Here is a 72,089-nt window from a genome sequence, read left to right as displayed (position 1 = left end):
TACAAATTAATGTTAGAAAATGGCTATTATACATGGTAAGATTTCTATCATATCAGTCTTTAACCCTAGAACTACTAAGGGTACCAACCCCCCTAATATTTTTCATCCATCATAAAAAAAAAAGCGAGTGTTTACGCCCAAATGACGCAAGCTAATCGTATATCCACCCTTTGCGCTCATATTAGTGATAACATTTTTACCCCAGCACCTTGCCGAGGGTAGGACTGGTCATCAAAATGTATCTTGTATAAGATAAATGTCAACATCATAGATAAATCCATTGGCATCCAATATTTCGAATAAATAATTATTTCGAAAAATCTGTGACAAATTTATTTCGGAAAATCTGCAAAGCCTTTCAATCCTACATACACCACGCTGATGCGCACACCGTTACTGCGCAGGTTACCGTATGCAGTATTCATAGTCGCTAAAGATTGTACTCATCGATGTGACGTGCTGTTTGTAGGGTTAACTCGCAAAGGCTTTTTAGCTTATTAGAAATCATCCGGGATTTATCCGCTTTCCTCGTGGTTATCTGAAAAAAGGCGGGCAGATGACTCGTGATAAAAGACCTCGTTTAGTCAGAGCCCCAAGCCTACAAAAAATGAGTTGGGTTACCTTGAAAGAACTTTTTTTTAAACCAATGTATATTGATAGTCTGGAACCTCAGGATTATGAATTCAGAGGTCGTATTTTTCTCCAGGATTGCAAAAAGATAGATATTGCGCAATAATGATGACGTCATCAAATTTTGGTGAAAAAAGTGCAAAATTTATAAAAAAAAATATTCTTGCCTGTATGGATATATTAAATAATCCTCCTTATATTTCTGTTAAGGTAGAAGCTGTATTATATTTAGATATTGTGTTATGAAGCTTTTAATTTTATTTTTCACATTGACGTGCGTACTAAATATAATTTTTTGATTGCGATTTTCTCAATATGCCGTTTTTCACTTTTTCGTGGCTATAAATATTGGCTATTTTCTCTGATAAACATATATTTTAACCAATTTTAAATCTTTCAAACTATTTTCATTATACACTAGGATGTTAATAAAAAAAAAAAATATGTTTGATTCCAAAATATATATTTGTATAACGTCTATCGGACAAAATATGATGACGTCATCAAATTTTGGATAAAAAAATACAAAATTTACAACAAAAAAATCTTGCCTGTATGGATACATTAAATACCCCTTCTTCCATTTCTTTTAAGTTAGAAGCAGTATTATATTCAGATATTGTGTTAGGGAACTTTTAATTTTATTTTTCAAATTGACGTGTGTACTAAATATAATTTTTGATTGCGATTTTCTCAATAAACCGTTTTTTCACTTTTACATGGCTATAGATATTGGCTATTTTCTCTGATAAACATAATTTTGTATATATTAACCTTTAAATATTTACAAATATATATTTAGACTATTTTCATATGCATTTGGATGCTCTTAGTAAAAAAATGTTTGATTCCAAAATACAAATTTGTATAACATCTATCGGACAAAATATGATGACGCCATCAAATCTGACTCCACATGTAAAAAATATCGAAATAGTTTTTATTGCTTTATATGATGACAATCATCGTTACCTTTAATTTCAACACGTGTAAAAACCGCACACTCAATTTCTTTACAGTTTATGAACGATCGAAACTATTGGTATGCATTGCTGTCTGTATGAAAATTCATGCATTATGACTTTTGAGCTTCACAAGACTTGTCTACTTTTTGTTTGTTTATACATTTGAAACTTTCATGTATAATTTGAGGTACTGTATATATCATAAATAGGTTTAATTTCATACGTGATAAGAAAGACTCTGTTGGACTTAACTTCTGTAACTCAGATTTCTCAACTGCAGTTTCTGTTGCAGTTGTTTCACCACTTATTCTGTCTGTAGTTTCATATCTGACACTACTCATCATCCTTATCCTGCAGAATGCAATCAGCTGCAATACGTACTCATTTATCAGGACTACCTGACTGTACATGCATACATTTTACACCGTTCTTTGCACATTTACAATTTCTCATGTATTTAGACACCCGCATGGCTTATGTTTTATTGCGATTTGGGGTTTTGGGTTTTTCAGCATTATGATTGGGACAGGTTTGCCATTGGCAATCTTCCGTCCATACAGCGTTGGATCTGGATAATCTGTTTCAGAGAGATGACCTTGCTTAATGATGATTTGGTTGGCGCTACGACGTAAGATGTGTTGGGCAATGCATCTTCTGTAGGGGGCAAGGGGGAAAATGTCTCAAGTCCACTTTTTTCTTTTGCAAACAGAGGGGCTCGCAAATCATCCAAACTACAAGAAACGCCATATCGCCCATAGAGCGCGAAGAAGAATTGCTGCCCTTATCACTTTTTCTTCCAGCTCTAGGCCTATATCACCATCTTCACCATAGTTACCTTATGCTGTGAAGGCATTGCATCTATCACTATCTAGAAGTGTCGCTAGAGCCATCCTTTTATGATAAGGATAGCTGACTGTGTCAAACCGCTGAGTATGTATATGGAAAGAATCACTGCTGTTAATTCCAGTTCAGCAATGCTCAATGTTTCCACAGTGGTATGCAATGTTTAGCTTTTGAAGCCATGATTCCTTCAGTCCAGGAATGAGTACAGCGTAATACATTCCCATGATGATTAAATCTGTGTCAGTTGTATTATTACAACTTTCTTGTGGTGATGTACATTTGCTGAATATGGGCAAACATCCTGGTATCTGCTTCTTCATGGAGACCACATGACAGCAGGAATGATCGCAACACCCGCCGCTGTAAGTTCTAATGTACAGCCAGGGTCACGTAAGCAATCTCCAAATATGAGATGCATACCTTGTGGTAGATTGGCATGTGAACGTTCCCTTGCCTTTGCAAGATAGTGAAGAAGGTTGGATTTATTCTTTGGATTCATCATGAATAAACACTAGTCGGGAATAAGCAGGATATCCTGTGGTCATACTCCTTTGAAGTGTTCCCCTTTGTTCGCTGTTTTCCGTTTCCCCCCATTCAATGATACCAGATCTCCAACATCATACCTATCCCCGACAAAGTATGACATCACAACCTGCAGGTCTTAGACTCAGCAATTTCTTCAGATAATAAGCTTGCAAATCAAAGAAAGTTTCGCTTCTGAATTGCTGAAACCATTTGATAAAGGCCATCGCTGCAACTATCACGCTACAACTACCATCAGTACTCATGCTTGCAGGTGACACATGAGCTGGCCAATCATCGCCTAGGGATGTATTCATGTCATTTATGAAGTCTGCATTTCCATTTCCCATGACAAATCCTTGCTCAAATGCAGCCATTCGGCTGAAAAGGAGAACCTGGATAGCTTGTCTATTCATGCTGGAATACTGACTTCTTGTCTTTCTTGTCCAATCCATCAACAAACTACAAATTTCTACAACTGGTGCTAAAAAGTACCATTGTACTGCTAAAACATTCTTGGCTTGTTTAGCAGCAGTTTTCTTTCTCTCTTTTTTAGCTTAGCCTCAGATTAATGCAGTGACTTTAACAATGTCGGCTGTCATACTAGAAGTCTCCAGTGCCTTCTTAAGTGCAGTAATATCAATAAGGTCTAGGGATGTTGTCTTGTGTCTAGTAGATATGTTAAGCATATCTTGACCAGTGTAAACCAATGGGTTTACCATCTTGGTTATTATGGCATTTGGGATTTCAACTGTTGCATTGATATGCTTATATATATATAGTCACCTGTGGAGTATCTTCGTGGTGTTAGTTGTTTACCTTGTCCAAGTGTACCATCTCTCTCCAGCTTGCTGCTGGCTTATGCCATGGAATAAGTGAGTCCTTGCATTACAAGTGTATGTCTGTTCTAATGCCATGTCACTCCACATCCCATTGAAATTTTTATTGGTGAATTACTGTGAATTTGCCACGTTTGAAGGCAGTATCAAGCTGGAGTATATATTCTGGAGCTATAACTGACAGCGACTCCATGGCTTCTAAATAGTGTGGAAGGCATGCCACATATTTGTAATGTCATACACCTGTCCTGCAGGTATGGAAGCATATTCCTAGCTTTTTGTACAGCATGACCGCTCAGCATACAGTACCGGTTGAGGATCCCTACCATATCTATGTACATCAGCCAATTATGACACATAGGCGATGTGCACTGGGTTTTCTGGAATTCTTCCTTTAAAGCAGTTACAGCCTTCAGTGATTCATCTACCTGCATGAATACCTCACTGGCCTTGTGTGTGTCATCAGCTTTCAATGCTGCCATAAGTTCTTGTATACGGAGGGACCTTCCAGGCACTCAGCATCCTTTCCTTCACCCTGAAGACAGTACTCAAATGATTCCAGGCACTCAGCATCCTTTCCTTCACCCTGAAGACAGTACTCAAATGATTCCAGGCACTCAGCATCCTTTCCTTCACCCTGAAGACAGTACTCAAATGATTCCAGGCACTCAACATCCTTTCCTTCACCCTGAAGACAGTACTCAAATGATTCCAGGCACTCAGCATCCTTTCCTTCACCCTGAAGACAGTACTCAAATGATTCCAGGCACTCAGCATCCTTTCCTTCACCCTGAAGACAGTACTCAAATGATTCCAGGCACTCAGCATCCTTTCCTTCACCCTGAAGACAGTACTCAAATGATTCCAGGCACTCAGCATCCTTTCCTCACCCTGAAGACAGTACTCATATGATTCCCAGTATCTGCCATTAAAGAGTGTGCTCGCAGCATTAGGCAGTATCCTTTCCCTGCAACTTTTTTATTTGCTGTTTTCGATTCTACCAATATGTCTTCAATCCCTGTTGACTTCATTAGGTGACCAATAGCTCCCATGAAATTTTATGCATATGGAAACCTCCCACACGAAGAATCAGTTTCTTGTACTTCTCCAGCTTCTTCTGCAGCACAATGGCTATGTCGTAGATTGATCACAAATTACTGTGGTGAATTCCTGACCTAATTTGGCAGCTATGTTGAAACAGTAGTCTATTGAACTTTGAACAACGTCAGGGATTGATGGTGACCGTGATAGATGTATGACCTAGGGCAGACGAAATCAACGTTGATCTCATCATTTACAATGAGAGAAGTCGGACACATCCGGGTCTAATGCCGAAGTAAGTCACGATGACTCGTTTGGTTTTTGGAATTATTGTCTTCTTGTAAGATAGTAAGATAACCCTTCTAAGGAGAAGAGATGTTTCCCTGGCTTTTACAAGAGGTACGCTACTCGTTGGTTTCAACGTTTACTCTGCGGCCTCTTTGTACTGGTATTATTTTGTGCGTTGTTGCGTTCAATGTAGTTCCATCATTTGCGTGGAAATCTAAATTTTCTATGGCAAAGTGTGTAAAGCAACCAGATTTACCATTTAAAGACACCACCGGAAAGTTCCATAATAATTGAGGCCTATTGACATGCAAGATGGTGCAATTCTATCCTTATTTGAATTGATTTATCAAAACGAACATTTTGACACCTCTTTTGGCAAAATCGGAGCACGTTGATGTTTTTGACCCCCATGAAGCCAAAAACGTGACCTTTGACCTTTTCGGTTATAACTCAAGAACGATATGTCCGATATAGGTCAAACTATACAGTTTCTAAATCCTTGTGACTCAATGTATGGTTTGTAACACAATTAGAGCAAGTTTGAAATTTGACCCTGTGTAAAGTTCGATGACCTTGTCCCGCCAAAAGCTACTCCGGTTCAATTGCTATCAGGCATTTTTGTATAACCCATGATATCAACTACCTATGGTAAAAGTGCAACTTTGCCCCCCCCCCAGTGGTACCGTCCAACCCCCGAGCTCACACACTATTTGGATGGGAGCAGAGATATGGGTATTTGTGATAACACGGGGGATTCATTAATGTAATATGCAAAATATCACCAAGCTCAATCGTGTTGAACATTGAGCTGTTAAACTTCATAATGCAAGAAAAATGCGTTTGAAGTTTCATTTTTATACAGACAGCAATGCATGTATATATTATGTTTTGCTCAGAAATCGGAAATCAAGGCCGGGTGAGGTTCCTATTTGAGTTTAAATTACATATATTGATGTCAGCTATCGTTTTCAGTAACAAAAATGATTTTGATATTTTTTCACATGCGGAGTCAAACTTGATGACGTCATCATATTTTGTCCGATAGACGTTATACAAATATATATTTTGGAATCAACCATATTTTTTCTTACTAAGAACATTCAAGTGTATATGAAAAAACTTTAAAAGATTTAAAATTGGTTAAAATATATGTTTATCAGAGAAAATAGCCAATATTTATAGCCACAAAAAAGTGAAAAAACGGCATATTGAGAAAATCACAATTAAAAATTATATTTAGTACACACGTTAATGTGAAAAATGAAATTAAAAGCTTCCTAACACAATATCTAAATATAATAAAGCTTCTAACTTAACAGAAATGGAAGAAGAAGTATTTAATGTATCCATACAGGCAAGAATTTTTTTTCATAAATTTTGCATTTTTTTCACAAAAATTTGATGACGTCATCATTATTGCGCAATATCTATTTTTTTGCAATCCTGGAGAAAAATACGACCTCTGAATTCATAATCCTGAGGTTCCAGACTATCAATATACATTGGTTGTAAAAAAAGTTCTTTCAAGGTAACCTAACTCCAGTTTTAGAGCCCTTTTTTAAGGTTGGGGCTCTGACTAGTTACAGTCGGTCCCGATCAGGGTGGTAAGTCCGATTGTTGGCTACCCTTGCCTGTCTTGTAAAAATGCCCCTACAAGCTATCTACGGCGACCCACTTCACTTCACTGTGCCTGGACGAAGTTTCGTCAGCGTTATCTTCCAGATTTCAACTGTTAATGCCCAGATAATGCTTGACATAAAAATGGTATATAGAAATCAATTACTGCAGAATGTATATCAAAAATTATTCAATTTAACACACGGGACTATTTTATGAAAATTGCTATCAATCGCTATCATGTTGCTGTTTTCTTCTTCATCGTAGATACTATCCAATTCATGGCTGATGTACTTTGTTCCATCTAAGAAAAAAAAATCCAAATTAGTCAATGAAAGAAGATTACAATAGGTACTAGGAGAAGATAAATTGCATAAAAATTTCATAAAAAGATTATGTTGAGGTCATATAATGTTCTTCTTTCTTTCAGATTTGGACTGTTTGAATACGTCAAAATTACAAGAATTAAAAGTATTAAAGAGTACTAGTATAATTGAGTAACATAACGACTAATATGATAATTCTACTGTTCGAGTTCGGTGGTGCTATTGTGATTTTAGAATATTTTTTCATTCTATACCCAGCAAACACAAAACGTTTTCGACATCATTCGCAAAAGGTTATAAAAGGTTGTCAGAAAACGTTTAAATGTCGGGTTATATAAAGGGTATATTAAGAGTATAAAACATTTTCTTTACCTTAAAAAACATTTTTTGATAATCTACTGCTCAGCAAACAAAAATGTTTTACAGAAAACGTTTAAATGTCGGGTTATATAAAGGGAATAAAAACGTTTTAATAACATTCCAAAAACATTCTTGAAAACTTGATACAAAACATTCTAAATAGAATGTTATTTTGGGGTTGAAAAAATATTTTGCGAAAAATGTTTGCCCAAAATATTTGCAATAACGTTTTAAAAACGTTTTCATGACCTTTATGTAACCCGACATTTAAATGTTATTAAAAGGTTTTGAAAAGAACATTTTAAGAACATTTCTGTGTTTGCTGGGTTCAAATATTTTAACATAATGTTATTTAAGTATTGACAAAATATTTGGCAAAAATGTTTGCAAAAATAGTTTAAAATAACATTTTTGAAAACATTAAAAATATTGTTGTAGTGCGTTTTCATACAAAACGTTTTAAAACGTTATCATGACCTTTATATAACCCGACATTTTAATGTTATTAAAACGTTTTTACCTAAACCAAAAGCCAAAATATAACGTATTTAAAACGTTTTTAAAACGTTTTTGTGTTTGCTGGGTAGGCACACGTCATATTTTGTGTTCAGGCTCAAATTGATTCTAGCGCAAATTTGGTATATTTTTTTTATTGTTCCACTCACTTGATCTTCCAGCTTTTTCAGACGCAATGACATGCTGTTTTGCTGTTTATTTAGTTCTTGGAATGACTGCAGAATCAATTCAGATCTGAAAACGGAAAAGTCATTTTTTATTATTAATTTTATGAAACCTGGGTGAATCATTCAATGTCAGACTCTGTTTTTCCATTATGCACAGGTAGGGTGTACATCAAGCCAGGCATTACCCTGATCGGAACTGGCTACAAGGTCTTTGTCATCTCCTCCACAATTCAAATGAATGTAGTAATGGAGAGAGCGGATAATACAATTTGGATATTTGCCCCCATCGAGAATTGAACGGGAAACTCTTAACTACGGAATAAATCGCACATTTTTGGAGACTATGTGTTAAGATCCATGTTGTTGCATGAGAGGTACTTCTTTTTTACGAAAAGGTCGCGAAGAGTTTTGTTCACGTCTTCGCGTCAACCTAACTAATCGACAGGATTTACAAGGCACCTAATTGCCAAGGAGAAAGGAAAGAAGGGAAAGAGAGAAAGACTGCATTTGAGTAAAAATGAGACTTGAGCGGGCATCTTTTGAGAAAGCATATGTACTACCCGGATGTACTATTGACATTTCTTGTTGAACAAGACAAGGAGCAATGATGGAAAAAGTCCTGTCTCCAGCCCGCTGATGTGCATGGGATAGGGATGACAATTTTTACAGAACTTTTGCAATTTTTTGAGCGGTAAAGTGGAAACCGTAAGAAGTTTTGTCAATTTAAACGATAAATTGTGTAAAATAAAAAAAATTGTTACACATGACACATCGGTTAAGTTAAACAAATGTGTGATGTGTAAAAAAATACCACATCAATGTGTAAGCCTAGAAAAGTTTACCAATGTGCGGTGTAAAAACATCATCCCGATGCATGCATGATGGAGGACACTCGCAATAATATGATCAGTTCCGAAACTTTTTGCAAGCAAGTGGCTTATGCCACTTGTTGGAAACATTTAAAGGTAAGAAAAGAAACAAGCCTGTGCATTGTTTTGTGCCATTTGTTGTTGTATTTCAGAGCAAAGTTTAAACATATAGCCCGGGACCCATGAATATAGCCATAGCGTTAACATGGTTAAGCTTAACCAAATTTCATATCATTATGATCATGTGACGGATGTGAGGGTCGGAGCCGTCACATTCATTGGAGTGAAAACATGCATATCGTATAGAGTCGAACCCTAAATATCGAACTGGGGGTAGGGGACGATCCAAGGTGCGTTCACGCCCCATTTAACCGCAACTCTCGCAATGTGCGTCGAAATGTTATTGTTTCACCCTGTATCACTGAATTGTGTTCAGGTTGATGTTCTGCATTTCAGCATGACACACATTTTACACACAATGCCATGTGTAAAGTGAATTACACAACTTAGTGGTAAAATACGTCCAATGCCATGATTGTGTAAAATATTTGACCCCATTTCTGTGTCAAAATTTTACACAATTCTTGAGTAAAATGGTTACCACTCTTGAAATTTGTAAAGTTTACCCAAAAATGCGGTTCACAGGGAACAACCAAATTTATTTTGTAAAACCTTACTCAACTAATTGTGTAAAACCTTACATAGCTAATTGTGTGAACTTTTACAACTAATTGTGTAAAACTGTACTCAATAATGGGGTAAAGTTTTACCTTTTAAAATTGTGTAAAGTTTACCCACAAAATGTTGTTGTTCCCTGAGAACCGTGCTGATTTGTATTTTTTTTACCATTATTGCGTAAAAAAAATTAAGAGTGTACCAGCAAGAAAGTAGCGGACGGAATAAGAGGATTATTGAACACAGAGAAGGGGGGAAAGTTAACCGGGACATGTGGGAGGAGAGATAACGCGATTTACTGAACACATATCGAGGGTTGAGAACCAGAAAGCATTAACTCACTGTTTGGCCATTTTGGGATTTAAAAAAAAATCACCAACACCTACAGATTCTTAAAACCATAAAGCTTTTAACCCAACCAAACTTCATATTGCAGATATAGCACAATTCTACTTAGCCACATCTCAACAGAGCAAAATTGCAGGCCAGAAAGCCCCAACTCTGAGTTTTAACCTAAAAGGCCGAAACTCAATTTGGTTCAAACATTGAGATGAGGCTTTTTGGCCCGCATAATTATTTATATTACCATTCTACTCCAACGAGATGACAAAGTTTAACCTTCATGCCACTTGAGGTTAACAATTATACTGAAGTACTGGACACTTGACAAGTTGTCAATGATCCATCTTAAGGTACTGAAGTATATTGAAGTATACATAACTATACAGTAACTGAATGGTCATTGGCTTGTCTGATGATTATATAAAATAGATTATAATAACACACTCCGTACACCATTGGCAACTTAGAAAGTTAGAAGCCTTAACTCAGAGATTATAGATTTCAGTTAGCGCCAGAAAGACGTAACTCAGTACTTAAAGGAATACTAAAGAATATCTTAAATGCCACTATTCTTGAGTGAAGGCTTTCTGGCTCTCAACCCTCTGTATTCTTACCTGTCATGAGATATCTGTGAATTGCTGGTATCCTCGTTCAGATCAGGATCGTCTACTTGCTGTTTTAATTTTAACTTTGAGATAATCTTGTAAGCTTGCACGGACTCCCAGTGGACCAACTGCATCACGTCTCTTGGTTCCAGGTGTTTTGCTGAAAGTGTTAGTGTGATGAAATTGGGGTATTATTAGTAAAGACTAACTCGTATTTCTCTTTGCAATTTTGATTAAAATATTCGTTCAAAAATGTTGAACACAAAAACAATTCCGTGATCACACACTTCATTGATTCAACCAAATATCATCCTTGGTTGACTTTGAAGTTGAAACACTACTGCTGGATGGTGCCACGTGTTCTCACGTTGGATTCGCTGTCGTAAGACCGTTACTAGGTCAACTGGCTCACACTTTCTTTATTTATTACGAACCACTGATCTCTGGTATTTTATCGGGTTTTTTTTTTCGATTGTCACTTTTTTTCGAATACGTTGCTGTAGGTTTTGTTACATTTGCAGACGAAGTTAGTCCAAAATATTTTTACAGTGTTCTTAACCTCGTGTCTAGAAAGCTTTAGCTACGCCATTGATTCTAATTCATATCAGCCTTCAATTGTTTCAATGAAATGTTTATTTAAAGACAACGTTATATCAATCATAATACCCATCTCTTACACAAATTACTTACTGAGTGTTTTCTTATGCCAGTTATAGCAGCATCCACATTTATGTACAAGAAAGCGAATAGAGAAGACGATGTGTGAGAGAATGACTAATGGTGGTACTAGGGGTGGGCGGTTGTAGTATTCTTTGGCCAAGGCGTATTGCTGATATTTCCAGTACATGTCAGTACGTTCTTGTACGGCAGACAGTGTGAAGCTAAGAAGGAATAAACCGCAGATTATAAAGGATATAGGAATTAATTATATGCTTACCCTATTTGAATTCACGGGACGATTACCGAATAGGGTGCAACTCTACTAGTCTTATTAGACTGCCCTACACCAACCATAAACCCTAACCCTAAACTCCGTAAACGAGGAGGAAATACATACACCCCACTATGGAAAACTTAAACTTACTCTTCCACACAGGGAGTGTGAATTCAAATGGGGTTACCCTAATGAGCGACTCCATTTGAAATTCACACTTCCTGTGCGGAAAATTAAGGTCATGTCTTCTACAGGGGGTCTAGTTTGGATTTTGACTGGTAAAATTAAACTCCATTAAACTCCAGGTTAAACTCTAAGTCAAACAAGGAAGTGCAGGATGAGCACCATATTCTGCAGCATTATATCATAATTATGGTCGCATATTAACGAATACTAGATAACTACAAACCGTCACATGTATAACTCGTTGATTCGTTGAGCAAGAGGAGTGATAATGTTAAAAATGATGTCACCCCCATTATTCTTTATGATACAAATAGTTTCGTCCTTTGTGAGATAATGTTATGATTCAAAAAATGAGATCAGTTTTACCTGAACATTGCAATCAGCAGATTAAGAAGAAGCACATTGCTGAATATCATGTAAATAGCTAATAGAAACACTCCAATACCGGAATATTCCGGGCAGATAGGTAGTGCCTCATTAATCAGTGTCTGATTGGTTGTACACGTCCCATCACCTGGTGTTCCTAAAATGAGAAAAATAAAAGAAGGAGGTGTTAAAATGTTTGCAATTCCCGAAATCCTTCGCAAGTAAAATTGAAACTACGTCATAATGTGTGCATTTATGCATGTTCAAAGCCTGTATACTTGACCTGTCTCGCAACGTTTGCGGGTACAACTATGGGCATGTTACCTTAACGTTATTCCCGATTCCAGAAATATACGGCACTCAACATAATTATCCTGTTTTGCCAAGTGGAACAGAAACAAATGTTGACAGTTGGTAGCTGGTGTCATGCTGGAGGTATTTTAACACTAGAGACATTTTCCGTGAAAATATGGGATGGTTAAAAATCTGGATAACTGTTTTTTCACGGATTTTTCAACTGAACACAGATTTTTGTCTTAATAGTATGGTTAAATGAGTTATTACAGCCTAAAACATTAGTAAAATAGGACTGATTCACAATAGCGTCTAAAATTGGGCAATGGCGAGCGTGAACGGCGTAGTATCGGGTTCATTTGCAGAGGATTTTGATAGCCTAACGAAATGGTTAATTACGATTTTGGTAGTGGTTAATGCAGGAAGCTGAATCTTTGTCAGCAATCAAGATACCATGATAGGAATTACTTTATGCCGTGTGGAGGTAACTGGATAGCTGACCAAGATTATGATCGCTGCGTTGTTAATAGTATCTGAAGACAACTTATCGATACAACGAATATCGGGGAATTCTTAATTATCACTTATAATTTATAATTACAACATGTACATTACCTCTGATTTCGTCCAAAAAGAGCTCTCCATATATTTGAAAATATGGTCGGTAGAGAACGCCATAAATCAATCCTTGTATATCAGTGATTGTTGGATACAGTATGGCTTGCAGTGTGATACCATAAGCAATGAGGAATACGAATAAAATACACACGAAAAATGATACATCCAAGAACTGAAAGCAAAAATCACAATGCAAGTTATTTTTGCTTCTCGAATTGATACCAATACCGTAAACGTTCGCCTAATGGCGCTATGGCAAATCCCACCAGCAAATAAGGGCACGTACCCCTAATTCTTGTTGGGATTTTTTTCCTTAAATGACAGTTGTTAAAATAAATAAATAGTAATTTTAAGACACTGCTCCCTGAATTCCCTCTGAAAAGGTGTTATACACATATTTTATGGCAAATGATTAAATACTGGTATTTCTGATATTTAACAGTCCTCGAAGTAAAATTTATAAATGTAATGATATGCATCTGGGCTGGGATGAAAAGCCGACGATCAATAGAAAATTTTGACCTTTCGTAATGAAGATATTAGAGAATAAAGATGTATAAAAAAATAGGTCTTTGAGGGAAAATGTATATCTTTATTGTGAAAAAAGGTCAAACTTTTAAGTATATCAGTAACTCTATAAAGTTTACTTCGAAAAATTTCTCATAAAATTTGTATTATATCGCGAATTTGAAAAAAAACACCCAAAATTATATGTTTTATTATTTATCTTCGATATGTCTGATGTACTCTCAGCTCACACAGAAATTCTGTGCAAACGTTGATATCCAAGTCCTTAAGATAAACAATTGAAAACAATTTTTTCGTCAATATCGACCCTGTGAAAGTCAAAACTTGATATTTGATTCTTCTTACTGTATAAAAGATCAAATTCAACCTACCATCTTTCCGATCATAATCAGTTTTGGTCCCAGATGTTGGTAAATCGTGAACGAATTGAGTAGCCGCATATAAAATATAAAAAGATCAAATGCGAGTACTACTCTGGCTGCGTTGAGTAAGCCTGCATTAAATCTCATCGCTGTTCCAATACCAAAGAGCAGCAGAGTAGCGAAATCCAGCTGGTTCCAATAGTCGCTGAACCATTCCTTGAACCTAAGGCGCCATTTCTGAGCATCGCCGTGAGCAATCTGGAAATATGATTCGCGATAAAACTGTAAATTGTTAATGTGTAATTCAGTCGCAGAAGAGTTATTTGTTTTAACCAAGAAATGGGTCTCTGGTTTTAACCAAAAAGACGTAATTGCACTAACTTCCTGGGTTTTTGGTCGGTTTTTTGGACTGAAGTATTAGCTTTTGGTGAAATATTTCAAAGACAAAAAAACAAACAAACAAAACAAAAAAACAACAACAAAAACAACAAAAACAACCAGGAAATCCTATTGGAAAAAAATAAAGAAGAACCGCGTAAAATTGACTAAAATGCTACAATACAGGTACATAAAAAATAATAGTTGCAAATCTTGTGGAACAACCCATCATCTAATGAGGAAGTGTATATTTTAAATTGTCGCTGCAAAACTCTCAAACTAACCGCCAAACGGCTTCATGTGATTAGGTAGGTTTTGTGGCCTAGATACAAATTTGTGATATTTTGATATCATGGGTTTGATACTATTAAGTTACAAATATGGTTTCCCATCATTTCCAGTGATAAATCTGAAGATTCTATGATTTGTTTGATCCAGTTTTAGGTAATTATTGACTGAAAGTCAGTAATTTTTGAGGTTGTAGACGTCAGTGTGGCATCTGGAAATGTTTGTATTTTTTGGTATAAAATGGTTATCAATATCATACACATCAGACGTTTTATAGCGAAAATCCATCGGGGAGTTTCAACCCCCATCGTTAAACTAATAATACTTCAGTTAAACAGTACAATTCATTCTAATGCTTAATTTATAAAGAACGTGGTAATAAATATGTAAATGACAAACATGAAGGCATGGCAAAATAAATACAAAATAATCCAAACCTGGCATTTAGTATTAAAAATAACAATGTAACTAAATGTGCTGACCTGTCTAAATTCTTCGGCAAGAAACGTAGCAACCCATACCATTAGTAAATACTCATACCATGGTGGCTCGGTTGATTTGAAGTTATTTGACAACATGATGTAGGAAAAGAGGCCCAGAAACAAAAGATGGGAGACCTTGTTCAAATAAAATAAAAATACATATTTTAGTTAATAACACAATAATCATTGATAGTTAAAGGGATTGTCATTGATCAGTTACCTTCGACTATATTTATGAATACGTATAATTTATAAATACGCATTTGACCCATGGGCATATCCTTTAGATAAATATCATCAAATTTAAGTATTTATTGAATTGCCAAATTATTACACTTGGGGGATTACGAATTTGTAATATGATATCAAAAACAACATTTTGAAAGTATTTGCCGACGGAAAAAATATTTATCGACGGAAACGTTTACAATATCACAAAGTTAAACAAAATAGAAAATTTTGCTGCACAGCCTGGTATTGTTTACCACCTTTGCATTCAAATGTACAGGAAGACCACCCCCTGTGTCGAAGGCCACTTCCAGACTTCTACAAGCTGTTATGGCAGCGCAGAGGTGATCACGTGCGTATTTATAAATACGTACTTATAAATATAAACGAAGCATACTGTTGATTTGCCAAACCAAAACACCCTAAAATTACTCAAAACTCAAAGTGTCGAATTTTTGGAACGAGTATGTGTGCTACTGAAGCGGCAAACGTGACAGCAATCTATAAAGACGAAATTAGGCATCAAAATGAAGAGAATAAAAATACGTTCATACATGATATATTACATATTTTGCAATTCCCATGCGCTGTTATGCTCGTAACAAAAATGTAACACCTTGAGTTTTGATTAATTTTAGGGTGTTCCTGTTCGGCAAATCAATGAAAATCCCCTTTTTGGAAATCGCAACCTCTCTAGTGATGCCGGGTTGTGGCGCACCACAATGAGGATATATATATTGCGACGACAACGACGACGACGACGACTACGATGATGATGATAAACAAAAAATGCAGATGATGAGGGTGATAATGACTTACTACGTTGTGTCTGAAGATAATCATTGGTGAGTTATAGAAGTACATCATCATCTGCCACAGTGCCAACTCATTGCGCCTGGATTCACCTGTGTCAGACTGAAGCGGTATTCTGAAGAGAAAACAAATCAAATGACCAAAAGAACGACATTGAGTTTGTATTAGTTTGCTTCAATTAAACGCCTGTGAACATCAGCACATCTATGGATTCTGGTTTTTGACTATACTACAGGATGACAAAACAAGGTTGTCATCGTTATGACAAAACAATTGACCAAAAAGCCTTCATATAAAAGAACGACATTGAGCTGGTATTAATTTTGACAAACACACTTCACTGGAACTCTTGTGAACACCAGCACATCTATATTTATTGGGATGCTGGATACACAACAATAGTATGGTAAGATAAGGTTGTCATATTTATACATACATTTTACGCATAACTGCACATCCAACACAAAACATTCAGCTATCCACTTCACTACTATTCTGCAGGGCATACCTTATATCAGAGCCATAATACACCCCCCCCCCACCCGCACACGCAAACGATTGTATCAGCATTGTTAGGTAATCTATACAAGATTGTCACTTACGTAGATGTAGTTCGTGTTCGTCTGACGTCCCAATTATCATCTTGTGTTCCCTTTGCTTGCATTTCCATATGATCTTCTATATAGCCCGCATTGCTGTGCCGCTGTAAGTAGAATTAGAGCAATTCTTTGATCAGATGAAATGCTGCTGCAAGCTGTCAAGTGCTGATATAATGCGACACCCACATTATTACACAACCCCACCCATACACCCACAAACTGTTATGCGCTGATATCCAAATGCGAGTTTTCCTTAGTCTCCCAGCAAAGTCATCCTGATCATATCCATGACCCTCCTCCTTCTCCATCACTTTATTAGTATTATATCATCATCATCATCATCATCATCATCATCATCATCATCATCATCATCATCATCATCATCATCATCATCATCATCCATTAGGTTCCCTACCTTTGCTGAGGATATAGCATGTTGATGTGGCTGTATAATGCTACCTTTGTCTGGACGGAACGACACTAGCATTGGTATCAGGGGAGGAATTAATGTGCAAATCCACAATACCTGCAATAAAAAAAAACACGGATATAGACATATCGGTTTGGTAAAAATGATAAAGGAAATCAGAATCCTATCATTGTAACAGAGCTAATACAACTTATTATTATTCGCATCTTAACGAACAGAACTAATGATGGACCTTTAGATATTTTGAGTTTGTGAACTGAATGATTTGTGAACACACACAACATTGCCCTGTGTCAATATTATGATTAAATGACGTGTGTTTCTTATTCGTATCGGTGTGTAATGTAATCATCAGACCTAAAGTAGACGATGAAATATAAAATTAAGGACACTAAAGAAATCATGACTTATTTTTACTTATAAAACTTATAAAATATGAATGCCTTTAGTAATTGTTAAGGTTTCTTAATATGAATTTATTATATCAAGATTTGTCATACACAATCCACCTGTTGATGTAACAAATACCATCAAAGTTGGGAATATGACTTTTGTACCACCAAAATTCAAAAGTTCATTCTTTGTGTGTAGAATCGAATTTGGGTAAATAACTGTGTACTGATAGTTGAGAATAATTGAGACCCTACGTGCTTACTACAAGCTATACAGTTACTAATAATCAAGCCGGCATTATTTGTCTTCGAATTAAAAACGCAGTAAAATATCGGATATGGGCAGTCTATTCACAAGGGGCAGTCTTCAATGAACGGCTCTTTTCAGAGACACCAAATAACGTTAACATGAGCAGATTGGCGAGGTTTGCTGGTTAACTATTCACAGGGAACGGCTCTCTTTTCAGAGCCATCAGTAGACAAGGGGCGGCTTACATGTCTCATACTTAGGTACTTTGTCCTAAAGAACTACTCCTGACGAAATCTTGGCAATGGTAGTTCTAAACTTGTCCGACACGTCGAACCCGCTAAAAATTTACTAAAATAGCAGATACAGTATTTTTACTTTATAGGGCGGATTTACCAGAGATGAGTTGCCTTCACTCGATAGCTCTCCATACCATATTTCCTTGACTAAATCTTGCACCCCAGCATGGTTTAAGAAATGCAGATTTCGACCAGCTAAGCTTATACAGTTTACATGGCCCCAGTGAGGCAAATCTCTGAGTAGCAATATAGATGACCATTGTTCATCGTCCTTGTTACATTCGTTCAGAACGGCTATGGCAAGTTTGCTGTACTTTCTGGACAAACATAAAGAATATTAAAAATAAATAAACTCATGTATGCGTTCACTTTAAGGCGTAGTTTTTCAATTTCTTTATTATATTTTAATTTATGTAATATTTTATATTATATGAAAGAATAGCCTCTTGATATTTTTAGACCTATTGACATGTCTAGCCAAGTAAATCCTTCCACTTTAGGTCAATTTTCAGGTTGCAAAAAAATTTAAAATAAGAAGGCATTAGCGCATCTCTAATGTAATATTTTGGCTTCCTTTCGTAAAGACACTAGAAATAAACACGGAGTTAATTTGGTTAAATACTTGCAAAATAAGTAAAAATATTCTTACTTGGAAAGTCCTTTTAGTTGCATCTTTAACTCAGCGTCCCGCACACTCAGTCTGACCGCCATATTCTTATATATTTTGCTAGCAGTCAAGGCGGCCGCCATTGTTTCTTTTCCTTCCTCCCACAAGAAATGTGCCATTTCTTCAAAGGTGTTCAACACCGCATACAGAAATAGTTCTCTAACGGGATTTTTGAACCGAGGACTTTTGACTGTGAAATGGATTATTGTAAAGAAATTAATGATTAGCCATTTTTAGTTCAATATGTTTGGTGTTTCTTTCTTTTCTTTTTTGTTTTTTTTTTTTTGTGCAAGGTTCCCAAATGAAAATTAATACGCTTTTCACAAACACAATGCATATACCTATCCAATGTCACTGTACACATTACTTACTTTGAGACGAGGCAGGAGTTTCATGTGCAGGATCCTTAGTGTTTCGCCTCTCCTTCTGCTGACACGATGCATATACACACATTGCAAGTGTGCTTACGTTTGGGACATCCAAGTAGTTTATTGTACAAGATATTTAGTGTTTCGCCTCATTTTCTGATATGTATTTAGCCAGTCTGACTCTTAATCATTACTCCAGTTACTTTGAGGTGTGTGTAGTGATGGAGTTTCTTGTACAAGATCAAAACTGTTTAGCCTCTCCGTCTTAATGTCGTGTATCTACCTTTTGTACGACACCCTACACATTACTTACTTCGAGAGGTGTCTGATGTTTCTTGTACAATAACTTAAGTGTTTGCATATTTACAAGGGGTAGCGACTTGTATACTGTCATTAAAGTAAGCTTTCTAAAAACGTCATAAAATGAAAGGAATTATTAGTATTATTTGATTGAATTAAAATATACGTAAAACATGAAGCGCCCTCAGTTTTAACACAAATATACAGTTTATAGAATAACAATTACCATAATGTAGTCATTTATATAAAACACATTACTGTGAAAGCTGATGGTATTGTCCTATACTATAGAATTACAAATTATATGATGTTTTATTAGAAAAAGTAGATAAATAATCACATCAAACAACCGTACACTGTCAGTTAAATATACTAACTTTCAGACATATCTGGTATTTCTTGTGACATATCTTTAGTGTTTCGTCTTTCCTTATGATGGCCTTCTAAGTCTTGATACGGTGCCTTATATCTGTCCATTGTGAGACCCTGGATCACTCTGCCAACATCTGCCAAGGAAAACCACCGGGGCTTGCCCTTAAAAAGTAAATACGATATTTATACTTATATTTATAAATAGGCTTCCGTTTACTATTGCATTTAATAATGCTATGTATAGATCTTTACTTTTCATTTAAATTTTCTCTACAAATATTTCGAATATTTCAATTGTTACGCCTATGTATGTATATACCTGGTCTCTCCGTCTTTAAAAAACAAAACAAAAAACAAAACAACAACAACAACAAAACAAAACAAAAATAAAACAACAACAAAAACAACAACATAGAAACACACCACATATTGACTTCAAAAAATCTTATTAAATATTTCAAATACAGTATTAGGTTACGCTTGAAATCTACATACCTTTGGTTTCGGGCTTACTTTGGCCAACAGAGAGTACAAAACTGTTCCACGTTTTACCTGCATAACGAGATGATAACATGCATGTGTAACGCATTTATGAGATTAGACAGCAGTAGGTGAATAAACGCGAACGCGGTATGTAAACACGCGATGTCAAGTAACGCCACTGTATTAATATTTAGGTTTGATGTTAGAGTATGTGAAGTAGAAGACTGGATAATGGAATACTTGTATTTTAAGGTGGATATTAAAACGAGGACTTTACTAGGAATCCAGTTAGCTCAAACGGCGCACAAGGTGCTAGACAATAGGTGCGTGAGTATTTGACGGTATGAGTTGGAGCCCCGCAGGGTCATTATTTTGTTCTCGTGGAAAAATTAAGTAATCTTGAAATTTCCCTGCACAAGGAACTTACTGCTACTATCCTATTCTACCCATATTTGGGAGCGGATTAGGGTCTTCGTCTGTGTAGAGCCTGAATTATAATGAAAGGCAGAGATAAAAAGACTATTTCACGTCTGATGTCAGGGCAAAGGCGTGCCGTGATTATTGCCGACCTGTGCAGTACGGCATTTTTTTGTCTAGTTGGCAGAATTTTAGACGCAAACTAGTCTTTTAATCTCTGTCTTTCATTATATGCTAAATAGGTTATAAGGTGTGTCTTGGGCAACAGTGGTCAGGGCAACAGTGGTCAGCAAATTCCTCTTAAGTGTTCAATAAATCATTACGGGTTTGTTTACTTACTACATTTGAGCAGATTTTAAGATAATATAGACTTTCTTACAATGCTTAATATAATACCATCCGTTTTGAGGCAGTTGCAGTTTACCTGATTATAGAGATATGTCAACTCTGCGTGGGTGAGGTAAGCTTTTAAATTCACGCCACTTTCCAGGTAAAGTTTGATAAAGTCTACCCGATTGTGAACCAAGGCGTCACGGAGAAGGTCGTGGACTTCGTCTTCTTTCATCTAGCAAAATCAATGTATAATATAAAATCGATATTTCATATTTCACCTAAAATTATTATTCTACATTAAGGGTGGTCTTAACCCTGGAATTATGGAAACTTTCAGGCTTCATAACTACTAAATTATTAGTCTAAAGAATATAAAAGTATACATTTTTAGACTGGAAATGACTTGCTGAATTCATCTGTGAGGTCCAATTTTGGCCAAAATGCTCATTTTTGGAGAAAATTCCCCAAAACGGGTTTTTTGGCCCAAATTTTTTCGTGCAACGTAACAAAAAAATTGTTTGGCCAAAAATAATTTTTTATTAATTTTTTAAAACTAGATAAAAATATCTAGGGACCGTTTTTTTATTTTTTTGAATTTTGACCAACTTTGAGAAATTTGCACCAAAAATGGTCAAAACATTTTCAAAAAAATCATAAAAAAGCCTGATTTTCGCCCAAATTTCAAATATTTTTGGGGAAGTTGGTCAAAATTCAAAAAAATGAAAAAACGGTCCCTAGATATTTTTATCTAGTTTTTAAAAATTAATAAAAAAAAATGTTGGCCAACCTATTTTTTTGTTACGTTGCACGAAAAAATTTGCGCCAAAAAACCTGTTTTTTTTGGATTTTCTCAAAAAATGAGCATTTTGGCCCAAATTGGACCTCACAGATGAATTCATCAAGTCATTTCCATTCTAAAATGTATACTTTTATATTCTTTAGACTAATAATTTAGCAGTTATGAGGCCCGAAAGTTTTCATAATTCCAGGGTTCAGACCAACCTTAATTTGATTTTTAAGGGAGTTGAGGGGTGTTGAGAGGTTGCCATGCGCAAAACGCGGTTGTCGTATCCAGCTCATTCGCAATTGAGTCAAAAGTAGACTCGATCTTCAGAAACCGCGTTCTGCGCATCTCATATTGGGCCATGATAAACACCAAACACTCCACATCTTTACTAACCCTTATAAGCGCACGTGCTTACCTCATCAAAATCCTTTGAACTTGCGTCCAACAAATCCGTTCTTGCTACATCTATTCTGTTCCATGCTTGCGCCAGTCGGAGAAAGTCCTGCTGCTTGCGATGATTACCTAACAAAAATGAATTATTTTATGTCTTATTTCATGAAATCAAGTTTAATGACAATAAACATCAAAGATATTATTTAAAATCAGTGAAACGCGTATTTATACAAATTTAAGATTTAAATTTGTATAAATACGCGAAGTCGAGAATCTAGATGTTACAAATGATCTTGGAATGACATTTTATTCAGGTTAATACACATCTTTTTATAATCGAAAGAGCAATTACAAAAAATTATAATTTTTGACTTGAAAAGCGCTGAATTTAGTTTAATTATTTCAGATATTGATTAATAGATAGACAAACATTAGGCTACATGTTAAAAACTAGACTTTGACACAAATTTTGTGAAATCTCATAATTCCCCTACCTCTCATTAATGCATTGAGCACAGCCACATCCATAGGGATACCTGAGGTCTCTTCGTATACATTAAGAAGATGTGGTGCTTTCAGACAATCCTCGACCTGCTGCAACATGACCTGACTATCTTCTGTGACCTTCACGCAAATCTTACGTAGCATCTGAGCCACTTTAGCTTTCAGCGTAGCATCCATTATTCTGCAAGTGGTAAGGAATCATGCAATGGCTGTTTATTACTACCGGTAAGTTGTTAAGTCTTGTGGCCCCATATAGGCAAATTGTCCTACAAGAAGCCCGAAATATCTGCTAGAAGCCGAACAAAAGCACATGTTAATGATGGGTGACCCACACATTATGACGCTTTCAGTAAAGTTATAGCATGTTGAATAAAAAGGTCACACAATCGAGCAAGCATACACGCTAACAAACGCACTATAAGATCAAATAATGGTATATTGAAGAGAATGTCACAGATAGGACCAAGCTATATAATAGGTGGGTAACCCGATTGACAGCCTCATCCCCCACTTAACCCTGTCAAAATGCAGATTTTTGTATTATCAGGTAAAAGCTGATATTTTTTCTCATGAACATATCGGAATTAGGTGTTCCAAAGCGGTATATTTCCAAAGAAATCATCAACAAACTGTCAAATCAGTCTTAACTGTGGTATACCACGTATCTGTAGATGTTCCTGTTGTATGTGTCATACTGGACGATTGGTCCTTATTTCAATATGCTAATGAGAAAAATAGGATCTTTTATTTGGTATCAATAACACTGATCTTTTCACACACAATATATCAAAAGATTTTCACGTTTCTCGCATACAGACGAATAGTATACAACTACAAACTGTCCGCGTTTGCACTTCATTGTATTATATCATGTATATGGAATGCAGAGGGCGATTTTGTACAATGCAAAACTTGTTTGCTTTAGTCGCTACCCACGCTGTACCTATATTTTATACGGGCAACGTCGTCAGTATTTACGACGAGTATAACGATCATCTTCACCTGTGTTCGCCATTGTCCTTCGATTGTTTGATAGCCAAACTTAACACATCAGCAATCCGTCCAGAATCAGCTACGACAACTATCGGTGTTCCGTGAGTAATAGCAGCATGGGCTTTGCGTAAGGTGCTTGGACCGCCCTCCAGTATGACACACACAACAGGAACATCTATGAAATTGGAAAACAAATTGTAGAACAAATCTGCTGATTTTTCAAAGGTGCTTTAAACATCAGTGATGAGCAAACATGCTTTCCTCCTTAAATTAGTCTTTAAGCGATGAAATCAAAACTGGGATCAAAACTCGAACGGCAGTCGACCACCGGTTTCTCTTGTTCTGATCAAAGGAACGTGGTTCAACCGGCGGTCCAGTTTTGCTTTCATCCCTACCAGCTCCGTTCATGATTACTGTAAAGGCGTTTATCATTATTCAAAAGATTTGTCGAGTTTACTTCATTTAATTTTACGAGCTCAGTGATTAACAGCACGCAATTACATACAATTTGTATCATGTACTATCATTCAGGGAATCAGGTCTGTACGCTAAACACTATCCTAAGCAGCCTTCTTCGAAAGCAGCAAGAATAAGTAATGCAAGTTCTAGTAAAGCGAGGCAATTAAGCGGTGCATTCTATTACGTATTATCATTCAGAGAAGTAATTCTGTACGCTACACACTATCCTAATCAGCCTTTTTTGAAAGCAGCAATGATTAGCAATGCAAGTTCTAGTAAAGCGAGGCAATTAAATAAGCGGTGCATTAATTTTGATTTCAACGAGAAGCTGCCCGATGTTTTCAGCTAGAGATCAAAATAAGAAGAGCGAGCGCTTTTGTGCTTGAGATAAGTTGACTGGAGCCATTATCATTCTCTGACTATAAACACAACTGGTAATTATTCTTAACATCTTCTAAGTGAACCAGGAATAGTGCTATATTCCGAAAAATCAGGGTTGGGTACATTTTACGTTTTGACTAAGAATGCAATCTCCTTCACCATAATACATACGTGTAGTAGATGATTCAGTTCCAACTTTGACATGGGTGGAAATCATTTCTTCTAGTTTCACCCGTAAACTAAGTCCGGCTCCAAACTTTCCCTTCGTTCCGTCATCGACTAATATGAAGTGAGTGTGGTTTGGATCTAGAAAAACGCCATTTTTGTCGTTGTGTTTTCTTGTGCTAAGGTGAGCTGGGTACTTGCCCTGATGGTTACAATATACATGTATATTTATGTTAATGATCTAATTTACATAATTTACAAGATCTGTCAAATTTGACAAGACTAAATTCGCTATATGCATTACTCTTTCCTCTTAAAAAGAGATATGAAATATCGATATAATGTCTTAAGGACATAGCATCATCAACAAATGTAAAATTTGTGGTTAGGTCTATAGGAAGTCAATCAGGTCTTATATACAGAGTAAGTTTAATATTGGATATTACACCGATTACAATATGAAAAATATTGCGGTTCTAAAATAGTCATTTAGTTTAGATTGCTCCAGCCTACTAACACAACTAAGGAATGTGTGTCTCTCAAAAGAGTCTATCAAGTATACTGCTCATTGACGCATGATTGATGGCTCTGACAAGTGTTGTTTAAAATAGGTTGTCACTGGCTTACCACCTTTCTTACACATAACATTGATTTTTAGCTGATTTGCACTCACCCTGTCATCTATCAGTTGCCGTTGTTGCTTCAGAGTGCCCCATGTGATAATCCCAATGGCAACAACATCTTCGTATCGCCTAACCATCTGGTAGTCCCTGACGGCTTCACCAACGTACTTCATCACACCACTGTGTGTGCCTGCACTGATAATCCAAGCACCTGAAATGTATTTCAACAAGTTTTCAAAGGCCATCGGCCATTGGCCTCCCTTCGAAAATTGTCTTAAACTGTGTCGAAATTGTCAAATTGTTAATAATTAAAAATATTTATTAGGAGGTAAGAACATCTATATAAAGCATGCTTAGCCAATATAGTTGCAAGGACAAAAGTTTCAGAACAAGAGCCTCTGAGATAAATAGCAAATAATTTCAATCATAAGTTGTTTTCAATGAGATAAGTTTAACCCTCCAAATAAACAAGCAACCAAAACAAACAAAAAACAAATACCCAACAATAACAGCGTAACATCTGGCTAAAAAGTACAAATGATGACTATATTACGACTACGTTGACTTCTCATAAATATTTTTTGGTATATCCCGAAAGCCCTTGTAAAGCAAACCAAAACATGCGGACATTATCACGGACATTATGAACGCATCGATAATGACATTTATTTGCAAAGGGTTTGGAGAATCAACAAAATGGTTTATAGGTTTGATCAGCTCGTAATCGGCGGGAATTGTTAGGCCATTACCACTACGCCGAAAAGTAGACCCATGTTGAAAGTGATAATAGTTGACCTTTTTGGTCTATTGTGTGCAATAAAGAAAGTAGATAAAATATATTTATATTAATCCGCAATGTAATAAGGCCCGCCGATTACACGCTGATCAAACTATATAATATTAACCTTACCAGTGCTGACTGCTGCATCCAGAATACCTCTACAAAATACTTCCTTGAGGCGGCCACTTAGTTTGAAGTTCTTGTTCCCACCCATCACAGATAAAAGTAACTTTGGTGCACCAAGCTTCCATTCCGTAGAAAGCAGGGTGAGAAGAAGTTTGGGATCTGTTTTGTAGTCACATCTGATGAACTGTAATGATAAGCATGATATTTTTTCTATTGCTTAAAATAATTGCTTAATTGTTTTGGTTACTCATAATGTGATGCGATCAAGCAAAATAGGCGGAACTCGGAAATATTGATTTTGAGATAAAGCCAAACAAAGGAAATATTTTCTTATCTTTCCTATTGTTTTGAAAACTCTTTGATTGTTCATATCTTTGGAACTGGTTGTTCAATTTCAGTGGGGTTTTCTGCAAAATCCAGATTTATACATGTTTTTTACTATCCTATAAGAAACTGATATTTTAATATTTCCGAATTCCGACTGATTTTGCTTGATCGCATCGCATATACATGGATATACTACAATATTTGTATTTTTCTATCGTTCATTATCCTCCACGCGGGTGTCGACTGCAGACGACAAGTTAAAAAAAAAAAAAAAACCAAATTTCAGGGTTGTAATTTTTCATCACCATATTTGGAATCAGCATGAAAAATACATTGAAATGAGTACAAACAAGCCTAGTATTGGATCAGTGGTTCTTTAGATAGCGCTTGATATTTTGAGAAAATATCTCAAAACTTGGACTTTTTATGTTGAAGCCTATGTCTAGCACGCAGAGCATTACACAACTTCATGTTAGAATGTTGTGTAGAATGTTTTTAACCATGTGTTTGAACGTTATAAAAACGCTTTGTTTTTGCTGGGCAGACACGGGGTAGACGTATCGTGACACTAGGTCATCTCATATGGCGCATATTATTTGCCGTTGTTGGGCAGGAAACCCCTAACACTAGGATCCACAATATGCTCATCTATCAGGCGAACAATTCTTAAACCCTAATACATTTGTACATTCATTGAATGACCTTTGAAGATATATGGGTATAAAAACTCATACTCTTCAACTTGAGGTCAAATTTTGCACTATGATTGTTTAATTGAAGTTATTGGACTATGCCATTGGGATGAGGATCTTGTGGTCCATGGTGTAAGCAAATAACAAGTGATCAATAAAGTCGTTTTCCTATCTATCATAATATTGATATAAGGCGTTGTTTGTTTAGTGCAATTGGAGTTGACCTGGAATGATACTCATTATAGATAATATAAATTGGTATCATGAATAACATAACTAAGACAATAATATTTTAAGTGAAAATCATGATCATGTGTGATCTAGTGTTGTCAATAAAAGTAGGAAAAGTCGTCGTACATGTGACATTAATGCCAAATGATCATATTAAACCTAATAGCATTCCCTTTTAATAAATTGTTTCTTTTTATTAGTATAATACGATGATGCCAGAAAAAATAACATGTAAATAAATATTTTTAAAAAACCCAACAGAAACAAATATTTAAATATTTTAAATGAATAAATAAATAAATGAATAAATACATCAATAAATAAATAAATGAATAAATAAATATAAATAAATAAATAAATAAATAAATAAATAAATAAATAAATAATTAATTAATTAATTAATTAATTAATTAATTAATTAATTAATTAATTAATTAATTAATTAATTAAATAATTAATTAATTAATAAATAAATTAATAAATAAATAAATTAATTAATTAATTAATTAATTAATTAATTAATTAATTTAAAAAAATAAATAAATAAATGAAACTCAAAGTTGATTAAATTGTAGTCTAATGGGGTAAAGGTTGAATATTGAGTTCCATGTTGTTGCTCTGTTCCCATTTTTACTCAACATTGGGTCATTTTTACTATTTTTATATTTAGAGTGTAATTATTTTGTTTCACCAACGTAATAATAGTCTTATACCGGGAATCATATTTTGAGCCAGATTTCAAAATAGTAGAATATTGATTGTATTTTACAAACGATTCCAAATGACTATATTACGACAAACACATTATAGGTAGATGGTACATACAACCAACCTTTCGTGGTTTCTGCGCAAAACCAGAGCCAGGACCAACAAATTCAATCTCTCCAAAAGCATTTGTTGCAAGCCGCCTCGTGTCCTTGTGTATTGTCCATGTCTCTTCTGTATCTCCATCTTCATCGGTATGCCTTAGCTGCGCATGCCTTGATTTGATCTCACCACACTCACAGGTTTGAAATCTGTAGGCATTAAAATAAAAGAGTTGTTATATAATTCATTGCTAACTTACTTATTTGGGACAGGCAATATCGGCATTAACCCTTGTCTACCGAAGGGGTGGTTGTTACAACCCCTGAATTGACCGCCAAACGACTACAGCAACTTGTAGTGCCATCCGTTGCAATTTTTCTAACAAGAAAACAAATTGACCTATAGGGAATAGGAGAGGACGATGCAACCCTAGCATATATTTTGTTTCTTCTTATTGTTTTTCTTATGAAATGTATTTCAATCTTGGTATTTATATGAATAGTGATTTCTGTACAAATTAAGAACATTTGATAACAATATCGTTAGCCGAATATCGATTTTGGCTTATATTTGGTGTTCATATGTGTCAAGGGCACGTTCACATAAAGAAGTTATATATATAATACTGACATAATATGGAGGCTGTTGGTACTTTTTGGTATCTATTATAGATTCATGGTTAAGTTGCTGATATCAAAAACAACGCTATAGAACGGTTCAAAAACCTTGGCCCCCTTCGTTACAAAAATCCATTCAAATCTTTTTAACCTGCTTTCTTTATAAGGCACATACCATTCCTCTTGTGTGTCGGCTTTATTTATCTGATCTGAGTGTAAATCTCCGACCCTAATGCATTAGTGAAATCTCATCTGTCATATCTATAAGCCCACGTTTCAAGAATGTGATGTTCAAGAAAGTGATTTTCCAACTTATATTGTGTTCTTTAAAGGCTCGGTCACCCACCTTTGCACCGTATTTTTGTGGGACCTGAGAGCACATCAGACACACCCAATTGCATTCTGAATACGTGGAATGTTCTTCTGATATCAAATAATTTTGATTTTTTGAAATATTTGGTGTGTTCAATGTGCTCTCAGGATCCACAAAAAATACTGTGCAAAGGTGGTGCCCGAGCCTTTAAATAACACAATATAACTTTACTAACTCTAAAACTAAATCCTAGTGATTATGTCATTAGCATCATTTAATGTTGTGATATATATTATGTTTTTATTCTAGAGAACGCTTACTCATGGTCTTCTGCATTTGGAACAAATCTAATACATTCTCTTCTTTTGATGTTATTTTGGATCCATGACGTACTCTAATAGACAAAAGAAAAGACATGAATAATTTGTCACGGAATGTGGCACGGGGTGATACTCTACATGTATTTGTTTCTATCCGTCTGTGCCATATAAATGCAATATATTATTCATACAATAGATGATTATTCAAGCCACAGCGTCCCAGAATGTTGTGGTGCCTTTGGCAACCATAAACACACCCTTTTAGCAACCAAGGGTCAATTTAATTACAGATTAATAAATGCGTATCACTTGTTGGGAATGAAATTATACAAAATAATGCACAAGTACTGAGATGTTGGTGCGTCTAATGCACGAGCCCCGCATTTCTCGACAAAAAATCAAGAACAATTAACGCTTTTTTAGCACTGCGCGTAGTACGCGGAGTGCGTGAGCGTGCACTATCACACAGTCATTGCGTAGTTCGCATTTTGCTAACGTTTGCTCTGATTGGTTCTCACTTTCTAAGGGTGTATGAACCAACAGTTCATACATACTCACCATGCTCACGATATAACGACGTTTCTGATTGGATTTGGGCACTTTTTTGCTGGTCATAAATTCCGTTTATGACCAGTACGCAGGGCATAAACAAGCTGCGTCACGCAGCGTTGGAACCCAATTAACACGATCCACGATTTGCTAGTGTTGCGTACACGCGAATGTCACCGCGCCCGTCTCACGCGGAGCGCAAAAGATGACGCGTATCACGCGTTGACTCCCGGCCGTTGACCTCATGAGCCGAGCTGCTTCCTGCAAGTAGGCCTACTCATTTTCTTCCAATTTATGAAGGAAAACGGTATGGAAATGTTATTTAAACCTGTAAACCCTTATTATTTTCATCTGTATTGAATTGCTAGGAATGTTGGGTATGTATGAACGGGGTTCTTTCATAGGATTTCGGGCATGATCGCTGTTTATGCCCTCGGCTCACGCCTCGGGCATAAACAGCGATCATACACTCAATCCTATGAATGAACCCCTAATTGTGACACGTCCTTTATCCTATTGTAAGTCAAATTCCATCGTAACTACATCGATTATAAATCCTACGTAAGAGTTGCGAGGATTTCTACAGCAATAATGTGTTCAATTTCTCGTTCATGTTTCAATGAGAGAGTATGTAAACAATGACCACTCTCATTAATTCTTGATTGATTATCACATGTTTTGACCTCCTCCAAATTCACGCGTACGACACGAAAAGAATAATATAATGAGAGCCAAAAAATGTCTGTCCATGGATACTGAATACAAGGCAATAAGATTTGACTGCAAGTCTCAAATCTGGGGTTACTTTGATTTTTAAATATCGCAGTGTACATTTAAAAATTTGGATAATATCTCAGCTAAAAGTATTCTAATAGGCTCAATATTGGATAAGAGTAATGTCCTACCAACGACCAAAGGGCTCTGACTGGCAAAAAAATGGACAATAAAATTATTTTTACTTTTGGAGTTCTGACCCCCAAAGTTGGTCCTGGATGGACGAAGTTGCATTTTGAGGGCCCTATATCTTTTAAAGTAAAGGATTTACAAGTTTTCTGATGCCAGATTTGAATTCTACACAAATAAGTACCCCAGGATACATACTTTTCAAAGTTGTAAAGGGTTCCCTTTATACATTTATGGACCTCCAAACGTTGTCTTTCGCGTTGCGACACATTTTTTACACTGACCCCCCTAAATTTTAAATTGATGCCACGGGAAAACGAAATGGAGTATGAAGCTCAAATTTTCGTGATTTTACTTTCTCATCAATATCTACCACCACACAGAAAAAGAAAAAAATTGAAGAGGTGCTGCGGTGCACATCCCTGGAGTTGACATGGAATGGGTCCAATATGTTTTACACATTTGGCACACGACAACCCATATTGTAATAATGGTCATTCATTAAGGTCGTTGTTACTTTGGAGTTGTTTGATGTGTTTACTTCAATTACAAAAGTAGAATAACAGGCACAGAAACAATACCAAACTTATTATCATAACAATAACAATAATAACGGCTACAACAACAATGACTACAATTGATTTGCTACATTGATAAACTTGACGACACTCACATTAATTCTTGATTCCAGTTTTTGTTTGTACTAACTTACCCTTCTATGTTCCAAAGCTGCAAGATCGAAATATTGTGATTTTCTCTCAGGGTACAAATACGTAAAGTGTAAACTTTGGTGTTTTCTGGGTAGCGAACCTGTCCCATCCATGTTGAACTCCAATATGATCACAATCGTGAGACATGGTAAATACTTAATGAATTAATTGTGACATATATTTATACGGCCTAAAGGATAGTTTTTAATGTTCCCAGAATGCATTTCAAAATGTACCTTGGACCATTTTACGATGCCTCGAGATGGATAACTTTTTTATCTATTTGTTTCAAAATGGAACAGCATAAGGTGTTAATTTTAATATAGAAATTCAGAAAGCAATGATATACACAAGAACGTGCGAACAATTTAAATAAAGGTTATACCTTTTTCTGGCCTCAATAAAAACGGACCTTATAATTGAGATGAAAGGAATTTCAACTTCTATCGCATTTAAACGGCGAAAAGGTTTGTGGGATTGCAAATGCATGTGTTTAACCTGTTTATCGCGGAGGAAAACAAACAGTACAAAGATCAATTTAAACGAGCGATGATTATCATCTCTGCTCTAAATCTAAAAGTATCATACATAGCTAATTTCCTTCCTGTTGTATGTTGTGTTGTTGTTTGTGGATATTTACATATCTTGTCTCATTCATCAAAGTAGTCTGCATTATCATGATTAGTATTGCACAGTGTCATCGCCCCGATATCTTCATGGCAGAAATCGCCATGGTAGGTTGAATCCACCGCCACGCGTGGCCATTTTGTATCGACCTGTTTAATAGTTTTGAGTCGCATAATGGGCCGAAGGACATCTGACTAAGGCTACTGACAATAGCCCCGATTAGCTCGGTGACTGACCTCGCTGTGTGTCAGTCGAGCGTGGTACGCCATAGGTCATATGCTTTTAGATTACCTGCACGATTGGCCTATACACTGCGCTACACAGAAAAAACAATATGTAAAAAAAAATATGTATTCTCTTGTTTGGTAAAAATAACATAATATTAGGTAAAAAAGTGAACATAACTTCTGTGTAAATTTTAAACTACACGTTTGTTATGTAATCCTCACATTTTGCAAACGTTCAGCGTTTTTTACACATTGTTATGTTAAAAACTACAATTTTTGAAGTAAAAATACTGAAAAGTTATGTAAACTCGGTACATGTGCTTTTCATAGTTACTGTGTAGTTTTTCGTGGCAACAGCGCAAAACGAAACGATGGCGGATGACACGGTGGAAGACATTCTCGAGCGATGGGGGCTGTCCCAATATATTGAGAAGTTTGAAGGTGAGTATAGCAGCATTTTTGTTTGTATCTTGTGTTTTGTCATGTTCTTTTTAAATGCAGAGCGATATTTCAATTTTTGGTGCCGGGTGTATGCGTTGCCGTTGTATATCTGCACAGGCACATTATGTACACATGTAAGCTTATCGATGCATCACACACATGACACTATACGAAGAAAACAAGTCTTGATTTAGTCATGTTTAATAGTTCCTCGTCTTTTTTTTTATCGCCGCGTATGTAATAAGAAAACCATACAGGATTATGATTTGGCCCGTGATGATCATGGCTAGTTCCAATATGACATGTCCCAGGTCCAATTTGATTTGATGAAAAGTCACGAGGGACGTCACATCATCAGTGGCTGAGAGTGCAAGGAGGGGTGGAAGGAGGATGGGTACGATGAGCAGAGGCATAGTCGGGGGGGCTGCGAATCCACTTTTTGATAAAAACATTGAAAATCAGCAGTTTTTTGAAGGAAAAATTCACAAAAGGTCCACTTTTGAGTCTGCTGCCCCCCCCAAATCCTGGCTACACTGCATACATTGTTCTGATGTTACTGGGCCATTTGCGTGCAAAGTGTTCGAAAAAATTCCATTTCAGACTATTTTGGCTCAAATGAAGGTGAATTTTGCTCACTTTAGTAATAGACCAATACGTGCGAAGCAATGACCCCCAGTTTTTAACAGTTATACCCAATGACCGCCAGTTTTTTAGGTTCGGCTAACCAATTACCCACTTTTTACTATAATTGTATCGACAAAATGCCATAAAATAATACGAAAACTCTAACATTCTCTTATTTGAACAAATTTGTATTTCCGTTATTTGGAACTGATCAGACTAACTTTGATGTCATGATTTTGCAGATGAGGAAATAGACATGGAGACATTTTGACAGCTGGATGAAACCATTAATCAGTTGTTTCAAAACTTGGGCCATGATGTAAATTCATGAAGCATCATCAGTCAGAGGTAAGTTGGAAGTTTTGCAATTCCATGATCAATGTTTGAAATTATGGGAAAAATATAATTATTTGGTTTCGTTAAACAATCAGTTTAAATTATTTAAAGGGACATTCAGAGATATCTGTCAATCAAAAAAATCCTTTATTTCCCAGACTAGTTATTTTTTATTCTACTCTTAGAGCTGAGATGCAAAAGCTGGACCACAATGGCTAAAATCGAGTTATTGGCATTACGTTATAGTGCCGATTAAAATACACATTATATTAACTTATATACAGGAACTATATGGACTGTTTAAATTATTTTAATTAGAAAGGCTACGAACTTGTTTGTAAAAAGTTCCTTTAAAATGTGGTTTATGTGAGGCTCGTAAAATATTGTTTTCCTATCTGGTTGATACTGCATGCATTTGACAAAAATCACCATCCTAACTGGCAGTTCCTTGAAGCTATGGTCTGTAGTGTGAGGCACCCAATTTCCACTGCTCCAATATTGAATCACTATAATGCTAATAATGACAATGGTTATAAATATTGCTTCCACAAAAACAATAACTTGTTTTTCTTTTCTTTTTTTCATTTTACAGGAAAGCACGGATTTGGAGCATTGTGTTGCCAACACCCAGGGTGGATCTCAACCGTACGTTCTTGTTCTCGGTGGTTCCATAGCAAACCCCCAACAGGTTTTCACAATTGTGGAAAAGACAATTTTGCCTCAAGATTCACTCTTAAAGTCTGTTGACATCTGCTTGAAACTAGTGTATGTCTTTGACATACATTACCAGCCTAAATGCGTTGGTGCCTGACAATTCTTGCTGACCTTTGATTCACTGTGCACCAACATTGAACAACTGATAAAATTAGCCTAGATTGTAAAGACAGTTATTATCTAATACTAAATCAAAACACACAGGATCTCTGTGAACATTATTTTTTTAATGAACGCTCTGGTGCCTGGTGAATGCTGTCTACGAGTTCAAAGGAGTAGTGAGAAGTGAAATAAAACCTTTAATGAGTTCTTGTTTACACATTGGTTCTGGCAAGTGTGTTTATGTTGTGTCAATATTCTTCTTTAAAGCCTCATTTACAAAGAATTTAATCAAAATTATTTTACATAATTTCTTTGTAAATAATTTTACATAATAGTTATGGTGTTCTATTTTTACATCAAATTGTGTAAATAATTTACTTAAAAGCTATGTAAATTGAATACTTATTCATTATGTAAAATTTACATAAATAATTGGTACAATTTTACATAACACGTGTTATGTAAACTTTTACATAATAGTTATGGTGTTCTATTTTTACATCGGAATTGTGTAAATAATTTACACAAAAGCTATGTAAATTGAATACTTATTAATTATGTAAAATTTTACATAAATAATTGGTATAATTTTACATAACAAGTGTTATGTAAACTTTTACCTAATAGTTATGGTGTTCTATTTGAAGTTTCTCGAATCCCAAAATGGGCAGTTGCCAAAGAATCAATAAATCTCGTCTTGTATGACCGTTGTGATGTTTATTATAGTGATTACGTCCTGAAAGGTGCCTACATTATTGTGATTGAGTCGTTCCTATAGGTAAAATACAAGAACAATAACACAAGTAACCTCAAGTTTTAACTGCATTATATTTACAACATAATTAACTTATACTGGTGTAAAATTGTTGCCATGGTGACTATCTTTTGTGAATTCTAAAAATAGCAACATTTGTAATTTAGACTTTTGAACAGCAGGTGGTTAATAAAAGTTAAGAAAATACTTTTTTGGTCAGAACCGGAAAGGTCGTGTATATACATTTGAAATCGGGAAGGACGTGTATATATACACTTGAAATGAAATTATATCTATTCGCTTTGTTTGTCCTGTCTTTGGTTCAACACAGAAAGTGTTTACATATTAAATTTGGTCGACGCGGACTCGCGGAGATCGAACATAAAAGTCGTGACGTTTTAATTAAAACATAATAGGACAGGATCGAGTTTTCAAATATAAAAGTTTCACAAAGAACAAAATAATAAGCCATACGAAAGTGTATTAGTTTTTAAGAATAGGAGGTATCGTATAATTTCCATTTAAATTATGTGTGTTCTTCTCAAAGGTTTCTCAGACTATAAATTCCCAGACTAATTCTTCCCTCGTGTTTCATGCTGCTTAGTTTGTTCATTGCACGTGTAACAATGCGGCCAAATTATCTGAGAGCTTGACATTATTTTAATCAGGCCAAGCAGCTTCTTTAAATCAATAATGGCACCAGTTCTTTTTCTACACCATGGAACTCAAAGCATTCGGCGCCAGCACCAAAGCTCGAAGGTGTTGAACTTGTTGTCATAGTAAAGGTCTACTAATCTGTCTGTCCTGTTTTGGAACATTATTGTTAACTACCACAGACATTGTCATTGTTGCACCCGCCTTCCACAGTAATTCAAGGCAGTTGAACTAAGATATTTTTGCTTCTATGCATGATAGGATGGTCTAGAAATGGCTGATTTTTACCAATGACCATTACTTTCCTTTGGTTTTGGCTACGTTCATACGCAGAACCAGGGTAGTGTAATTCATCTTTTGCATTATCTTGAAGTTCGTCTTAGATCAAAGTAGCTCAAAGTCCATGTACTATACACCTGATCCATGAACTTGGTTTTTTTAAGAACAATTCTTGTTTTAATTGACTTTGAAAAATTCTTTTGGCAACTCTTCTACTTTTCTATTTCTATTATAGTGTTTCAGTAGCACCTGGTTCAATCACTCAGTGTGTCTATCGGGACTATGCCTCTTAGGCATTGATTCAACAACAAACAAAACTAGTGGCAAATGGTGGTCATAGATCATAAACCTAGCTGGGGCGTGTTTTGAGCTGGTGCACTGATGCTGATAGGGTGAGCATGTGACGTCTGAACATGAGCTGTTAGAGATCATTTAGAGAAATGTGGAACAACGCTTAGGACCAGGTGTATAATGTTAATGGATCGCGTTATTTACCTAGGGTAGACCTATCAAAGGTGTCTATGACTAAACTGTTTGCTACCCTTTACTTGCCCGAACAGCAAGGGTAACCCTTAAGAAAAAATAAAAATTGCTACAATAAAAAAAAATCAAACATTCAACTTTGTTTTATTACAGCTTGGATCTGAAACAACAATTTTTACCTAAAGTAGCAATTTCAATAGTGAATAAACACAGCTTTCAGCAGCTTCTTCGATCCAATTGCGATCGTATTTCGCGTATTTCAAAGTACTACGTGAACGCACGACCTTGGATACAATACTAACCATTCACGAGTGCGTTGGCATAGTTGGATTCTCTTCCTTCCGCGTTGTGCACGCACAGTCGCACACGCTGGCGTACATCACGCAGTGTACGCAAAAAATCGTCACACTATATCAGGATGTGTTCATTCAATTGAAATTTCCACTGTAGTAGTAAGAGCTTAGACATACCTTTTCAAACTTTAGTTAGAGTATTGATTTTTAAAAACATTGCACTTATGACATGCTATAATTAACAAATCAAGCATTACAACATTATTACAACAATACCCCAAAATACGTTGGTTTGAGTGGGCATGTGCGGCTGGGACTCCGAACAACTACCCGACTTTAAACTAAATTTGACGAAAAACGAATTATATATAGACAGGGAGCTATCAGTGCTCTAAAATTAAATTTGTTTTATGGGAGTGCGGACACCCCTATTCTACGCATCGCATAAATGTTTTTCATGAAATAATGTAGACCGTAAAAGTTTATAGCGTTATAAATTAGGCAAACTCCCTAATTTATTATGGATTGAACAGTATATTATGTATCTTTCTGAGTCACATATACGAGTAAGTAATACAAAAGAAGGACCAGTGTCTAAAGGTTTGAAAGTCTATGTAAGTACAACAGAAATTAAATTGACATTTTCAAATTACATTATACATAGCCATCATACGCTACTCACATTTGGTACACCTACCGGAGCGCTTTCACCGTCATCGGAGGTGTCTCAACATTACTAATCATCATCAGGTACGTTTGCTCTCAATAAAGTCATTCCAGCTGGTGCAATTTACAGTATTTTCTTCAGCTGACATAACAGTTTCATTTAGTTGTTTCAGTTCTTTTTTGGATCATAGACATGCAAGTTTGTTTTTTTGGCTTTCCGCTAAGCTTTATTATCATTTTGTGCAGACATTCTGCCATGGGTTTTAAGGCTCGCAGTCTAAAGTAGATGGCCTAGCCTTTTATTTTCTTGTTCCAGTGGGTTCTTTGGTTATTTCATATAGATTTAGGCCATCTGATGTTTAGTAGCCATCGGAGTAAAGATCTCGGGAAAGTATCGATTTTTTGTTCAAGAGTTTTGGTAGGTGTCCATAGTTCGCCGTTATACAGAAAACGTGATTGAGTTTGTTAAATGTAGAAATTGCAAGTCCTTTCCTTTAGTCGATGCTACATTCGGTGCATAGCAGAGAGCCGAGATTATCAATAGCAGCAAAATCACTAGCAACATCACTAGCAACAATACTAGCAACACCAAATCTTCAGAGCAATAACATCCGCTGAAGACGATGGTTGTGGCGGTGAAAGCGCTCCGGTGAGTGTACCAAATGTGAGTAGCGTAGAAGTCTAATGTTGCTTTCTATTTACGTTTACCGCTACGTATGAATATACATCATTATACAGCCAGTCTAAAAAAATATGCAAGTGAAAAGCGCCCGCTTTTGCAATTAGAGAATACTGTTGTGACATGATGCTTACATCAACGTCAAGGGCGAAGTCTTAGCTTTCAAATGTAGTTTGTGCTGTTCTTTGACATTGATGTAAGCCAGGGGCTATTTTAGAAGAAAAAAGTCACTGCACTTTGGCGATGTAAAGTCTCGGTGATCAACCAGCGGCGGTGGTGAGCTTGCGGGGAAGGGGTATTGGAGGCAGGGGCGCAGGTACTCCTACGTGGGGGATCCTACCTACTAGGTAGGATCCCCCAATCATCAAAGACCAAAAAGGTCCACTTTGCGAGCGTTGCGAGCGAAAAAAAACATGCTCTCTTCGTCGTCCGTATTCCATAGTGGCGTATAGTGGGGCGCCGCGAATAAACAACTTTTCGAGAAAATCGGGTTTGAAGAAATGCCAATTTAAAATCGAGTTGTGTAAATCAGACATTCATTATATTTTGTAAATGATGTGAAATTTCTGTAGTAAACTAAATAGATTTTATTGTTATATATTTTTCAAAAAAAATAAATACATACTATTGCTGGCAAACTGACAATAAAACTATACGTCACTATGGAAAACGAACAAAACGCAATACCCTAACCTTACGTTAACCGTACGCCACCTCGGTCGCCGTGTAATCCCTAATTTCATAATTATAAAATGTGTATAAAAAGTACAAAAATGTCACTTTGTAACTATACGCCACATTTAATTAATAAATTACTAATTAATTAGCTAATTATGACTGATGAGACTTAGAAAAAATAGAAGAAAGAAAAGAGAACATCATTAAAAACATATGTGCCAATTTTCAAAAAAATGACCAAAAATCACTATATGCCACTATGGAATACAGCCCACGTCTTATGCTTTTTCGGTCAAAAAGGTCCAAATTTGCCCAATTACGAGCGTAGCGAGCGAAAATTACGAGCGAAAATTACGAAGTCGTTCCGATGACCTGCGCGAAGCGCGAAAAAAATTAATGCTATTAAATTGCAAATGTTTGTAAATTTTATCTCGATATTGCTAGCAGGGGTGCAACTTTCCCCTTTCCCCAAGATGTAGGTCACCGGCGTTGACAACTTAAAAGTGGTGCGGTGAGTGTTGCCAATCTTATATAAGCAAAATGTTTTTCCATATTGAAGCTAAAATGGTCAAATAGGCCTATGATGCAAATGGAACAAATACGCGAGGAGAGCGCAAAACTTTACGATAAAATGGCCAAATATGATGTTAAATTTGTCAGAAATCCACATACGGCCGTGAACATGGGGGAGGGGGTGATTGCATGGACCATCCCCCATGCAAAAATATTTGGTGGATCCCCCAAGAATCTACGCCTGTGTCTTTTTGTTGTGATCGCCAAGCGTTGCCACACCACCACCCCATATAACACGCACGTTGGCAAATTGAAAGCTGTTTTTCACTTGCACATTTTTTTTGGAAACAGGCTGTACAATATCGTTACCGAATCAAGCAAATTAACTTCGCCTTATTGTTTTTTAATTATCAGATGATATCCCTGTGTTCTCTAATTGTTATATAATGCTTTTTTAAATTAAATTATATCATGCATTTTTACGTCACATTTTCATGGTATTCACATTGGTGTAAGTCTACATCTATACGTAAGATTGAACATGTGGATTGTTTCCGTCTTTAACAAGTGACACTCACGCAGATAATAATACATTATCATTTTCCTTATGACACTTTTATCCACATGTTTCAGCTACACACGACCTTCTTGGTAGCTAATCTGGACATTGCTTGATAATGTCTTCGGGTGTGACTGAGTCTTTGTCTTGTCTGGTAATTCCCATCTGGTAATCGCTTCCCAGATGGCTTTTCGATAAAACGGACTACATCCAAAGTAAATTAGCGGATTGACTGCTGAATTCAGAAAGAGCAAAGTACGCCCAAATATGACGAGATTACCATAGAGCGTTTGAGAAAATATTTCTGTTCCTGTAAGATGAAATATGATGTAATGCAAATCACCAAGGCGTGATGGGTTCTGGCATGTAAAGAAAGCCAACCCATTGATGATTAAAAGCCTTGCAACTTGGTTGCGAACTTTGCTCTGATTAGCCGTCATCGTGGTATCGGATTCGTCGCTTGGTTGCATTCTGTTTCCAAGAGCGTATATAATCCGTGCATACATGTATAGATTTATCGGAAAGACCACATAGAACGGCAACGTCTGACTGATTTCTGACGATACTGGTATAGCGGGATGTACAGCTAGACACAATTTTCGAGATCCAGGGTATGATGAATATGGTTCTTCTTCCGAAGGCCATATGATACACTGGGTATGTAGATTTGAAAAGCGCAATACACCATATGAAGCAATAACGATGCTGATCATCCAAATAACACATATTATTTTGGTGTTACGTTTTTTACCGGTGATGACGCGTAACTTCAAAGGATAGCAGATAGCGTAAAATCGCTCAGCCGTAACTAATGTTATAAGAAATAATGACACCATGTATGTTAGGATAAGAGGGAAAAAGAAGCAAAGCAACCGAACCAAGATTGAAAATCGGTGTGAAATCTCAGCGGCGATGCGTTGTAATGCCATATGTAACTCGAAGTAGCAATGGTGACAAAGAAGGTATCGCAAACTGCAACCTGCGCGAGGTACATGTTGGTGATAGTACGCATTCGTGGTATGCGTGCTACTGCGATGAGAAATATAATGTTACCGAAGAAACCTATGACCAAAACACATGGCATCAGTACTGTGATAAAAACATGCTCTGTTTCTGAATAAAATATTGTTTGGGCTTCCTGGAAAGTAGAAATTGTTTTAATACTAGAGCAGTTCATTTTTGTTGCGTTTGGAATATTCCGGTAACTTAATCAAAAGGTTGTGGCTTATGACTATGTAAATTGTTCCTAAGAAATCCACAGGGTTTTTGATGTCTACCAGGGCATTTCAATAATACAGTATGTGTATGCATTTATGCGCGAATATCGAAACCAGACGAGATTTAAGAAATGTATGCAAACTCCATAAAATTTATGCTACGTGAGCCTACGTCCAGAGTTATGAAAGCGCTCGTCAATGCCCGCGAAGTCCACAGCCTACTAACACCTCAATCTCTATGACGATAATGTTTGAATCAGTTTGAACATTAAAATGAATCACAAATTCAACCCTAAATTTGAGAGCAATTTTAAGTACTAAACGTTTTTAACATGGGCTTGTATTTGAATGCAATTATTTGTGATTTCATATGTCGACGTGCATAGATGTTGTTGTAAGGCAACGTTGTTCAAAACGATGCACGATGGTCTTATTATTTACATCAAGTTATCGAACTGGTTTTCCCTCCAGCTATTATAAATAAAGGAGAATATTAATTATATCACCTATATAACGTGTCTTAAATAAGGAAGACGTGTAGGCTCTATAGGGCTATTCGATCCACAATCCACACTCCCCCTGTGGAAGATTTAGCCGAAGTCTTCCACAGAGGGAATATATGTTTCGAATAGAATAGACAATTTGGTGACTTCCTTTTGAAATACTCATTCAAATTGTGAAAGATATATATGTAAGGCCACTATACAGGGGGAGTATGGGCTTGCAAAATATTCCACAGGGGTAGAATGATTTTAAATGGAAGAGCCCATTATTTTCCAATAAAATATAAAGTTAATTATCTGCATTTTGCTATTTCGAAAATATATTTGCGCATATTTGTTTTATGAATTTTCTCTTGGTCAGCACCTAGCCATTTCTTTCCTTTTATCGTATGAATGCATTTATTTGAAACATACTATACAATTATTTGCATTTTGCTATTTCGAAAATATATTTGCGCATTATGTTTGCTTTATGAATTTTCTTTTGGTCAGCACCTAGCCATTTCTTTCCTTTTATCGTATGAATGCATTTATTTGAAACATACTATACAATTATTTGCATTTTGCTATTTCGAAAATATATTTGCGCATTATGTTTGTTTTATGAATTTTCTTTTGGTCAGCACCTAGCCATTTCTTTCCTTTTATCGTATGAATGCATTTATTTGAAACATACTATACAATATAATTTCAAATTTGTATATTATAACAACTAAAATCATTGCACCAAAATGAACGTAGCTTTTTAACCTTTAAAAATGTTTAAAGAATAAACAGTTACTTATTTTGGTTTGGAAACAAATATCCTTTCGCGGGTTTCAGCAACAACAATCCATTCGGAATACCAAACCGTGGGGTAACGGTTCACAATGACGATGACCATTTCATTTAGATATCAAAACAATTTGATGTGCAGTCTCATTTCCTATTAGATTCATTAATTTCTAGAATGTGTTTTTACACTAGTGTCGTACTACTTCGCACTTTGTGTCCACATCCGGTAGTTCTATCGGAAGTCGCTAACATCAGCAGCGTCAAATCACTGCCATTTGAACTTGGGTGCGATACAAATGGCTGTTGCTAGCTACCAGCGATTGAATTTCCTGGTAGCTATTAACAATCGCTACTGTATTTGTTTCTCAATCGGTGCGATTACTAGGTATGATATGGGCAGCCAGCAGTAATTGACGCGCAGGGGTGTAGCCATCCTTTTTGTGTGCTGGGGAAAAGCATACCCATTTGTCAATTTTTGTCCCATTGTGGAATAGGGGGGGGGGGAGCCAATTTTTCAGTCAATTTTATGACGCTTTTTTATTTTTTATCTTCTAAAAACTTTCCTTGGGTTATCCTCCCAGGTGTGGAACACGAACTAGTGATTGGTTTAAAGAAGAGTGTGCTTCAGTAGCCAATATGTTAGTGTGGGGAGGCAAAGCGAAACCTCTGTCCCCATTTGGCAATATTTGTCCCATTTTTAGTCATTTAAAAGTCACTTTACTCTTTGCCGTCCCCAATTTATTCCTGGGGTGGTAATTCACTGGCAGTGGCGTAGCCAGTGGGGAGGGGGAGCAGGGGACCGGTGCCTCCCCCCCCCCCGCTCGTCATGGCCGTCGGTTCATGTAAGGCCGTCGGTAGACGGAAGGCGTTGGTGAAAACAAATTGGGTTAACAATATACTATTTTTTACCCAGGGTGACGGAAAAAAGGGGAGAATTGTAAAAAAAAATGATGGTACCACCTATAATCCTTTTTTTTTTTGCTCTTCACTTTTTCAAACCAGGCAAAAAAATTGTGGGTCAACAAATCACAACTTCCGTCGGTAAAAAATATTTCCGTCGGTACATTTACAAGTTGTGCTCCCTCGGTTCCAAAATCCTGGCTACGCCACTGTTCACTGGGATCCCCTTGGCTACGCCCCTGGTTTACTTTGCCTGATCAAAATCATGTCAAGCTCTCACCTAATATTTTGGCCGCATAGCCGCACGTCAAGACAGTTGCCTTGAAAGATGCAAGGACATATTGAGAGCTTTCGAAGACAGAATGCAGTAGGATTGAAAAAAAAAATTCTAAGGAGATCCATGTCTTAGGAATTTTGAAAGCTAAAATAGTCAAATATAAGGTTGATTTTTCTTCACGGAGACATACCAATCAATCATCTATTTAGGTAACCTTGAAATGCATTCAGTGCGAGCAGTACCAATTTGAATTTGAAATTTACTTGTTGCTACATCATAGTGGCAAACCCTAGGAGAGCGCTATGACATCTGTATAGACACATTGATATATCCATATAGGAGTCAACATTGTGGTAACATGACATCAGTTAGAAAGCAGCGGCTTTTATGTGGAAACTGGAACTCTGGGTAGATAAAGAAGAGGAGATAGCCCATGTGAAGAACGCACTAAGGAACTGCGGCTATAATGACCGGAGTTTCTTTCGCGGCATCTAAAGGAAAGGGACAGAATCAAGACTCAGAGACTGCCAATAAAGGTTTCGTCACCCTGCGTCACCTTACCTTACATAGAAGTTACGCAGAGCTTTCAGGACCGCGGGAGTATCCGCCTCCTTCAAACAACAGAATACGCTTAGGAGTGCACTATCGTTTATGAAATAAGCTGCGCTGACTGTGATGCTAGTTACATGGGTGAATCCGCCAGGAAGCTTGAAAAAAAGCTCAGCGAACACAAATCAGTGGACGTCAGGGAACATGTTGTAAAATCCAAAAGTCACCAGATTGATTGGGAAAACGTCAATGTTCTCTAACGGGGAGAGAAAAAATATTCTCGGAGAGTTCTTGAAGCCATTCACATAAAGACTCGAAAACGAAGACTAAATCGTGACCAAGGGTTTGAAATAGATCCTATTTGGGATAACCTGCTGATGCCCGGGGGGCTACATCGTAACATCATATGACGTCATACTGTCTGTCACATGACGTCATGAGTGAGGAATATCCCGATTGTAGACAAGATATCATCAAAGCATCACCATTTGCTGAAGACGCTAGTCGGACTAGTGAAAACATTCCAGGTAAGCGAAAAATAGTGTAGTGTTGAAGTTAAAACTTTAATTCAAGAACATTATAAGATATCTCGAAGAGAGTTAAAACGTTGTTATTCGTAAAGACTAAAACACTTTCGTTCGTCTTGTTATGTTCGTTTGTGTTATTTGTGAAACTTTTATAATTGAAACCTCGAACCCGTCGCGACGTTTGTGTTCTTTCTCTGCTTCGATCATGGTTAGTATGTAAACACATTCTGTGTTGAACTAAAGACAAAACAAGCAAAGTGAATAGGTATAATTTAATTTCAAATGTTTATATAAACGACCTTTCCGGTCCTGCCCAAAAAGTATTTTCTTAACTTTTAGTAACCACCTGCTGTTCAATAGTCTGTTTTACAAATGTTGTTATTGTTAGAATTCACAATAGAAAAATCACCATGGCAACAACAATTTACATCAGTATAAAGTTAATTATCATGTTGTAAATATGCAGTAAACACATGAAATGGTTACTTGTGTTGTCGTTCTTGTATTTTACCTATAGGAACTACTCAATCACAATAATGGGCGATAAAAGTGGTTTTCCAAGTAAAGTGTTTGGATGCGAGCCAATAGGCCTATAAAATAAACGCCGACGTAGCAACCTTGTCTTCTAACAATAATGGGCACTTTTTAGGACGGTCGTCATCAGCACTAAATGAAAATCACCACGGCCATCAAATTGCAATTTCGAGTTTTAATGATACTTTGGAGACTGCTCATTTTGGGATTCGAGATATTCCCAATCATTTAAGAGCGAGACTATTTCACTAATGTTAGGACAATCTGAAGCCACACAACTTGTCGCTGAAGCTACTGAACTGCCATAAACCATTGTAAACAAAATGAACTGCTCTGACGTCAACAACTTATCTGTGGTCGAAAAGGCTGAAACAGCTTTTTACTCCAAAACAGAACGTCTTTTTATCACAACCATAATGCCATGTGTATTGGTCATAGGTTTTCTTGGTAACGTTGCATTTCTCATCGCAGTAGCACGCATACCACGAATGCGTACCATCACCAATGTGTACCTAGTACAGGTTGCCGTCTGCGACGCCTTCTTCATCACCGTTTCGACTTCGAGTTACATGTGGCATTACAACGCGTCGCCGCTGAGATTTGACGTAGCATTTCAGTCTTGGGTTGGTTGCTTTGCGTCCATATTTCCACTTCTTTTAACCTACACGGCGTCACTGCTTCTACTTACATCAGTTACTGCTGAGCGGTTTTACGCTATATGTTATCCTTTGAAGTTACGCGTCATAGCCGATAAGAAACGTAACACTAAAATAGTATGCATCATTTGGATCACCAGTTTTATCATTGCATCGTACGGAGTTCTTCGTTTTTCAAATTTACACATCCAATGCATTATTTGGCCTTCTGACGAAAAACCTTATTCATCATACCCTAAAATTCGCAAAATGTGTTTAGCTGTACACCCCATAATACCAGTATCGTCAGAAATAGTCCAGACTTTACCATTCTTCCTGGTTTTTCCTATTAACTTTTACATGTATAGTAGGATTGTGTACACTCTTGGAAACAGGATGCAAACAAGTGACGACCATGAGACCAGGATGTCAGGTAATCCGAACAAAGTTCGAAACCAAGTTGCACGGCTTCTGATCATCAATGGGTTGGGTTTTCTTTATATGTCAAAGCCCATCACGCCTTGCTGATCTACATTACATCATACGCCATCTCACTGGAGCAGAATTATTTTCTCCAGCGTTTTACGGTAGTCTGGTTATCATTGGACGCACTTTAGTGTTTATAAACGCCACATGCAATCCCTTAATTTATATTGGTTGCAGTCCCTTCTATAGAAAGGCTATCTGGGAAGGTATTACCAGTTTGAATGTACAAGATAAGAGAAATATTTTCTCACTTCCGCTGTCCCTATCATTATCAAGGCATGCTGCAAAAATCAACAAATAGCACTTTAAATTAATAATCTAAATATTTAAAACCAGAATCAAGTTGAACGCTTATATATTTCAAAGAATATAATTGTGTTTATATTTATGTGTATTGTAGTCCGATTATATAGAAATGTTAACAGGTCGCCAACGTAAATCTGTTATTATTGTGATCATTTTGAGTTGTTAGAGAGATTGCGATTTCCAAACGTACGTATCAATCGCCCGTGCAATCTATTCAAAATCCCGTTACATGAGAGTGATTTTGAATAGATTACACGGGCGTTCGATACGTACGTTTGGAAATCGCAATCTCACAATATTGCTAATGTTAAAACATTAGCATTCAGCGCCAGCACCAACAATATGCCATAGTTAGGATGTACGACTCACATCAAAATGTTGCGATAGAGAAGAAAAGTACCTGAAAAAGACGTGTTTTATTGCTTTTATTACGTGTATATAGCAACACATTGGTCTGTCCTGGACAATTTATTACAATTTGCTGCCCGTCTTCTGATTTTCATCTGCCTTCCACAGTGGTTTCAGCTCCAAAACAGTTAAACTGAGAGATTTTTTGAGCCTCCACGTCATCTATTATATGATGGTCTAACTGCTGAATTTTACCAAATGACCATTATAAATCCTAGCTTTTGGCTACGATAATATACAGAGCCATGTCTCTTGATTCACCTTAACAGTATATCTTGAAGTTCGTCATGGCTAGTGGCTAAAAGGGTGGCGTCATCCGGTACCTTATTGCTTAACTGTCATCTTTCAATAGACAGTCATCCATCCCAGTTGCCAATGCTACAATGCTGCAACCCTGTCGAACTCTCTGGCCAAGACGGGAAACCCTGCCACTTTGTCTGTTCGTACACATGCATGCCTTGACATAAAATTCTTCTTTTAAAAATCGACTTTGAAAAATTCTTTTGGCAATTCTTCTATTTTCTATAGTCAGATAGTGTTGATTCCTCCAACATTGAACACCATTGGGGGAGTCAATCAGTGTGCCTAGACCGTGTCTCTTGGGTATATATACAGTACACAAATAAACAAAAGGTCCAATTTGCACTGAATAAATTTGCATCTAAATCGACATAGAATTATGCAACCTCTATGTCATTGTAATTTTTTACCTTCAACTTTCACATTCTACTAAAACGGAGCAGGTCATGTAATTCATATTTTTTGTAAAGGAAATTAGATGTATTTGTAATATAGGGTCCACAACTTATAAGCTCCCCCCTAAATACTTTTTTAAAATAAATCGAAACATATTAACGAAATGCAAACGTGTAGAAATATATGTGCAGCCGTATTTGTTTTACACATGGACCAAATTATAGCGTCACACGTCATTGCGTTCAGTCCCAATGGTTCATTATGTTAAAAAAAAGCCGTTTTAAACAGCGTTTAAAGTTGCATCTTAGTCCATAGGAGTATAGGTTATTTATGTGTTTGTTAAAGAAAACCTGACTGCTATGGACACAGGTGCAACTTTTAAAACGGCCTCTTTTATTAAACAAGTAACAATTGTGACTGAACGCAATGATGCGTGACGCTATAAATTGGTCCACAGGGGTAAAACAAATAGGGATATACATATATTTTTACATTTCGTAAATGAATTTTCGACTTATTTTAAAAAGTATTTAGGGGAAACTTATAAGTAGTGGACCCTATACCTAGACATCTGACCAAGATCTTGTTCATATGTAAGAGAAATTTGAATGCTGAATAATTCCACGCATATTAGACCAGGCGAATGATGTAATATTGCGTTGCGTGAACAAGAAGAAAGGTTGATTGTTAAGCTTTCTTCATTTACAAGAATCCTGAACACTGCTTAGGCCTAAAACAAGATTTATATTGTCCTTGGAGCTCGAAAGTCTGTTTGTCGGGTTTTGTTGTTATTGTTCTTGTTTTTTTGCAACATACAATAATCAAGAAATGCAAGTTCACCACAAAAACCATGGTAAACAATGATTTGTAGGGTTTCTTAGACTTGTTTGCTATCATATCAGAGTTGTGTAGTACGAATTACAAACAGGCACAACAATGTTGTGTATTTTATACCAAATATAAAAATTCAAATATAAATTGTATAATGAAGAGCTTTCTTTCAAAACCCCTTACATCCACTTGAGCAATTTTGAGAACACATCAAAAAATCATCCGAAAAATCACTGATATAAGAGGGTTTTCAACCAAAGCAGTTTTTGGTGGGATGCTCATCCTACCTAAGCATCCTGCCAAAAACTGCTTATGTTGCAAACCCCTGTATATCAGTACTTTTGTTGATGATTTTTGATGTTTCCTCAAAATTGATCAAGTGGATGTAAGGGGTTTTGAAACAAAGCTCTGTATATATAAAAAAAAAAACTCAACCCTATTATTTCAGGTTTTAGGGTTGGTCAACAAGGGCAATACAAATCTTTTTAGGCCGTACAGTATACTACGCAGCACACACCACAATAAAGATGGACAAAGGACTATATTTAAATCATCAAGTTTGAGATCCAATACTCCTCAAGAAACCTTTTTCATCATGTTACTTGACTTTTGGGGTTCGTCATTTGGCAACTAGCATTGTTCATCGCAGCTAGCTGATGAAGTCAGATTGTATTTAGGACCTACATGTTGGAGATTTGTATGAAACTTTCGGTTTTAACTAATTTAAATAACTCGTTGTTCAAGCGCCACTTTAATGTTTGAGAGCAGATCATTGTGTGCTAGTCTTGCAGTATACTCAGTGAAATGACTGGACATCCACGGACACGTGATTTCAAACTCCTCTTTTAATCTCGTTCCGGAGCCATTTTGATCTTCACCCGGAAGTAAATACCACGTATTTCGTCCAATTAAGGCATAGGCGTTAATGCTGAAATCACAGCGGAGCTCTCGATTTGGTCTGAAATACAGATTGGAAAATTAAAAGTCAATTAGAACAATTGAGTATACCGAATCTACTCAATCAATAAAAATATATTACTATCTCGCTATCTCAGGGTTGATTTCTTTTTCCTGCTTTACATGACAGCATTGATAATTTCCTATACAATGGTATCAGTGTTATTTGTTATACATTATTGCAAATTTAAATATATCCACGCATTTAAACTCATTCACTGCTGTCATGTCTGATGATGATGATTGAATGAAATACATTGTTTGATAAAGTATTGGGCACAGTTGAGAATTGTTTTTACCAGACATGTGCTTCATGCAGGACTGTCGCCATGGTAAAGACGATACAGCGTAAAATTCAAATGATGTATACCCGGGATGTATTCCTCTCGGCAATACTTGTAAATTTCATTGGCCTTTTTTGTTTGTGCTTGATGCATGGTAACTATAAAAATTGTAATGTCTGGTTTCTTGAAGTAGCTTATACAGCATAGCAGAGAGTATTATAGATTACAAATAATTATTATATCATTTTGACGACCAATGTAAACTACACTCTCACACTGTTTTATGCAAATTTTATTCCTTCAAGTAAGCCTACCAATAATACACTTACTTGGTAAATTCCATTGTGACGTTATAAGTAATCGGGATCTCTAGAGAGCCATATATAGGAATGTAATCTGTTATTTCGTACACCTTCTCTGGTATTCCATCTTTGTTTTCTTCTATAACATGGAGTTCTTTTCTGCAAAAGAGATATCAATGCGACAACATGTTAAAAATTGGACTTATATTTCTGCAATTTGATTCCTGTAAATTAAAATAATAAAATGCCGAACCGGAATTAGTTGTTCGAACATGTAAAAGTTCACCTTTCAAGAGGATCCTTCGAAAAGTACTATCATGGGGAGTGAGATGCGGAAACCGGTCTTGATAACATTTACCCGGTCTGTTTTTATCCAGGCAGTCTAGTCATTGTTATCTCTCAACATGGAACTAATTGCAACAGATTTTATTTTCACCACAAAACATTTCATGGAGGTTCGTGGAGAGCACTATATACTAAACGTTCTAAAAATTCCCCGTGTAAAGGGGTGGATCATATATTTGCACCGAAATCCAAACCACTGCCTATAGACGAATCCAATTTCACGCGTTCCTACACCTCAATGGCAGCCATAGATGGGCCCCACCTTGGGCCTATCCCACCTAAAATGTGAAATGACGTGGTTTTGGCGGGGATATTAAACTGCATTCCATCACCCGTGTTACACGTAGACAAAAGAATGATGAAAGTTTACAACACAATACAATTTAACATCGATTTTAAGCGGATTTAATCCACCCAGGTTTGACAGTAACAACAGCAATTTGGTGCAGACGGGACGCAGTAATGGCCGACAGATTTCTGACCATCACTTGGCTTGTTGGATTCGTCTATATATTAGGGTGGGAGAAGAGATGAATACATTGGTTTTAGACCAGATTTTGCCAACTTTAAAATTTGACCTCTGCATAATTGCCATAATTTGGTTTTTTGCAAATAAGACGTCTTTCACATACATTGAGTGCGGGCCATATTTTTGCAACAAAAAACAAGCCGCTGCCTATAATACTACGCAGGGAGAAGAATACGTACATTGCTTTAAAACCAGATTTTACCAACTTTGAAATTTGATCTCTGCATTGACATAATTTGGTTTCATGCAAATGAGACGTCTTTCACCTACATTGAGTTCTTGGGTCTTTTAGTATGGTGTTATGGGTGACCTCATTCGCGATATGCAAGGAGAACCTCGAACTGACAATAGACGTGACAGGAACAATTGTGATGCGATCAAGCAAAATCAGTCGGAACTCGGCCATAATAAATTTTCAGTTTCCTATAGGATAGTAAAAAGCATTTACATATCTGGATTTTGCAGAAAGCCCCATTGAAATTTAACAACCAGTTCCAAAGATATGAGCAATTTCATGATTTAAGAGTTTCCAAAACAAGAGGAAACAAAAGGAAAAATTTCCTTTGTTTGGCTATATCTCAAAATCAATATTTCCGAGTTCCGACTGATTTGGCTTGATCGCATCACAATTAAGTAATTTTTATACAATGTTATATGACTGGTCAAGTTCCCATTCATATACTAGTATGCTGTCAGATCGCGGCTCTCCTTGTATATGGCGGAACAGTGCAATGGGCGAATGCAATTTGGTAAAATAAATTCGATTGCGATTAGGGAACGTTCGCAAACACTTGTTAGGGGGGCCTGATGCAAAAAGGGGGAACCCTTAAAAGTTTGGACCCTCCTAGGGAGGGGGGCTGAAAAAATGACCACAAATTTTCCTGGGAAAATTGAATTTATATGCTTTTCTATGGGGTTGACCGATAATTTTCATGTCAAAAAAAAAAAAGGGGGGGCTGAAATTTTGGAGATCTGAAAGGGGGGGGGGCATAAAATATTCGCGATGAAATTTTTTTTGCATCAGGCCCCCCCTAACAAGTGTTTGTGAACGGTCCCTTAGTTTCAAATTAAATCTAGCCTGGCCTGGCCTGGAATATATATTTACACGATCCAGTCACTATCCAGTGCATGTAAGAGTGAGTGTTTCTGCAGTGGCCTACGATCTATTTTTTTTTATTCCTCAAAGTTAGCAACCACTTTGTATTTAAATTCTGGCTGGTGTCTCAGTGGCTCTATTTCGATCACACACAAAAAACATCTACAACAGCAACAAAAAAAACCCCAGAGATGATGTCCTCCATCGGACAGAATAATCATCAGATCCTATGCGTGTTATCATACATGTATCTCACCTGTGTCTGTGGTATGTGATTGAGTTCCGTAAGTCTGACAAACCCTTGTAAACATCTTCCGCTGGTCTGTGTATGAATACTTCAGTCTCTATTACAAATGTTGCTGGCCGTAGAGCAAAATACAGTAATATGGATATTACAGCAACTACCAGAACAGAACAACGTATGGTACAAGCACAAATACCAGCTTCCGTCATTGCTAAACGGTATTAAACTTGTAATGTTAGTAAATCGTTTATGATTAAACCCACAGTTGGATAAGTTAAAAGTTCTACATCTATGGTTATACTGCACAGGACCATGCGGTATATCCAGGCAAGATAAAAAAATAATATCGTAAATAAAATCGTAGCCTGGAATTACACGCGTGTCAGTGAATCATATTTTGATCATAGTTGAGTAAATACAACTTAGTTGTATACCTGTACACTTTGTCAACAAAGTTGTGACCTTCGACACTTTACAAGTTTGTATTTGAATAAAAAATTCCTGTAAACGGGAGTGCTTATTTAGATTGCCATAAATTAAGGATTCTTGTTGAACTTTGAATGCCGAAATCTCAGATATGGTCATTGCATGGAATTATTAGTTAATCGGCTTTTATTCTATGATCAAATTATAGGTGTGTAAATGCGTATCACTTGTTGGGGGAGTGAAATTGTACAAGATAATTAATGCATGCGTACTTGCGTCTGTATTAGACGTATCAACATCTCATTGTTTTTTACAATGTCTCAAGCAACAAGTGATACGCATTTATTAACTTTTATTATTCATACACGAGTCCTACCTCGATTACCCCCTTTTTCAGGTCCGGCTACCCAATGACCCACCCCTTTTTTTTTTTGCCAGATTTTTTCTTTAAAATGCCATAAAGTAATGTAGAAACATTCAAATTCTCTTATTTCAGCAAATTTGAATTGTAAATTTGAAAAAATTTGAAAAAAAAGAAAAAAATTTGCTCGATTTTTTTTTTCAAAATTGGGATAGACTTTGGCTGTGTTGACACCGAATGTATATTCAATCAAATTCCCAAGAGATGGTAGTCCCTTCATGGCATTTCATCGTGTCGTTTGACGATTGCCTTTTAGCATGAAACTCAGAGTAACGACTACCTATAAGCTAATTCAGAACAGAGTGCATTGTGGGTAATATTCCTGGACAGTCTTGGGGATATAATAACACAATCCTCCCATAAACGGCTGTGGGAATGGACTTTGACTGATCGGAAATTCCTGTGATTTTATTTGTCATTTACAACGTTGGTACTTCCAAGGTAGGTTCTAACTATCTTTGTTTGTTATATAAGAGTTCTATGGGGACAATCAGACCCAACAACTGGCAAAAAAAATTAAAAAGGTTTTTTTAAAAGTGCAAAGTTCGTCACCATTGAAATACTGTGTGAGGCCTGGCTGTGATATCCCGACAGACTTTTACCCACAGTGCACTCTGTTCTGAATTATCGAACTTGCTTATTCTGTAAGGTCTGTTCTTTGAATTTTTTTACGCTCTCCCTTTTGGGATTGAGCACTTTATTCAAAAGATAGTCTAACTATATAATATACCGGTGATGTTAACATCTTCCAAACCGTGGTTCTGCCTGTTAAAATGTGCGGCAACTGATTTACCAGGTTCATTGTTCTCAATTGACCTACGATGTGCGGAAAGGCGGACAGACAGATGAGTTTTGGTTTCACCAATATAGACGTTGTCATTGTTTGCAAATAATGGCATAAATCAATTCTCAGATGTACAGGTGAATCTGGAGGTGATGTGGCGTTTAACATAAGGGACCTGAAGTACATGGGTGCAGCACTTACATCGTGATCTCTTACAAGGATTGGTGCCAGGTCTGAAGCACGAACCACGTGATTTCTGATATTGTGTTCGCGATCACGTAAGGGGAGGGTTGCTGAAGATGTCGTTGGTGCTAGAATGGGTTCGCAGAATGTTGAAGTTCCTGAAGATGATGTTCTGGATACAGCGGCGTAGCTGGGATTTTTCCAGGGGGGCAAGCCTGTATGGGGCGGGCCCAAACTAGGGGACCGGGGGCCCAAATAGACAATTTTGCCAGGCTTTTTGATAATAATCGTATGGTATTGCATATCGTATGGATTCCAATATATCTCTTTCCCTCCTCTCCCTCTTTCCCCCTCTCTCTTCTCTCTTTTTTCCTCTCTCTTCCTCCTTTTCCTCTTTTTTCCTTGCACTAGGGGGCGGGGGCCCAAATAGGCAATTTTTGCCAGGGGACGATCGCCCCCCTGCCCCCCCGGCAGCTACGCCACTGTCTGGATGGGAAATTGCTAGGATAATAGTTCATGACCAGAGGGATTCTGTCCATATTATTTTCTCTAGAAGCAGATGGTTCCAGTGCTGTGTCTCTATCTGTGTGACGAATGCGTTCTGCAGATGAGTTAATGATGTTGTGAGGGTAGTTGCGCTTTTGGAAGAATGTGGCCATTTCATCCAAGTTGTTCACAAAGTCACTGACATTACTGCAGATGCGGTGAAGGCGTCTAAACTGTGGATAAGGAATGGATTGCTCGCATTTGTTGGGGTGGCTAGAAGAATACAAAAGAAAGCTGTGCGAAGCTGTGGGTTTGTAGTAAACCGTGTGTAATGGCAAGCCTGTCAGAGTGACTTAGTGCTGAGTTTCTGTAACAACACATTACTGAAAGGGAGAGGCCAACAGTGGTCCGTCCTTAATCTCATCATAATTCCTAAATCAGGGGATCACATCATAGAAATTAGATAGAGTAGAGTAGATCGTGGACAAAACTTTCAACCAACTGATACTTAATAGAATCAGACCTGAGTAAGACCAACACTTGAGAACCAATCAGAATGGGTCAGTTCAGAGTGGGAGAGGAACAGTAGGCCGCATACATTAGTCCGGTATATACCAGGGTTTAATGGTCACCCCTCGGACTCTACCAAACCAATCTTGTTAGCTTCCTTTTATGGTCCAATAACATATTCAAGATGTTAACAAAAAATAATTCCCGACACTTCGGCCATTTTCAAGGTCAAAGATCAACACAGTGGTCAAATTTCAAAGTTACTCAAAATTTTGTTAAAAGGCATATACTACATTATTTCTCTCATTTCAAGTATTCAGGAAAAGTGTAGTTTCACCTACCTGTGACATATCGTTCTTAAGTTATAAGCAAAAAAGTCAAATCTTGGGGGTGGTCATTTTTTTTTGGCCACACAGGGGCCAAAAGTTAAAAATGCAAATATGTGACGTGTCATGTCAAAAGGAGACACTTTTGGGCAGGACCGTAAATGGAGAAATAGCAAAAAATCTACCTGGGGGTGATTTTTCACAATTTTGGTTTGTCGCGAATTTGTGATATTTTTAATGTCTAAAATATTGTATGATAGTTTCAGACCTGAATATAACTGGCATATTGTATTTTTTGAGACATTTTGCCAGGTAATTCCTACTCTCAACATTGTCAATAATATTTTTAAAGGCCGATATCTCAATTTCCAATTTTATAATACCATAACTTACGAACTCAATATCTTCGCTAAGGAATGTTCGATTTCATTGGGGAAAACGACGCTGTGGAGCAAAATATCTCTATATTTAAGATATGTAAAAACCTCAAAATTGATAACCTGCCCAAAAGTGTCTCCTTTCGAAGTGACCTTATAGGGGGGAAAAACCTGGCTTAATTCTGAGACACTGAATACCTCCTGATCGTGGTCTTGAAACACTCAATAGTACCCACGTGTCAAATAGTGAGATTGAAGAAAGCTGATGAACAAACAAAAACTCTCTTTAAAAAAGACAAAGCCACGGATGAAGATCAATTTTCATAATTTTGCATTGATAAGTGCTTGAATGCTGTTAATTTGTTTGCGTGGAATACATTACTATAATCAAATGAAGTAATTCTTGGCCAAACTGGAACACTGTGAACGCTAGTGGCTCCGCGATAAACACACGCGAATATAGCGCGGTACAGAAGAAAGTATACACGCGCCTTACACTGCGTACACGCTAAGTACACTACATGGACGCAACGCGCATGTTCCAGTTTGGCCAAGAATTTCCTAATTTAATTATAGGTAAGCTTAAACATGTTGTGAAATTGAACAGGAACAGTTTCCGTTTCGGATGTTCATTGCAGTAATTTGAGGATGCTGTATTTCCCGAAACCTGCAAAACTTCCAGTGCTATAATACAGGATTGAGTAATACCGTGTATTGCATTGCAGTAAACACAGCTATAACAGCTTGATCCCTTTTACAACATATCATTTCTCTGACATGGCCATCATGGCTGCAAACTTGAACATTTAAACCATGCTCGTGTTTTATCTGGCGATTACTTTTGGTAAGTGATATAAGTGCTATATCTGTTTGTTTAAGGGCTGGGGTATGAACGTTTGGACAGTATTTATTGTGGGACATGAGAGCACATCAGACCTATCGAATTGCATTCTGAATACGAAGAATGTCCTTCTGATATCAAATAATTTTGATTTTTTGAAATTCACAACGTAATACACATTTTATGACAAATCATTAAAAATTGATATTTTTGATATTTTACAGTACTCGAAGTAAACTTTATAAATCTGATGATTTATACTTAAAGTGTATGTAGGTGGGATGAAAGGCCGACGATCAATTGAAAATTTTGACCTTTCGTATTGAAGATATGGATTTTTTTCCCAAAACACCAAAAAAATTAGGTCTTTTTGGGAAAAAATCCATATCTTCAATATGAAAGGTCAAAATTTTCAATTGATCGTCGGCTTTTCCTCCCAGCTACATACACTTTAAGAATATATCATTAGATTTATGAAATTTACTTCGAGGACTGTTATATATCAAAATTTGAAAAATATCAATTTTTATATTTTGTCATAAAATTTGTATTATATTGTAATTTACAAAAATGAAAAATATTGGATATCAGAAAGACATGCTTCGTATTCAGAATGCAATTCGATACGTCTGAGATGCTCTCATGTCCCACAAAAAATACTGTCGAAACGCCATAAACGCTCATTTTAGATCCCTTAAGGAAAACCACAAATCAAAATAACCTTGTCAAAAATAATTCGAATATATTCAAATTTTGAATAGGTGTACGAGGGAAACAAGTTAAGAGAATTTATTCAAAATGAAGAGAATTTTCGATTCAAATAAATGATCCAAAATTCTATTAAAAATGAATATTGAACACGCTTTTAAGGTTTTAAATATCAATATCATTCAATTTCGCAAAGTCACCATGCAAAAATGGAAAGGTCACATCTAATATTGAATGTACTTGCACTACATGTATTTATTATTTCTTCATTCTGCATAAGAAGTGCACACTAATTTGCCTACTGTTAACCCCATTTTTAACCAACGCCCTTCGTCTGCCAACAGCCTTTGATGAACGACAGCCATGATGAGCGGGGTGGGGCTGCTAGCTTCCGTAGTCAACATGGGGTGCATCGCTCAGTCCGACACGCCGCTAGTCCGACACACCGCTAGTCCGACACGCCGCTAGTCCAATAACACAAATTCCCTATACTTAGAGGTGCGTCAGTCCGAAAATGAAAAGCACGGCGTTTGTCCGAAAAAAGCATGCGCTAGTCCGAAAATGAAAACCACTGCAACAGTCCGACACGCCGCTAGTCCGAATCTAAAAACACAGTTTTCAGTCCAACACGCCGCTAGTCCGAATCCGAAATACATTGCGCTTCATTTGGAAAACACTTCTTCAGTCCGACACTGCGCTAGTCCGAAACTGAAAACCATGGCGCTAGTCCGAAACTGAAAACTACAGCGCTAGTCCGAATCTGAAAAACACTGCGCTAGTCCGAATCTGAAAAACACTGCGCTAGTCCGAATATCAGACTAGCGCAGTGTTTCCCCCAATTCAAATTCGGACTAGCGCAGTGTTTTTTAAATTCAGACTAGCGCAATGGTTTTCAGTTTTGGATTAGCGCAGTGTGTTTTAGCGCAGTGTCGGACTGAAGGAGTGTTTTCCAGATTCGGACTAGCGCAGTGGTTTTCAATTTCGGACTAGCAGCGTGTCGGACTGGCAGAGTGTATTTTAGTTTCGGACTAGCGGCGTGTCGGACTGGTGCAGTGCATTTCAGTTTCGGACTAGCGGCGTGTCGGACTAGCGGAGTGTCGGACTAGCGGCGTGTCGGACTAACGCCCTGTACCCGATTGCACGGTGTTCAGTTTTATTGCACGAGTTTATTACCATTATTATTTCCTCTTATTTAACTTATACCACTGTGCTACGAGGCGATACCGCGCGTTCCGCGCGAATTTTGCTCGGTAAAGCCATTCTGTAAGTAGATCTGCGGGACGTCCTCTTATAATTCCTTTTTTTTTATCTCGAACTTGAAACCGAATCTCAAAAATGAGTTATGATTACATCCTTTCTATTATGTAAATCATAAATATGAGTGCTAGGGCATCTCCTCTGATGCATGGACCCAGCAAACACAAAAATGTTTTAAAAACGTTTTAAATAAGTTATATTTTGGCTTTTGGTTTAGGTAAAAACGTTTTAATAACATTAAAATGTCGGGTTATATAAAGGTCATGATAACGTTTTAAAACGTTTTGTATGAAAACACACTACAACAATATTTTTAAATGTTTTCAAAAAATGTTATTGTAAAGTAATTTTGCAAACATTTTGCCAAATATTGTGTCAATACTTAAATAACATTATGTTAAAATATTTGAACCCAGCAAACACAGAAATGTTCTTAAAATGTTTTTTTTTCAAAACCTTTTAATAACATTTAAATGTCGGGTTATATAAAGGTCATGAAAACGCTTTTGACACGTTATTGAAAATATTTTGGGCAAACATTTTTCGCAAAATATTTTTCAACCCCAAAATAACATTCTGTTTAGAATGTTTTGTATCAAGTTTTCAAGAATGTTTTTGGAATGTTATTAAAACGTTTTTATACCCTTTATATAACCCGACATTTAAACGTTTTCTGTAAAACATTTTTGTTTTCTGTTTTTTAAGGTTTATGAAAACGTTTTATACTCTCAATATACCCTTTATATAACCCGACATTTAAACGTTTTCTGACAACCTTTTATAAACTTTTGCGAATGATGTCGAAAACGTTTTGTGTTTGCTGGGGAAAAAGCAAGACTCGTGAATTGGATCAAAATACCTGGACTGAACTCACCAAAAGTTGTAAAAGGCCTATGCATCTAGACTTCCTTTGGCACGATTTCAGGACACAATAATTGTCCTCAATTTTGTTCATTAGCATAGAAATTGCAATCGGTGGGGCGATTTGGAAATTTTACCCTGGTTCGGTTACGCCGGTACATCCCTCTCTGAATGTGGCATTGAAATAGCAAATTTATAATGTTTATCAAATGTCCGTGCACTTTTTCTGGTAAAGGAATTATGAGGACAGCTTGGAAAAAACTTGCGGGTTACAGTTGTGGGGGAGGGTTCCTTCTATCCGAAGAATCAGGGATGGCAATCATGTTGCCGTTCCCAGGGGCCAGCAAAAGGTAAATCCGGTCATATACTAGCAAAATTTATTTCTCGTCAACCCCCTCCTCCCTGAGAAAATGGTCCAGGCACGCCCCCTATCACAAACAATGCTAGATCCATGCAGTGTTCTAAATACATTAGCTTGTATATTGAGGACAACATATACATAACTGTATGGGGGTGTTTTGTCTTGTCCTGTGTTCCACTTCGCACCGAGTTCCCCTACCGCACCGTCAGAAAGTTGAACCTTGTTAGAAAATTAACTTAAAGGGACATATCTAGTCATACTGCAGTTACTGTCCGTTTTCCTATACACAATACACAGTGCTCTCACAATTGACGCGCGACCTTTACAAATAGCGTATTTTAGAAGTATATGCATTTGCCTAGATCACTGTGTGAAAATAACCGGCCAATATTTAAAGTATTCTCCAAACTTCTAGCAAATATATTTCTCTAACATGACCTAAAATTACAGCTAGGTTAGATGTTCAGAAATAGTCGCACTTTTGTAAAATATGAGTGAGGGCATAATTGCGGTACAATTTCTACCCGATTAGAGATTATCCGGATACTCGCCCACTATAAACACTAGCAGTATATGTATGTACGGTACATCGATATCCTTCTCAACCAAAGGATATTGTGGCGAGATATTCCCACTATAAACACACCAGTATAAATTGTGTGCGGTATTACCGGAAGTAGGAGCTTCTTCATGATGCGCAGGATACGCGCAGGACATTCGGAACGATTCTCACCCCCAACATTTGCCCAAGAGTTATCAAAACAGAAGCTACATGTTCACCGCCATGATCATATTGTTGAATGGGCTGTTTATAGCTCGCGCCACAATATTTACACATTCCTCGTGTGACCTCGGGGTCATTGCAAATGTACGATAATGTTAGTTGGTATATAATTTGTGCGGTAACATTGAGCGTGTTTATAGTGGGAGCAGATGTGCGGTACATTGCGGTACAATTTCTACCCGGTTAGAGATTATCCGGATACTTGCCCACTATAAACACTAGCAGTATATGTATGTACGGTACATCGATATCCTTCTCAACCGAAGGATATTGTGGCGACATATTCCCACTATAAACACACCAGTATAAATTGTGTGCGGTATTACCGGAAGTAGGAGCTTCTTCATGATGCGTACGATGTGCGCAGGATATTCGGAACGATTCTCACCCCGCAATAGTAATCAAAACAGAAGCTACATGTTTGCCGCCATGATCATATTGTTGAATGGGCTGTTTATAGCTCGCGCCACAATATTTACACATTCCCTGTGTGACCTCGGGGTCATTGCAAATGTTAGTTGGTATATAATTTGTGCGGTAACTGTGTCTCACTATAAACAGCAAGAGTATTGGTACATATTACAAGGATTATCGTGTACGGTATACTCAAAATGCGGTATATTCACTATAAACACGCTCTGTGTCTCACTATAAACAGCAAGGGTATCGGTACATATACAAGGATTATCGTATACGGCATACTCAAAATGCGGTATATTCACTATAAACACGCTCAATGTTACAGCACAAATTATATACCAACTAACATTATCGTACATTTGCAATAGCCCCGAGGTCACACGGGGAATGTGTAAATATTGTGGCGCGAGTTATAAACAGCCCATTCAACAATATGATCATGGCGGTGAATATGTAGCTTCTGTTTTGATAACTCTTGGGTGAGAATCATTCCGAATGTCCTGCGCGCATCCTACGAATCATGAAGAAGCCCCTACTTCTGGTAATACCGCACACAATTTATACTGGTTCGTTTATAGTGGGAATATCTCGCCACAATATCCTTCGGTTGAGAAGGATATCGATGTACCGTACATACATATTATACTGCTAGTGTTTATAGTGGGCAAATATCCGGATAATCTCTGAGCGTGTTTATAGTGAGCCAGATTATACGGTATTTAGCTGGACTGCCACGCAGTCTATATTTGTTTATGTTTTACTAACCATTGCAAATCTAGACTACGCGGTAGTTTAGCTAAATAACGGAAAGATTGTCTCACTATAGACCACTTGGCATGTGACGTCATTGCCCGGCAGTATGCGCGCGCATTATGGCAATTTTTATTGTTCTCTGCCCTGCAGTGTGCGTACGCATCGTAGTTTGCTAAGGGCATGTGTATTTTAAATCGCCCGCCACATTTCATATAGTACAAGAAAGCCATTGAACAGTGTGGCGGCTTGGTCAAGCATATCGACAGACGAGTCCCTCGCCTTTGTTGATAAACAGTGATGTCAAGTGGTCTATAAACACGCTCTCTAACCGGGTAGGAATTGTACCGCAATGTACCGCACATCTGCTCCCACTATAAACACGCTCTGTGATACAGAGCGTGTTTATAGTGAATATACCGCATTTTGAGTATACCGTACACGATAATTCTTGTATATATACCGATACCCTTGCTGTTTATAGTGAGACACAGTTACCGCACAAATTATATACCGACTAACATTATCGTACATTTGCAATGACCCCGGGGTCACACGGGGAATGTGTAAATATTGTGGCGCGAGCTATAAACAGCCTATTCAACAATATGATCATGGCGGTGAGCCTGCGGTGAACATGTAGCATAGATGAACTCCTGGATGGGGCAGCTTTAATTAGCATGAGGCCGCATTGATATGTAAATAGCGTATTGTTATTTAAATTTGTGCCCAGACGTATTGAGGGCGACAGTCATGTAATCCAGACGGAGAATGGCTGCATATGCCGGGCATGTCAATTTGCTGAGTGAAGGCTGATAATCACCTTTCTGTACAGGTAATAAGCTAGTATATTTCGTGTACCAGTTGGTTATAACAAAAAATTAGTATCATATTAAATATATTAAATGTATAAACTTTGAAAGTTACATGAATTTGAAGAGCAGAGCTTCGAAATATAGCTCAGGTGATGTGAAATTCTGCTGCGTGACCCCCTCTGCGTGGTAGAATTATATTCATAAAACATTGAATTTAACAGATATCATGGGCAGCCAACCACGATTTATCAGCATTTAAAATATATGTTAATTAACAAAGATAAATAATAAAGAGTACAAATGGCAATTAACAAGTAAACAAGCCTGAAATCTTAAAATGTTGCCACGTGATTTCCCGAACACATGATATGTCAATATGTGACCACTATTCAGATTTACCGTAAATATTTTGAGTATGCTTGCACATCATGCACATACACTGTGCATTTCTTTACCTCCGTATAAAATCAATAATTCATGCTGGGAGCCAAGTAACATTGTCTGCTCAGTGCAGATTGGTATTTTATTTTACTTGAGAGCATAATAGAAATACATAAGACGAATCATGGCGCCATGATGGAAGGTCAGGTCGGGCATCAAAGGTTATTATAACTTAAATACTACTTGTATTTCCCACCTTGTCTCTGTCACATATTTCCTTCATATTATTGACAGCAAGTCCTAATTTTGACTTTGCTATTGCAAAATGTCATTTCATATCAAATTAGTAGACTTTCTTTGAAAAAACATATCACTGGTGCCTGATGGGAATACCCGTCCGCCATTTCATTAAACTGGATCGTTTTCGCCTGGTTTGTGCCCAGATGTATTGGGGGCGCGCTATACTCTCATTGAACAGGCAAAGTTCGCAAAACTAACAACGTTGTTATTTGCCAAACTCATTTAACATGATCCAAGGGGTCGAACATGAATTATTCATAACGAGCTATAACGGATCGATAACTGGCCTCACTTTCTAGCTAGTAAACCAGCTGAATGTTTCATAGATTTTGCGTTGCTAATAGAACAACCGTGAATTTAGTGTCACCCCCTTGCATGTAGCTTCTGTTTTGATAACTCGTGGGGGTGAGAATCGTTCCGAATGTCCTGCGCTCATCCTACGCATCATGAAGAAGCTCCTACTTCCGGTAATACCGCACACAATTTATACTGGTGTGTTTATAGTGGGAATATCTCGCCACAATATCCTTCGGTTGAGAAGGATATCGATGCACCGTACATACATAATACTGCTAGTGTTTATAGTGGGCAAGTATCCAGATAATCTCTAACCGGGTAGAAATTGTACCGCAATGTACCGCACATCTGCTCCCACTATAAACACGCTCACAGACTAGTGGATATTTATTCGCCATAAAAGTAGTGATGTAACAAGATTAATTATCATAGCAATAGAGGTTGTGTATCATCCCGTAAATAACAAATATGATTTCAACAAGGGGGTGACACTAAATTCACGGTTGTTCTATTAGCAACGCAAAATCTATGAAAAATTCAGCTGGTTTACTAGCTAGAAAGTGAGGCCAGTTATCGATCTGTTATAGCTCGTTATGAATAATTCATGTTCGACCCCTTGGATCATGTTAATTGAGTTTGGCAAATAACAACGTTGTTAGTTTTGCGAACTTTGCCTGTTCAATGAGAGCATAGCGCGCGCCCCAATACATCTGGGCACAAAACAGGCGAAAACGATCCAGTTTAATGAAATGGCGGACGGGTATTCCCATCAGGCACCAGTGATATGTTTTTCAAAGAAAGTCTACTAATTTGATATGAAATGACATTTTGCAATAGCAAAGTCAAAATTAGGACTTGCTGTCAATAATATGAAGGAAATATGTGACAGAGGCAAGGTGGGAAATACAAGTAGTATTTAAGTTATAATAACCTTTGATACCCGACCTGACCTTCCATCATGGCGCCTTATTCGTCTTTATGTATTTCTATTATGCTCTCAAGTAAAATAAAATACCAATTTGCACTGAGCAGACAATGTTACTTGGCTCCCAGCATGAATTATTGATTTTATACGGAAGTAAAGAAATGCACAGTGTATGTGCATGATGTGCAAGCATACTCCAAATATTTACGGTAAATATGAATAGTGGTCACATGTGGACATATCATGTGTTCGGGAAATCACGTGGCAACATTTTAAAATTTCAGGCTTGTTTACTAGTTAATTGCCATTTGTACTCTTTATTATTTATCTTTGTTAATTAACATATATTTTAAATGCTGATAAATCGTGGTTGGCTACCAAAAATATCTGTTAAATTCAATGTTTTGTGAATATAATTCTACCACGCAGAGGGGGTCACGCAGCAGAATTTCACATCACCTGACTAAGCTACATTTCGAAGCTATGCTCTTCAAATTCATGTAAATTTCAAAGTTTATACATTTAATATATTTAATATGATACTAATTTTTTGTTATAACCAACTGGTACACGAAATATACTAGCTTATTACCTATACAGAAAGGTGATTATCAGCCTTCACTCAGCAAATTGACATGCCCGGCATATGCAGCCATTCTCCGTCTGGATAACATGACTGTCGCCCTCAATACGTCTGGGCACAAATTTAAATAACAATACGCTATTTACATATCAATGCGGCCTCATGCTAATTAAAGCTGCCCCATCCAGGAGATCATCCTTGATTGCAATCTACAGTGACAGTTCGTCTCACACACATAACAAATGTACAGCCTGTCTCAAAAAAAAAATTGTGCAAGTGAAAAGCGCCCTCTTTGGCAATTAGAAAATACCGTTGTGACATAATGCTTACATCAACGTCAAGAGCACAGTCTTAACTCTCAAATACCGTTTGTTCTGTTCAATTTTCTCTTTTTAATCTCGAGATATGTTTAGTTAACAACGAAAGGGTAAAATCACAATTGTGCCACTTTTACTAGGGAATAGGGCTGTACATGTAAATCAATGATAGCTGATGTTGATGCGTCTAATGCATTCCCTCTTCGGGGCTCGTGCATTAGACGCATCAACACCAGCGCGCGTGCATTATTTTGTCAAATTTCATTAATTTGTCAAATTTCATGAACTTGTCAAAGTTCATTAACCTATAAGTGTGCAATATTTGTTTGTCTTTTAACATGTCTTGAATGACAAAGAGAACAGTATTTACCATAGTAAAATCATTGACATGCACATATTTTTAATTTTACAGCAGAATGTGAAATATTTATCGTTTAATTTGTCGTAAGTGGAAAAGGAGAATCATTATACCTTTATCATGATAAAACATTAAAAACAATTTTGTATCGTTGTGTAATTGATACGGTACATTCTTTTGATTTCACGAAGGAACTCTTGATAAACTTGATGTCATCATTGATTTACATGTACAGCCCTCTTCCCTAGTAAAAGTGGCACAATTGCGATTTTACCCTTTCGTTGTTAAGTAAGCATATCTCGAGATTTAAACAAGCAAATTGAACAGACTAAACGGCATTTGAGAGCTAAGACTATGCCCGTGACGTTGATGTGGGCATTATGTCACAACGGTATTTTCTAATTGCCACAGAGGGCGCTTTTCACTTGCACAATTTTTTTTGAGACAGGCTGTACTACGATCTAATAGGTTAATGACAACATTTGATTGAATGGATTACACTGCGCCATAATTACGGCAGGGAACCTCTATTATTATCGGGAATTGCCTGTCACACATGCTCGCACACAAGGTCGCAGGCAATTGGTGGGACCTCATCTGCCCAGAACATATTGACCCAGGTCAGCATACCGCCATATCCTTCCCGACATGCTTAGTAGCCAAGTCCGTAGAAGAGTGGATCCACACACTATGTACACAAATATACATTTGGCCACATTTTATTATACGATTAATACGAATTTATTAAACATGGTAACAAATATTCTCTAGCAAATCGGTTATACGGTGGAACTGGTAGGCATATTATAAATTCGGAATATTAAATATCTTCCTGACCAGCCAGATCTGCGCATGGTCAAAGACGAGATAGACGAGTATCAGACCGACGCAAACTGGCTTAGTCTCCACATCAGCCAGTTTGGTTCCGCCCCTCCACAGGGAGCGTAACCTGTGTAGGAGACTCGGTCGGACCTGGTGGGACCTCATCTCTCCCCATCGATTGAAAAATTGTGATCTATAATCCCCGACATTGCTCTTATGAACTGACATCCACCTGATTACGGTCATAGAGTAAATTCCGTTACGGTGAAGGACACCGGTTCAAATCCTTTGTTTGGAGCCAATCGATAAAAGCATGCAGGGCCTCTATGGGTTTACACTATTCTTGAATGTATAGACAAATCCGATTACACGCATTCCTACATCTCAAAAGCTAACCAACCTGAAATGTAGGAATGATGCAGGCTTTGCCGGAATTTTGAAATGTGTTCCATCGCCTGTGAGCGTGTTTATAGTGGGAGCAGATGTGCGGCACATTGCGGTATAACAGGTGGATGTCAGTTCATAAGAGCAATGTCAATACTTTGATAATACAGATAATATGTATTAATGGGTCGAGGCGATTGCATTGAAAAACCTAATAAATTATTCATAACAGTTACGTAATCAATCGATAGTGCGGACACTTTTCATTTGCAAACCACCAAAATTCGTGATCTTTTAGCGTTGAAAAAGAAACCACGTGAATAGAGTGCCCTCTCAAGAATAGGTTCTCTGTGGTCAATATGTTCTGGGCAGATGAGGTCCCACCAATTGCGTGCGATCATGTGTGACAGGCAATTCCCGATAATAATAGAGGTTCCCTGGGTATAATTTCTATCCAGTCAGAAATTATCCCACTATAAACACTAGCAGTATTTGTATGTACGGTACATCGATATCCTTCTCAACCGAAGGACATTGTCGCGAGATATTTGCACTACAAACACACCAGTATAAATTGTGTGCGGTATTACCGGAAGTAGGAGCTTCTTCACGATGCGTAGGATGCGCGCAGGACATTCGGAACGATTCTCACCCCCAAGAGTTATCAAAACAGAAGCTACATGTTCACCACCATGATCATATTGTTCAATGGGCTGTTTATAGCTCGCGCCACAATAATTACACATTCCTCGTGTGACCTCGGGGTTATTGCAAATGCACGATAATGTTAGTTGGTATAATTTGTGCGGTAACTAGCTCGAGATACTCTAGCTAAAATACAGGTTAACATTTACTATCTTACATTATCTTGCTGTATTTCAGCTAGAGCTCCAAACGACAAGCTTCCGGGTTTTTTTTGAAGAATAATACTGTTACGTAAGATGAAGAAGAAACCCGCCTCGGAGCCCGCCCTACTCATTATTTCATTGTACTTATTGCAATTTGCCTCCACACATTACGTAATCAACACAGAGCTTTTGTGAGGATTAGTGAGTGGATAAGAAATTGACAGTGGAGGATACGAAGGACACGCCGATTGTTAGTTGTCAATCATGAATTGCCGTAACGTATTAATATTTTACTGCATGGCATTCCGCAAACATCAAGACAAATTATGCCGTATTTTTCCCAAGATCATCTCATATGAAGTAAGCTGAATGCGATCTGTACTTTTGTAACATTCCGATCGCTTTTGATCACCTATTATCGGCGAATTTGCTTGAAAACACGTGAGTTCATGTTGTGTAAACATAATTAGCATAGACACAAATGAAATTACGATGCAATACAATGCAATTTGAATGCGCAGCAGATCTATAGAAATAACGTTGCCCGGTTTTATGCAGAATTAGACCCTGTCTGGCGGTAACTGTGTCTCACTATAAACAGCAACGGTATCGGTATATATACAAGGATTATCGTATACGGTATACTTAAAATGCGGTATATTCACTATAAACACGCTGAATGTTACAAAAGGATGCTGAAAGTTTACAATCCAATACAATTCGCTGTCAAAGTGATGTAACAATCGGATTAACTGCCATAGCAATAGGTTAAAACAATATTTGAATATATCGTGGTGCACTACAAGCAGATTGCACTCATCGCCTGTGTATGGCTGCGATCATAGATTGAATACAATACTGTTCTTTTCAAAGATACTAATTTTAAAGGGGCGAGTGATCAGCATTATATGGTTCAATGCAGAGGTACCGCGTGAACATACTAGTGAAGTGCGATATATTAAAAAATGGTTTTACCCTTTATATTGCTATGGTAGTTCATCCGATTATTACATCACTTCGCCAGCGAATAATAAAATTGATTTTGAAGCAGGGATTTCCCATCCAATTGGGCAGTTGCAAAAACAATTTGATGCCGATTCCTCCAGTCATAAGCGCCAATCCGGCTTGAAATGGCGGGATGGGCAATCGGCCAAAATTGTCAAAAAGTGACTGAAAAGAACAAAAATCGGGTAATTTTTCTGAAAGCTTGGGAGACACGTCCCCTGTCCCTCGGGATTCAGTGGTCATAAAAGAATTCAAAAGATAACCTCTGCTCCAATAATCCCACGCTATTGTCTGAAACTGCTTCTCGAAAGAACTCAGTCCTCAAAATGATAGTCATATAACGACCAAAAGATAAATGACTGATGGGTTCGGAAGCTAGGGCCGCACATCCCCGTAGAAAAATAATCCAAGTACCTCTCCCCTTCTGACCCTACCCACCATTCCCCAAGAATTGGGATGGCACAAAGGTGCAACAAAGGTTTTTATTGCAAAGACGAGGAGAGACAAGTAGTTGCAACACGTCTGTCTAACCATGGGTTTTGATATTTTTTAGAATAAATGCTTTTATTAGTTTCTTTAAAACCACAAAATTACTAAAAAATTCTATTAAAAAATATTAAAAAAATAATAAAAAAAAACCTAAAATGAAATCCTAAAAGTAGAACGGTAGATTTGAAGATAGAAAAAAATAACATGTCAAAAAGTTTAATTAAAACGAGAATAAAAAACCGGAACATGTCCCTGGACCGTGCTCTCTTTAGTGCCACAGTCTGACGCTCTATCAATTGAGCTATTTGATCCTGCTATAAAAAAAGTCGTTATTATGTCAAATCAATTGATTGGTGTTACAATATACTTTGATGGATGTACAGGGTGAGTCAAAAAAAAGTGCAATAGAGCAAAGAATCGACATTTATGAAAGAACCAAGTTGAACTTTCACATTATGTAAAGTTTCTATAAATGCCACACTCAATAGTCACCTTCTGTGCAAAAATGAAGTTACTCGCTTTTACCGTTTAATTTTTATGAGTCCTTTTGCTGCGATACCCAATTTCATTATTTGTCCACGAAGTACCATGTATTTTGAATGGGAGCACACAATGCACGATAAATGCACCAGCTCTGAAACTAACTTTAAAGCCTTAATGTACGATCTTTTTAAATTTTTAGATTTTTCTTTTTTTCTTCTAAAATGATAATATGCAATCATTATGAAAGTTCCCAATATATTTGGACGCGAAAAACATTGGGAATTTGCAAAGAAACAACATCATAAACTTCACCTCTATCACTCGAAACATCTCGCACGATTTGGATTAGGACAGCGAGTGCGGCCTCAGAGTTAGTCTCCTACGCGGCCAGTTTGGTTACGCTCCTTCCACATGTGGAGGGAGCGTGACCAAGCTAGTTTTGTAGGAGTCTACGGTTTGCGATCGTGGCCGACATAAAGTCATAATCTAAAATTATGACTTTATGTCGGACCAACAGAAAATCGTCCTGTTTTACTACAAATAGGACGAATTTGACAGTTTGCTCATAGATTTAAATTAGAACATGTGTAAGTATTACAAATATGCCAAAAAAATCGGTTTTGAAAAAAATAAAGGTAAATTCTGAAAAAAGATCGTACATTATGACTTTAACTTAAATAAGGTTGATATTTGCGTTCTTTTTTTCTGTTCAAACAAACTTTGTAACATTACTTTAAGTCCTTCATACCTCACTCGACCCAAACAAGTTTTTTTAATCCCAATATGTCAAACTTACTAGATATTTTGAAATTCACTCCACTTCAATTTGCGCGCATTTCATTTCGACATTTGAAAAACCCGCCTACAAATTTAGATGGTTTTGATAGAGAATAAAGGGAAGGGAAAATGAAAATAACAACAAATAATGTTTCTTCTCCTTAAACAAGACCAAGGGCAACAAGACTTTGGGTGTTCCATTTTATTTCAATGCCAATGAGGTTAAGAAAATGGCAGTGGTTCCAAATCTACCTTGCACAGAGTGTGCTGACATTCAAATTTTAGATGTCTCTTGGACAAACATTAAAATTGGGTATCGTTATAAAATGTGTCATAAAAACAAAACGGTAAATGACAATTCCTTGATTTTTTCACACAAGATCGCTAATGGATATGTTAATTATAAAATGTTTTAAAACATAAAAGGTTCAACTCGGTTCTTAAATAAAAATGGATTCTTTTCTCTATTGCACTTTTTTGACTCACCCTGTATAACCACAAGTATAGGCCTAGTTGCTCAAACTCCAAATACAAAAGCAACTAATTTTATTGAGGGCGTTTCTTAAGTATATGATTGTAGACGGGTTTTTACGGTATATCAGATATCACATACTTTTTGAATTTTGACAATTAACCGCTCCGTTTTTGAAATAGAAGTATTTTACTGCCTCATTTTCAATCCGTTCCACGGAGTCAAATATCTATCAATGACAATTATAGACGCCTCATGCGCTGATGATGCGCAGTGATTAGCACTCCGAATAGGCCTACAAATCACCGATTGATATTTGAATCCGTGGAAAGGGGTGAAAATGAGGGAGTTTCGTAAAGTTCTTATATTTCAAGAGTGGTGAAATATAATAAATTCAAAAAAGTATATTATAGCTGAATTACAATTCCTCAACCACATCAGTTATTTAATAGTTATGTTTAGTTGTAGCGTTAAAATACCCAAACAATACGTTTTCGACAATACAGTTCTTTTATGGACACCCTGTAGGTCACTGCAGGCAAATTGGATGACCAACCCAAAACATTTTTTGATTTGTTTTAAGTTTAAACTACAGTTATGTACAATTGTCCATAATGTACCAACTTTTGAAACAAAACT

General features: G+C 36.9%; 3 protein-coding genes and 2 long non-coding RNA genes across 5 annotated transcripts; 2 read left to right on the top strand and 3 right to left on the bottom strand.

Annotated features, from left to right (window-relative positions):
* Nucleotides 1-12,087: 12,087 nt before the first annotated feature.
* LOC140143943 (transient receptor potential cation channel subfamily M member-like 2) lies at nucleotides 12,088-31,783 on the bottom strand. Its single transcript, XM_072165781.1, has 21 exons — nucleotides 31,673-31,783; nucleotides 29,509-29,582; nucleotides 28,284-28,467; nucleotides 26,205-26,385; nucleotides 25,345-25,505; nucleotides 24,678-24,873; nucleotides 23,676-23,841; nucleotides 22,664-22,854; nucleotides 22,192-22,298; nucleotides 21,081-21,221; nucleotides 20,252-20,308; nucleotides 19,762-19,918; nucleotides 18,699-18,906; nucleotides 18,147-18,366; nucleotides 17,097-17,207; nucleotides 16,685-16,785; nucleotides 16,089-16,197; nucleotides 15,042-15,176; nucleotides 13,903-14,151; nucleotides 13,001-13,175; nucleotides 12,088-12,248 (listed from the first exon to the last, which is right to left on the bottom strand). Exons 1-21 carry the CDS (start codon nucleotides 31,781-31,783, stop codon nucleotides 12,088-12,090), a joined length of 3,195 nt encoding a protein of 1,064 aa, XP_072021882.1.
* Nucleotides 31,784-32,835: 1,052 nt separating this feature from the next.
* Nucleotides 32,836-35,057, top strand: LOC140143950 (uncharacterized). Its single transcript, XR_011857815.1, has 3 exons — nucleotides 32,836-32,965; nucleotides 33,832-33,937; nucleotides 34,518-35,057. It is a non-coding gene; the product is annotated as an uncharacterized lncRNA (long non-coding RNA).
* A 10,846-nt stretch (nucleotides 35,058-45,903) lies between these two features.
* Nucleotides 45,904-47,002, top strand: LOC140143942 (neuropeptides capa receptor-like). The gene is given in 2 exon segments (XM_072165780.1): nucleotides 45,904-46,704; nucleotides 46,706-47,002. Coding segments are annotated over 2 exon segments (1,098 nt in total).
* Nucleotides 47,003-49,252: 2,250 nt separating this feature from the next.
* Nucleotides 49,253-52,908, bottom strand: LOC140143941 (uncharacterized). Its single transcript, XM_072165779.1, has 3 exons — nucleotides 52,712-52,908; nucleotides 50,513-50,644; nucleotides 49,253-49,900 (listed from the first exon to the last, which is right to left on the bottom strand). The coding sequence occupies exons 1-3, from the start codon at nucleotides 52,906-52,908 to the stop codon at nucleotides 49,666-49,668; spliced, it is 564 nt and encodes a 187-aa protein (XP_072021880.1). The 3' UTR covers nucleotides 49,253-49,665.
* Nucleotides 52,909-66,873: 13,965 nt separating this feature from the next.
* LOC140143947 (uncharacterized) lies at nucleotides 66,874-67,228 on the bottom strand. Its single transcript, XR_011857813.1, has 2 exons — nucleotides 67,153-67,228; nucleotides 66,874-67,119 (listed from the first exon to the last, which is right to left on the bottom strand). It is a non-coding gene; the product is annotated as an uncharacterized lncRNA (long non-coding RNA).
* Between the last annotated feature and the right edge of the window lie 4,861 nt (nucleotides 67,229-72,089).

Source organism: Amphiura filiformis, unplaced genomic scaffold, assembly GCF_039555335.1.
Source record: "Amphiura filiformis unplaced genomic scaffold, Afil_fr2py scaffold_33, whole genome shotgun sequence".
Classification (NCBI taxonomy): domain Eukaryota; kingdom Metazoa; phylum Echinodermata; class Ophiuroidea; order Amphilepidida; family Amphiuridae; genus Amphiura; species Amphiura filiformis.
The sequence above is the reverse complement of the archived record's forward strand: the minus strand, read 5'-3'. Positions and strand labels throughout refer to the sequence as shown.

Coding starts and splice junctions, on each gene's coding strand:
- LOC140143941 (XM_072165779.1), bottom strand. CDS start 52,908: ATGACGGAAGCTGGTATTTGTGCTTGTACCATACGTTGTTCTGTTCTG. Junction 50,645..52,711: donor ATCACATACCACAGACACAG/GTGAGATACATG, acceptor TCTCTTTTGCAG/AAAAGAACTCCATGTTATAG. Junction 49,901..50,512: donor GTCACAATGGAATTTACCAA/GTAAGTGTATTA, acceptor TCTGTATTTCAG/ACCAAATCGAGAGCTCCGCT.
- LOC140143943 (XM_072165781.1), bottom strand. CDS start 31,783: ATGGATGGGACAGGTTCGCTACCCAGAAAACACCAAAGTTTACACTTT. Junction 13,176..13,902: donor TGATTATGATCGGAAAGATG/GTAGGTTGAATT, acceptor TTTTGCTTTCAG/TTCTTGGATGTATCATTTTT. Junction 12,249..13,000: donor CTTTTTGGACGAAATCAGAG/GTAATGTACATG, acceptor TTCTCATTTTAG/GAACACCAGGTGATGGGACG.